This window comes from Lycium barbarum, chromosome 2 (genome assembly GCF_019175385.1).
Source record: "Lycium barbarum isolate Lr01 chromosome 2, ASM1917538v2, whole genome shotgun sequence".
NCBI classification, from domain to species: Eukaryota; Viridiplantae; Streptophyta; class Magnoliopsida; order Solanales; family Solanaceae; genus Lycium; species Lycium barbarum.
The window spans coordinates 122,284,695-122,356,783 of record NC_083338.1 but is presented as its reverse complement, the minus strand read 5'-3'; the positions used below and the strand labels follow the sequence as shown (position 1 = coordinate 122,356,783).

The 72,089-nt window shown below is 35.0% G+C and overlaps 3 protein-coding genes across 5 annotated transcripts; 2 read left to right on the top strand and 1 right to left on the bottom strand.

Annotated features, from left to right (window-relative positions):
- The first annotated feature begins 18,138 nt into the window (after positions 1 to 18,138).
- Positions 18,139 to 22,692, top strand: LOC132621774 (NAC domain-containing protein 30-like). 2 transcript variants are annotated; one of them, XM_060336179.1, is made up of 4 exons: positions 18,139 to 18,307; positions 19,451 to 19,616; positions 20,344 to 20,615; positions 21,671 to 22,692. In XM_060336179.1, exons 2-4 carry the CDS (start codon positions 19,457 to 19,459, stop codon positions 22,220 to 22,222), a joined length of 984 nt encoding a protein of 327 aa, XP_060192162.1. In that variant the 5' UTR covers positions 18,139 to 18,307; positions 19,451 to 19,456; the 3' UTR covers positions 22,223 to 22,692. The 2 variants fall into 2 exon arrangements, with proteins under 2 accessions (XP_060192162.1, XP_060192153.1); XM_060336170.1 differs by lacking the exon at positions 18,139 to 18,307 and having other exon boundaries at positions 19,315 to 19,616.
- A 12,467-nt stretch (positions 22,693 to 35,159) lies between these two features.
- Positions 35,160 to 54,973, bottom strand: LOC132626992 (uncharacterized). 2 transcript variants are annotated; one of them, XM_060342032.1, is made up of 12 exons: positions 54,734 to 54,973; positions 54,238 to 54,619; positions 50,563 to 50,963; positions 49,279 to 49,356; positions 48,028 to 48,130; positions 47,214 to 47,302; positions 45,783 to 45,894; positions 44,108 to 44,161; positions 43,977 to 44,025; positions 37,419 to 37,519; positions 35,894 to 36,012; positions 35,160 to 35,817 (listed from the first exon to the last, which is right to left on the bottom strand). In XM_060342032.1, the coding sequence occupies exons 2-12, from the start codon at positions 54,604 to 54,606 to the stop codon at positions 35,475 to 35,477; spliced, it is 1,818 nt and encodes a 605-aa protein (XP_060198015.1). In that variant the 5' UTR covers positions 54,607 to 54,619; positions 54,734 to 54,973; the 3' UTR covers positions 35,160 to 35,474. The 2 variants fall into 2 exon arrangements, with proteins under 2 accessions (XP_060198015.1, XP_060198014.1); XM_060342031.1 differs by lacking the exon at positions 54,734 to 54,973 and having other exon boundaries at positions 54,238 to 54,716.
- LOC132626993 (large ribosomal subunit protein eL28z-like) lies at positions 42,353 to 43,829 on the top strand. Its single transcript, XM_060342033.1, has one exon. The coding sequence runs from the start codon at positions 42,353 to 42,355 to the stop codon at positions 42,779 to 42,781; it is 429 nt and encodes a 142-aa protein (XP_060198016.1). The 3' UTR covers positions 42,782 to 43,829.
- Positions 54,974 to 72,089: the final 17,116 nt, after the last annotated feature.

Genomic DNA, 72,089 nt, shown 5'->3' with positions numbered 1-72,089 from the left:
TCCCATGATTTCTTTCAGTACTTTTGCTCTTGCTCTTCTAACTGTGGTCTTACCAACATGAATATTAAACTTTGTCCTAATTAGCTTTTGCAACTGAACAACTTTAATGTTTGACTGCTCAGTTATTCTCTTTCTAAAGGTCTCAACAATAAACTTGGCATTACACAAGTAGTTTCTGGTAGTTTGGAGGCAAGTATGCTTTGGAATGTAAGTTTAATTTGGAAATCATCTGTGATTTTATCAAGCCTAGCATACAATATCCATGGACAACCATCCTTGCACCTCACCCTAACCCTTGTAGGCTCATTCACCCGCTTTTCGACCTTAACTCTTTTCCTAACAGCATATTCTGTTACTGCTCTCCTAAAATCATCAATATCTTTAGAGACCATACCTAACTGCCATACAAATTTATTGGCAGTGGGTTGATGAATGATTTTGTTCTTATCATTCTTCCTTCTTGTAAACCTTTGTCTTCTTGGCAGATTTACCCCAACAGATTCAATGTCCTCTTCATCAGCCCAACCCTCATCCTCATCTATTTCAAAGCTATCATCAGTAGAACTATCAATGTAAGGTTCATCACCTCCTAACCTACCCTCAAGACTAACCTTACCTGTTGTAGTTTCATCAAATCCTAGATCCACACCAGCTTCACCTGCTGGAACCTCTTCACTATCAGGTTTTGTCCTCTCACTTCCATTTCTCCTCTGAAACTCAATCCTCCTTTCAGCCCTCAACTCTCTTACCTCATCAGGCTCATCACTTGCATATTCATCCTCACCTTCCCCTTCTATGTCATCTACAGATTGTTCACTATCATCAGTTGAGAAATCAGAACCCTCATCTAAGGAATCAGATCCAACTGGACCTACATCTTCAAGATCTTCATAAACAGCAGGTGTAGAAGATGAAGGACCTGCTGTATTTTCAGCAGCACTAGCAGCACAAGTAAAACAACAATGGGGTGGATTATTTTCAACTGAAGCTGCAGGTGTAGAAGTGGAAGGGCCTGTTGTATTTTCAGCAGTAGTATCAGCACAAGGAAAAGAGGAATGGGGTGTTGTTTCTTCAGGACCAATATCAGGTGTAGGTAGGTAGTAGGTGTTTTTTCTGGAACAGAAAAATTTGAAGTAAAAGAGGAATGGTGTAACACCCCGTAAACTTGAACTAGGTGTGAATGTGTAAAAATCTAGTGTTAAGATGATATTATATCTATATGAATCCATTATTGATGAATTCGGGTGGAAGATGGTCGTTTTGAAGTCAAACCAACTAGTGAAGTTCTTAAGGCCTCTTAAATTCGCCTAGGTTTTGGTAGGTCTGTCTTCTGGGCGATTTTCATGAAAATGTGTTGCGAATTTCGGAAAAACTTCCTTCATGAAAGTTGTAGATCTTTGAAATATCTTTCCAATGGTAGGTCGCCCAGCCCAAGAAAAGTTAGGTACAAGAAGTAATGTCCATTTTACCGAACACTGTGCAGAACCGACACACGTCGCTCTTTCAGGCGCGTGGGGGCGCGTGCGATGGCCCCGCCTCACGGGACGATCGCGTAAATCTGAGTATTGAGCTGCAGAACATCGCGCGATGGTCCCGCATCGCGAAACAAGTCAGATTCGGGTTTACGCATTTTAAGTTATATTTAAGGTTTGGGGTTTATTTCCCCATCACCCCATTCACGAAAAATTACCCTAAAGTCAATAAGAACAAGTCCCGAGCCTCAATAACCGTACAAGGTAAGTGTTATCATGATTCTAGGTTGAATTCAAGTTCCTAATCCCTTTCTAACATGATTTTATGACCAAAACCTAGGGTTTGCAACATAATTCTTCCCAAAGTGATTCAAGCTAGGGTTTGGGTGTTCTTCATTAAAAAAATGAATTGTTAAACTTTGTTTAACATATTAAGGTATGTCTCTATTTTAAAAACCTTATTATGGATAAATGTCTTTTTCTCGAAAGTTCTTTATTGAATAAAAAGGGTGAACTTCTCATACAAAACCCTAATGTATGTCTCTTTAAAAATAAAATCTTTTTTGACTATGAAGGTGTTTTGTATGTCTATATTTCAAAATTCGTCTTTTCATGTATGTCTAGATTTTCCCAAAAATCTTCCTTGAAGTATGTCTATATTCCAAAAATCATCTTTTCAACTATGTCTACTTGTGAAGTACGCTTATATTGTGAAAGCATGAATCGTATTTGAGAATCCTTCCTTGATTGTTTGTATAAGTTATAACTCTTGTTTGGTGGAATTTATTCTGGAATTAAAGATGATTTCTTTTAGACAAGGTCATGCGTGTGTAGGGTCAAGCCCGCATCGAACCTTATACGAACTATACTACTTTGTGAAACTCGCTTTTCCTATTATTGGATGATTGAACTTAATCTTCTAAAGGTTGGACCTTAAACTCATTTTGTTGTTGAATGGGTTTCTTGAACTTGAAATTGAATACGAGATTTGAATACGACTCTAAATCGGTTATAACTTGAAATGCCTCTATTTTGTGATGATGACTTGAGAAGTGAGATTCGGCTCTAAGCCATGATTGATAATTTGGTAATATGACATGATTTGTATTTTATTTGTGTTTGGTCCTGTATGAGCAAGCTGTGCTAGTCCAGAGGACGATTAGCCGTTATGGATCCTAACGTATCGATACGAGTATTGCTGTGTCAGTCCAGAGGACGATTGAGCTCCGTTTCTTCCTAGTACGGAGTATCTATTGCTGTGCTAGTCCAGAGGACGATTAGCCTCCGGATCTTCCTAGACCGGAGTATCTATTGTTGTGCTAGTCCAGAGGACGATTAGCCTCCGTAGCTTCCTAGCCCGGAGTATCTATTGCTGTGCTAGTACAGAGGACGAATAACCTCCGTAGCTTCCTAGCCCGGAGTATCTATTGTTGTGCTAGTCCAGAGGACGATTAGCCTCCGTGGTTTCCTAACCCGGAGTATCGATTGATTGATTAGTTTGCCTATGAGTGGCTTGTTTCGTATCTTGTTGCCTGTGAGTGGCTTGTGGTGATATTGAATTCGTAAGTGAAATGATTGGCATGGTAAATGGTAAGGAGTTAAGTTAATATGTCTTTCGTTGTTGGATTCTTTCATGACTCTTTCATGTTGCTGACTCACTTTATTCCTGGGTTTGAACTGTTATTTTCATTAATATCATTTTATTAATTTTATTCATCATATCTTGTTTTGTAACTATTGCCCCTTAGACACTCACTGAGTACGAAGTACTCAGGCATACCATTGTTGTTTTTGATGGTATGTTAGGTAACGGAGAAGAGCGGGTTCTTAACGCTTCAGGCGCTTAGGAAGTACTTACTGTTGCTGCTGATTTGGTGAGCCCACACGTTCATTCGTGGGACACTGATAAGCTGGTATTTTACCAACTTATCTCTTCTTTAATCTTATATTTTTGCTATGTTTGCTTGAGAAAATAGTGCATTTAATATCATTTACATCTATTTTACAGGTTTATGTGATTTAGAAGTGATCGGAAGAAACCAAGTGAAAATAAAGTCAAAAAGAGGTCAAATTGGAGAAAACTGCACAGTTTTGCAAAACTGTCAAAAGTGGACAGTTTTGCAAAAATGGGACAGATTTGCAAAAAACGGGCAGAACTGCAAAAACGAAAATCTGGGGCATATTTTGTCATTTTTTGGACTTGGAAAAATTGGGAAACATAAAAGGAAGACTAGGGGGCAAAACATTATCATCTTTGGCACAACACACAAGTTCTTGGAGGCTAGGATTCATCACCAACACCTTGGAAGAGAAGATTTGGAAGCACCCAATGAGAAATTCTTTACCCATTTCTTCTACTCTTGCTTTGTATTGAATATTTATGTGTGTAGTATTTCATTTCAATACTTGAACCTTGTTTATGGAAGTATATATTGTTTAAGTTTGGATTGAATCTCTTGTTTTGCTTATGTGTTGAATGATTTTATTCCTAATGAAGTGGGTTATTGTTTCTTTAATTAATCTCATTTTGAATGATTCTTAAGGGAGTAGCTAACCCTAAGACTTGCCCATTTATTTCGATTTAAACTTGGAAGAGGCAAACTCGGGATTGGGAAAGATTAATTAACAAGAATTTGGGGTGTTAACCCTCATCTAATGGAAATCGACCTAGGGATAGGCGACACCACTTGTAGCCATATTCGGGTGTTCTTAATGCTCCTAATTTCTTTAGGGATATTCAATTAGGTAGTCTAGTTAGTCTTCGGAAGAAGCTAATTTAGAGTCATTATCCGAGGCTAAGTAATATAAAATCACCATTATTTGTAAATCATGAAGTACATTGGATCGTTACTTGAGCGTAGTTTCCCTTGTATCCATGCTTGTGGTCATTGATCATTTTACTTGCTTTCTAGGTTAGTTTACATTTTTGCATTAGTTATAATTTTCTCCAAAACCAAAATATTATCCATCGTTTGGCTTTAGCTATTATTGGTGAAAATTCCTACTTTTCCTAATCGCCTACATATTGTTCTCTGTGGGATTCGACCCCGACTCATAGTTGGGTAATTATATTTGCATACGACCGTGCCCATTCTAATTAATAGGGTGGATTTGGACGTTATCAGACACCCTATTTATTTGTTTGTTCATTATTAGTTTTTCGAGCTGCGTCCCAATGAGTCAAACTATTATTCCTTTATCTTAGAGGCTCCATAGTATACGTTCTTGTGGGTAGTTGTTGAGTTATTGATTAACTCTCGGGCACGTTATTACGTTTGACTAAGTATTGGATGAATAAAGACTTCCGCTGATTTAATTCATATATTCATGATTTGCTATACTTATTTTATAAAATGTTGGAGGCGAATATTGAACCTGGCGGGTTCAAGTGCCATTATTGCACGGTTTAGGTTCTTCCGATGTTGTTCATGACATCGGATGCCGATCACGTCTAGGGTGGGGTTTTGGGGCGTGACAAATGGGGTGGTGTGTTTTCAGCAGTAGCAGCAGGTGTATAGGAGGTAGGAGGTGGTGTTTTTTCACAAGTTTGAGTAGAAAAGGACAAAAGTGTATTAGGACAATCTAATGGCTCCTCAACAACCCTTTCATTACTACATCTTTCATCAGCCCCTATGTCATCAACCCCTTTATTAAAAGGGGAACAAGATTCCTCCCTATCCCCATGACTCACATATTCTAATAAAGGTGGGTCAACAACTGCTTCATCAACCATGTGCTTGACAAAATCCTCCACAATATCACCATCATTCAAACCCACAGTCATATTTAAAATAACCTCATCATTATCAACATCTACTAAAATGCCACCATGAGGTGGCTTAATACTGAATGTGCAAGTAGTTGTGTATCCTAATTCTTTAATAAAGTCTCTCAACTCAAAAAAAGACAACATATCAACATCGACATCGAATATATCAGTAACTTCCCCACCTTCATATATTGGCTCCCCATTATTTAAGTGTAACTCACCTCCATGGTACCATCTTAAGGTTACATACACAAAATCAGCCATGTACTACCTAAATACAAAACAAAAAAAAACAAAGAATAACAACTAATTCAACTTAATGTCAAACGGAATAAAAATAAATGATAAGCACATGCACAGTAACTGAAAACCCTAGACTACATCGTTTTTTGAAAAAAAAAACACTATGCATAATATAATGATAAATATGCTGATTACATTTGGAGTACTCTGAAAAATTGTTCTTTATAGTCCAGATTTCAAACTATATGCACAAAATCGTAGTATCATTTTTTCAAAAAAAAGTTTGTAACGAAACTAACCGTTACTAGATGAACAATGAGCAGCAACGAAAATATAGTCGTGATAATATGTTGACAACGATTGGGGGTGAAAATGGTGTTTACCGTCGTGGTCAGGATGGTGTAGGGTTTTGTTGAATATGACGAGTGAGGCTGAATGGGGCAAAATTAAAGAAGTGGGTACGGGTCAGGTTCCGGGTCAAAAAATGGGGCGAAATTAAACACATGGCACGTGGGCCAGGCGCGTGTGGACAACCGCCATTTAATATTTAGGGGTTGGCAGATTGGACTGCTACATCAGCAAAAAAAGGGCATTTTGCTACTGAAAAAATTTGTTCCGGGGGGTAATAGGACCCCCACAAAGGTTAGGTGTGTAGTTGGGATTTTGGTCAAACGTTGGGGGGTATTTTGAGTATTTTCTCCAATATGATAATAAATATGTTGATTACAATTGGGGAACAATGAAAATTTGTTCTTTATAGTCCAGATTTCAAAAAATATGCACAAAATCGTAGTATCATTTTTTCAAAGCAAAAAAATGTAACGAAACTAATCGTTACTAGATGAACAATGAGCAGCAACAAAAATATAGTTGTGATAATATGTTGACAAAGATTGGGGCTGAAAATGGTGTTTATCGTGAAATTTGGGATAGGTGCTAGGTTTTTGTGAATATGAGAATTGAGGCTGAATGGGGCGAAATTAAAGAAGTGGGTTACGGGTCGTGTTACGGGTCAAAAATGGGGCGAAATTAAAGATTTGGCACGTGGGCCAGGCGCGTGTGGACAAGCGCCATTTAATAATTGGGGGTTGGCATATTAGACTGCCACATCAGTAAAAAAGGGGCATTTTGATACTGAAAAAATTTGTCCAGGGGGTAATAGGACCAACGCAAAGGTTAGGTGTGTAGTTGGGATTTTGGTCACACGTTGAGGGTATTTTGAGTATTTACTCGTTAAACTCCCTTTATTCTCTTAATTACTATGCAACTAAAACTTAATAGTATTCAATTAATCATTATATATACCTGATAATTTTGTAGAGGTATTTACTAATGTATTACAATATACATGGTATAATTTAATTATCTTATATTTTATTGAGGTATAATATTATATATACATAGTATAATTCATTTTTAGAGGCACACTGATGTACTTTATACATAGTATAATTGAACATAGATTATAATGGTATAATGTTATATATACCTAGTATAATATTATTTTTTAGAAATACTATGTATATTGATTTAACTTTTTGTGACCTTTTGATTGGAAAATATTTTTCAGTTGAAAGAATACCATGTATATTTGTGATTGAGATATTATCAAAAACTCCAAAAATGACTTGTATATCTTGTTTGGACATTTATGACTTTGTGTATGTCTTTTATGTGTTGTTTGTATATTTGTGTATATCTTGTATATGTTGATTGTATATTCGTGTATATCTTGTATATGTTGTTGGAATGAAGATTCCCAACGGCTATTTAGGCAAGAATAGTCGTTGGGCAAATGGCCAAACCCCAAAAATGACTTCTTCTTTTTTTAAAATTTTAATTCATTTAAATATAAGGGTCAAATATTGTAAAAAGTTGAGACTGTGATGCAAGACTACATCGATAATTTAAAATAAAATTTCAAACTTAAATTGATAACACTGCAAATTCCAAACATACAAACTTGAATGATTTACATTGCAAAATCAAATCAAAACAAACAAACTAACGTTGAAAAATGAAAAAATACAAACTTGAAATTTGAAACTTGAAAGTTGAGTCTTGAAAGTTGAACTTTGAAAGCTCAAAATTCAAATTAAAACGAAGAGTTGCTGTTACACCCCGTACTTCCAGATGAACGTTCGCTAAGTTTAAGTACAAGTACGTGGAATTATGATCAAGATGAGTCGTCTTTCGGGTTTAAGGAATGGTATAATTATTAGGTATACTTATGGATAAAGTGATATATGAGGAGTACCGGGAAGTCTCAAGACCAAATAGAGTTAAAGAAATAAGCTATTGAGACCTTGGATTTTATGGAAAATATAAGGGGCAATTTTTGGTCTAACTTTGAGAAAGAATATCTTTTAGTATATGAGAAGTTTTGAAGCAAATCAAAAGCCTAAAACGAAGTTCGTCGAGTCTAGTTTCCAACGCAACAAACCACTCGTCGATACGACATCGGAGTAGAGAATTATGGACGTTGCAAGTTAGGCTGACAGAGTAGAAACGCGTGCTACAACAGTACTGCTACAGTGCCGAACCGACTTTGGGACCTTATAAAAGGGATTTTACCCCTCATTTTTCATCCAAAAACACCTCTCAAAATCTCCCAAAATTTCTAGAGAGTTCTCCCAACCTTTCCTCCACAAAATTTTAACGCGAATTAAGTATAATCTCCGGATTTAAGTTCGGACAGCGCATAGTTGCGATCATACTATCGTATTGTGGTGAATCTTAGTTGTAATTCAAGGAAAATATTGGATATATCGCGGTACTAGCGAGAATAAGGTATGAATCTCTCCTTATTGATATGGATATAAGTTTATTTACGGAAGTAGAGTTGTTGAATAATTATATAGTGGATTTGTTGGTGGAAAAATTGGGTAAATGTCGTGTGGGATATTTTATGGAATATATTGTTATTGATAATATTGTGGTTGATGTTGGTATTGTTGTTATTGTTGTTGGTTGCTGGATTATGATTTCGGGCTAGGCATATAAACAGGGGAGATGCTGCCCGAATTTCGGTAGATTCTAAAGGGATTTTAATTAAAGGCTTAAGACAAATGTATGATGGTGAGCCTAATAATAGTATGATAGTTTTATATGTAGATTACAAGTCATGAGCTAAGTGGGAAGGTCAATGAGCAAGATTCCAGGTATGTTAAGGCTAAACCCTTTCTTTCTAAAGGCATAATTCTTTTGTTATAAACCTTTGCGCCATATCCACAATGTTATTGCTTCCACAAATGTTAGAATCTATGGGCCTTATGACCCATATAATATTGTTGAGCTATTCAGGACCTTCGAGACTATTCATTGCTGTCGATCTCGCCTTATGATTTGTTCCTTCAAGGTGAGATGTGTTCATGAGGGCGGTTCCATAAAAATAATCCAACGAGATGAGAAATGTGTACTTAGGTAATGTCTAGTGGAACATGAATAGTGTGCTAGCGGAGGATTCCTAAGAAGTCCTAATGGCCAGAGATGTGCTTATAAGACTTATAAGATTATGCAGACACTACGGGTTAAGCGAAGACCATGAGAAGTGCATATGGATTACTTGTAGAAGTTTGATTATGATGTCGATCATAGTTACCACTGGTCTACGACCAGTTGGGCAGTTATGAATTACCACCATGCTACGACTGGTTGCTCAGTTATTACCATTGTGCTACGGTCGGTTGGGAAAATGTATATATGTATGTATGTATGCATGTATTTACCACTGGTCTATGACCAGTTAGGCAGATGTATATATTTACCACTGGACTGCAGCCAGTCGGGCAGTTATCACCGTGCTACGGCCGGTCGGGCAGTTGCGCTCTATCGTCGAGCGATAATCGGACTGGTAGTTATTACCACCGGACTGCAGCCGGTCGGGCAGTTACTACTGATCAGTTGGGCAGTTAGTATAGGATGATTAGTGAGATAAAGGCACAGTATTGTACATAGATATGGTTAAACATGCGAGAGTATAGAGAGACATGTATTATATATGGATCGGGTTGCACGCCGCAACGTATGTTTGGATAATGTTTGATGATAAGTTAACCAGGGCCATGGTAGGGTATACAGACCTAGTAAAGATTTCAAGAAGATGAAGAGGTATGTATACATATGCTAGATTTCCGTTGATAGTTCAGAAATGCCAGGTTGATTCTTATTCTTCTCATATTTAGTATATGGCTATTTTGTTGCACTTTCCGCCTTGCATACTCAGTACTTTGCTCTTACTGTCGTCCCTTCTTGTGGACGCTGCGTCTCATGCTCGCAGGTCTTGAGATACAACTTGACGGATCTTTCAGTAAGGATGCCAGCTCAGCAGGCAGAGTCGAGGCTCTCTACTTGCTTCGAAGTTGCCCTGTGATTCAGCATGGCTGCATATGCATTTGCATGGGTATGGCGGGGCCCTGTTCCGGCCACTTTATGTCATGTACTCCTGTAGAGGCTCGTAGACAGATATGCACAGTTAGATGTTTTGTGATCATCTCAACTTATACTATGTTGTATCATTATTATGGATAGCCTTACCGGCATATGCACTCGAGATTAGTTTGAAGACGTAAGTATGTTATCTTTTGGGCTTGTGCCCCTATGGTTTATGGGACCTTGGTCTTATGTTGCCTTTCGAGATACAAGAAACATGAGTTACAGTTTGGTTTGCTCGGTTCCCGTAGGGTGCCGAGTGCCAGTCACGCCTTACCAAGGTTGGGGTGTGACAGTTGTATATGCATTTGGGTGTTTCTGACACAAGGGATGGACCAAAGTATCGACCAGTCCATATCCCGGTCCAGACCTATGGTACATAATTCATAGACAAATTCTACATCAAATCGTATGTTCTTCTAATTTATCATAATACCTCCACACTGATGCACTCCATGAGCTAGAGGAGGAGGATTGTCATTATCCATTAAATTTAAAGTTTGAAATTTGAACTTGGAAGTTGGAAGAGAGAGAAAGATTTAGATGAGTAGGAACTTTAGGGATAGAGGAGAGTAGGAAATTGTGAGATAATATGGAGAAGAATGAATGATATTTATAGATTGAGAATAGGGCTAAAGAATAATTTAAGGAACTTGATGGTTAAAATAAAGTCAGCAACAACTAGATTTTAAAGTATCAAACTTAATAAATTTTAGTATTAGATTTTGTTTTTAAAATAATTAAAACCTGACCCCCCCCCCCCCCCCAACTTAGCCCACTATGTACCCCTATCCGAGTAGGGGGCTGGGCCGGACACCCTTTTCCCTCCTCAAACCCCGCCCCCAACCCGGCCCATTAACCTATGACCCGGCCCGGCCCCATGTGACCCGAATTTTCATGGCCCGGCCCTGCCCAATTGACAGGTTTAGGCCTAAGACACCTCATAGCGCCAGATACCACTGATATAAACTCTAATAACAAAATTATGTGCAACTATAAGTCGGATTATGGTCCCCAAAATAAAACGTACGGTTCTTTTGTAATAACTCATCGTTTGAAGTCAATCGAAATTTACTTAATTGATTGACGATACACACATGTGCAACACACGTACACTAAAACTAGTACGTACATAACACGGAGATAAACTATATGTAACAGTTAAAAAAAAAGCTATCATGTTTTGAAAACATTTTTAGTTCCTTTGTAATAGTCTTCTTTTAATTTATACAATACAATGATGGTAGCCGCATATAGATTTGCTGCCAATAAAGTATGTGTACTTTCTAAGGAGAAACGATTAATATATCCAATCTTTCTTACTTCATTTAATCGAAGTCTGAGTAAAGATAAAAAGGGCCCTTCCTTTAAGAATGGCATAGTCTATGAGCCGGTTTGGATTGACTTATAAGTTGCTTATAAGCTGTTTTCAGCTTTTTTGAGTGTTTGACTGATCAGCTTAAAATCATTTTGTGCTTAAAATAAGCTCAAAAAAATAATTGGACTCATTTGACTTAGCTTATCTAAAGCAGCTTATAATCTGAAAACAGCTTATAAGCCAAAAAAAATAAGTTAGATTACCTCAACTAATTTTTTTTTAGCTTATAAGCTGTTTGCAGCTTATAGGCATAAGCCTATCCAAACAGGCTCTATTACTGTAGTAGTTTGTTGAAAAAGAACTATAGTAATTATTTAAAAAATGTGCAAAGGGGAGGTCGGTAGATCATATATGATTGTAATGATTTTCTCAGATTGGGTTCGATGGTACTTAGCAGCGATTGGTTGGATGGCTGGGTCCACCTATTTCTATTTTGCTCTTTCACTTCAGCTATGGAACCTTCATTTTCTTTAAGCTAATTAAATTTGATCCCACAATCAAGTTTAATCAGTTTCTTTCATATCAAACTTTTTTTAACATTGGTGGTGTTCGGATAAAATTCTCGCGCAACTCAATTATTTCATTAATATTTATTATCTTTTACTAATATAATATATGTACGAGGTTATTCTCTGGCCATCAATACGTAAATAGAAGCTTATAAAATATAATATTAATTGAAATGCAAAAATTCCATTTTTTTTTCCTTTTGAGGACGTGTGAGGCGCGAAGAAGAAGAGGGAAAGATTAATTCCAGTATTAGAAGCTTATTACTTGGAAGATTAACTGAGATTCGATCTTTTCTTCACAAGGTGGCGGGGAGGATCAAAGAATGGGGAAAAAAAGTTAACGAAAATGTCTTGTAAGAATCAACTATTGAAGCTGTCGCTAAAAAATAAAGATTTGAAATATTTGGAGTATTTTCTTGTTAAATATATTATATGAATAAATGATTCAATTTGCAAGGACCATGATTGAAATTCATTTGATGATCTTTGTTTGAGGAAGTGTTAAAATAGAATCAACTTGAATTTGAGACTAATATTTGAAATCTTAAGTGTTTCTTATTTCACACATGCTTTTACTTTCATTTGTATAAGTTATCTACCACTTCTCAATTTTGGCTTTAAAGTGGCTTTCTTGACTTATAAGGCTTCTTTTGAAGTCTGCCTTTTTTTCTTTTTTGTATGTTTAATGAGCACTTAGAGCCTGTTTGGATTGACTTAGGGCCTGTTTGTCCATGAGAATTATTTACTTTTTTACGGAATATTTTTTCAATTTATGGTATTTGGCCATAAAAATTTCAAATACAACTTGAAGTTGGATTTGGAATTTGAAAAACAACCAAAACTTGTTTTTAACATTTTTTTTCTCCAATTTTTTCACTTCCAATACATTCAAACAATCAAATATTCTTTGCAAAAACTATAACCATCTTCAACTCCAACTCCAAAATATCAAATAAAGTGAAAAATATTTGGTTTTCATGGTTAAACGCCTACTTATTTCAGATGTTTTTAAGCCAGAATAACTTTTAAGCACTTTTGTAGTGTTTGAGTAAAGAAAAAAAATATTTTTAAGCACTTATTTTTAAGCCAAAATGACAAAAAATAAGTCAAAAGCCATAAACTAGAATTCCTAACTTATGCCTTTTGACTTATATCCAAACGGGCTCTTAGAACTTTTACTTCCTTGAGGAGTTAACTGATTTAAAAGTTAAGTTTGGTGGTTCGAGGATAATTTATCCTTATTAGCCGACTATTATCCATTTGTGACTAGGACGTGTAGGAAAAGCATCAACTTGTCATCTTCTTAGTTGGTGTTTAATATATTAATCAATTATATCCTGACTTCTTGTAGTATTGCATAACAAATCCAACATTTATCTAGCTAGTCATTAACTTGGTCCTTTCTTGTTGGTGAGGGTCCGATTCCCCGCTGTAATCCCCTCCCCCGTTTTCCCTTCCCCTACCCCCATTTTCAAAAAAAAAAAAAAATTATCAATGTAACGTACTGAAACTTCAGGCCTTTAGGTTCTGAATCTCACTCACAATCAACTACACAAAAAAATAGTTTTCCCTCATAAAACAAATTATTCAATTGAAGTATAAGCTAATTAAGTAGCTGTAACATGTTGAAACTAAATTCTCTACACTCTATTAGTGTCCATAAATTAATTGTAATCCTTATATGTTAACAACAATTTCAACTAGCAATTGTTAAAATTAGTTAGAACCTCATCTGGAGCAGAAGGCATGGGTGCATCTAGAAGATTTTACCCTTAGAAAAACATATACTTGATTTAGTGGTTCCCATGCTTGGCTTACAAATATTTTTTCCATTAGTTGTTCTTGCATTTTTTATTTGTGTGGCCTAATATTCACCTGATGTGATTTAATTATTCTTAAATAGCCCAGTTTTTCAGATCTCTTGTACTGTACTCAAGACTTGGAAACTTAGGCTGCCCTAGAAATATAGGATTAGAAAAATGCTACTCCCTCTGTTCCAATTTATTTGACACACTTTTCTTTTTAGTCTGTCCAAAAAAGTCACATTCTTATATTTAGAAACAATTTAAGTTTATGAAATGACTTACAGCCACACAAATATCTAAAGCTTGCTTTAGATCACAACTTTCAAAAAACTTCCTTCCTTTTTTAAACTCTGGACCAAGTCCAATGGTGTCACATAAACTAGGACGGAAGGAGTAACTTCTTAGTGGGAAGTATGAGTCAACCACAAATTTATTCTTGAGAAATAGAAACTTTGACATTATTTTGTTTTTCGCTTTTTGTCCTTTTTGGCTGGAAATCGAAATTGCTAGACTATGTAAAAGCTGAAAGAAGGACAAACTTGCGCTGTTTAGATCAGATTTCAGAACCTAAAGGCCTTGCGGACAGACATGTCGTCCATAGAGATGACACAGGAATTTGTCTGTGTTGAAATTGGAATTTGGGATCAGATGAATCTTCCAATATGACAACTATGGAAGTATGCCAGTCTGACCAAAGGACTACTTTTATAGTATTATTCATCTTATTCCTTCTTTTTGTCTTCTTTTTGTCCAATTTTCGCGGATAACCGGTAAAGACAATCATATTCTGAATTTAATTTTGAAAAAAGTTACTAAATATTTGGACATTCGGCAAAAATATTTAAATTTGATAGTCAATACATATATACACATATATTATACATTTATCAACTTATTAAGTTGACTTCCCTTTAGTTAATTAATATTCCCTTTAATCCTAGTGTATTATATGGTGATAGTATAATAGAACTTTTCTATCGTTCGATTTCCTAAATTATAACGATGGAATCCACAAAAAATGTGATTGATAACCTAAATAACAAGTTACGAATACAATAAAATATACAATTTGAATAGTAATCAACTGCGAGATATTTAAGGTTCAATATAGGCACAACGTAACTATATAATGTTAGCTAGTTATCCTCGTCTAACTATGAATATCATATTTTCGTTATATACCCCAATGAACCTCGTGACATAAAATTTGAAAAGAGTCCTATTAGATAGCCGGAACATTCTCTCTTTTTACAATCTCGTGAACGGACTAAAGAAAGAAAACAACAAAATGAGGTAGTCAAGGCTGGCCAAGTAAATTTCAAATGTAGGGATCTAGTAGCTCAGTTAATTGGTTACCTGAACTTTCACTTTATTGGTGAGGGTTCGAATCCCCACATTGTAATCTCCTCCCCATTTTCCCTTCCCCTACCCCATATGTAATAAAAACATTTTTTTTTTTTTAAAAAGTAAATTTCAAATAGCAAACCATAATTTTTCTATCGTTAATTAAAATTGTCCTGTCTTATATATATGTTCATTTAGAAGTCAGTGGTTCAGTTTCAGATTAATAAGAGAGAAGGTTTTCTCACTAAAATTCAGACATTTTTTTTCGAGTCGGGACAAAATTAGAGAATGCTTGAAAATATGCCACTTTATTAACTACTTTTCTTTAATGCCAAAGTACCAAATTTATCACTTCGGTTTTTCATACATCAAGACATCAACACCGAATCATACTTCTAACCAACTCAATATTACTTATTTTTCAAAATTTCAACCTACTTATGTATAAATAACTTATAGAATAGGAAAAAGGTCTCTATTTATAGTTTAATCCCTTAATTAAAACATCAGGCATTTAAAATGAGGGAATTAAGGGCAAGTGTAATTATAAGTGACAAGGGGTGATGGATGATGTACCAAATGATTAGCTAAGTGAATGGAAAACTGGTGTCGAAGTTAGATGGGTGCCAATTGTCCAAGGGCGGCGAGCACCAAACAGACAAACTAGAGCTGGACTGTGGGAAATGACTCTGACAACAGCAAATAAACACAAAATTCCAAGAAGATATTGGTTCTTTTACTGTGTATATTTATACCTTATTTTTGTGAAAAAGAAATCACTTTGATATAATGATTGTTTAGATCTATAATGCTAGTGAAATTATTAAGCATATAGTCTTTTTAAAGATTGAATATAAGGATAATCTCTTAGATTTGTAAGTAAATTTTATTTAGACATTTAAATTATGACTTTTTTTTTATTACATAAAGGTAGGGGAAGGGAATATAGGGGAGGGGATTACAACGCAGGGATTCGAACCCTCACCAACAAGGTGAAAGTTCAGGTAGCCAACCAACTGAGCTACTAAATCCCTACAATTATGACTTGTTTTGATTGAGCACATGATAATGTATTTCTGTTAGGCACTTCCAACTCATATTATTGAAAGGCTTTTTATATGCGTTTTCAAGCGCCCAAAACGTAGATAAGTTAATCATAAAAATATCTCACTTCCTTTAATTGTACACATCATAAGGAATTGGAATAAGACTGTTGTTTCACGACTTATTGAGGCTAATGCGTACAATATAAAGAAAGTTGCATATTTTAAGCGATTAACTTATTTACGTAAAGAGCCTTTGAGAACACACGCAAAAAGTTTCAAAATTTGGGACGAAAGTGTCTAATAGGAATATGTGATCATATATTCAGGTGTTCAATTGAAATAGACCAGAATTCGAGTATTTAAATAAAATTTAAAATTTACTAGCAAATTTAGTGCACTAACAATGAATTCCTCCATAAAAAATAGTATTTGAAGTTAAGTTAAAAGAAGATATATGAAAGTCAAAATCATACTATTTGGATATGATAAGTACATGTTGTTGCTTGTCTTGAATAATATCAACAGTAATCTCATTACAACTTCAACAGCAATATATCCAGTATAATTTCACTAGGTGAGGTTTGGAGAAGGTAGAGTATACGCAGATTTTATCCCTGTCTTATGAATTCCGCTCAAGAAGAGTTGCAAAGACAACATTAATAATAAGCAATAACAACAACAAGATAATAAGATAAACGAAGTGAAATGAACAACCAGGTTGTACCAGAGATCTAAAAATAAGCAAATTTAAAAAGATACTACTACTCCTAATACGAAAAAGAAATCCGCGCGGCAACCTACTAGCCCTCTACCCTGATACTCAACTTGCACACCCTCCTATCAAGGGTCATGACCTCGGTAAGTTGAAGCTGCACCATATCCTGCTTAATCACCTCTCCCCATGACTTCTTAGGGTTACCTCTCCCTCTCATCAGACCCACCACCGCCAACCTCTCACACCTCCTCACTGGAGCATTTGTGCATCTCCTCTGCACATGACCGAACCATCTCAACCTTCCGAATCACTTCATTCTCAATCATAGTTCTCCTGGTATGCCCACACATCCATATCAACATCCGCATCTCTACTACCTTCATCTTCTGGACATGAGCTGTCTTAACTGGCCAACACTCCGCCCCATAGATCATAGTCGGTCTGACCACCACTTTGTAGAACTTGTCCTTAAGTCTGGATGGCACATTCTTATCGCACAAAATGCCAGATGCGAGCCATTTCATTCATCCCGCTCCAATACGATGAGTGACGTCGTCGTCAATCTCTCCATTGCCTGGGATAATTGACCTCAGGTACTTGAAACTTCCTTTCCTGGGGATGACTTGAGTACCAAGCCGCACCTCCTCGTCCGCTGCATGAATCATGCCACTGACCTTGCACTTGAAGTATTATGTCTTCGTCCTGCTCAACTTGAAACCTTTCGACTCCAGGGTCTGTCTCCAAACTTTCAGCTTCGCATTAACACCGTTATAGTTTATAAAGTTCAATTACTTTTATGTGACAATAAATATTTATAACTATTTTTTTAATAAACAAAATTAACAAAAAAGTAATTTTAATGCTATTTTTTACACCGGTAGTACACGAAAATTAAACTCGAACAAAATAAGGACCAAGAATTGACAAGTTGGTTGAAAATATAAAGGTAAAAGGAAAGATTAGAGAGTAAGAAAATCTTAGAGCATAATATAACGGCGGAGAAGAGGAGGAGGGTGGCGTGAAAATTCGTTGTCAGGCCGTCCAAACAATATGCCTCCCCCACGCGTAATCATCAATTAACCCCCGCCCCTTTCATTGCATTTTATTCTTTTATATATCAGTAATTTATTCTTTTATATATAAGTACTACTCTATAGATATGCAGATGCAAACATATTAACTTCTATAAAGAAAAAGAAAAAACCAAACTTGAAAACGCACTGTGTCATATTCAGAGAATTTCTTTTCTGTCGTGTACCTGCTTATCACACACACTACTTCTCTCTTATTCTACTAGCAAGTTAGCTGAAGAAGTCTCTCTTATTCTACTAGCAAGTTAGCTGAAGAAGTCTTTGTCTATATATATATATATATATATATATATATATATATATATATATATTTACTCGCTCACCAACAACATTTCAACTAACACCTGATTTATCCACTTTGGTTTCTCTCATTCTTAAGTCTCTCTTTCTCTCTTCTCTTCTTCAAAACTAAACTATCATCAAGAACTCTCTTCCTCATCCTCCTTCTTCCTTTAATTTGTCCCTCTCTATCTCTCTCTCAATTGGGGGGAAAAAAAGAAGAAGGTAAAGGGTCTCTCTCTTTGCTTATTTTTTCCAGTGGTACTTAATTGTTTGTTCTGTTTTGTGGGTTTGCTGGTATTTCCATGCAGATATGAATTCATTTTAAGTTTGTACATTTTTTAGACTCAAGGTTTTATTTAAATGAATACCAAGGTTGATTTCATAGATTATTTTCATTGTTTTTTTCCTTCATCCAGTGAAGCATTCTTAAGTTTCCTTGAATTTCTTTCATGTATCTTCAATTTTTATTGCTTGCATGTTTACTTACTTTTCCTTCATGTATGTTAATTTCTTAGTTGTTGTTCAGTATTAATTACAATGTAAGATTGTGGACCCCTTAGCACTTGATAAGCTGGGAAAACATCAAGAGAAAAAGGCATTTCTATAATTTTCTTGAATGTCATAATTCATTGGTCATGAAGTGAAAATGCCTATATATGTTGAAGTGTGAAAAGGGTTTTTCTCAAGGGATCATGTGTTATTGAGTGGAATGCACTCAAAGAAATCATTTCAACATATGTTTCTTCTTTTTTTCTCTCTCTTTTTTTTACGACCAAAAACAAAGTCAATGTTTTCGGCTACTTTTCTTTAGCATGTTCTAGAATTGCCTAAATGTTAACATGAATTGCATGCAACCGATTAAGGCCACTGCAGGCTTATTCATGATGATTTTCGTGTTTTCTTGTTTGGTAGGAACCAACTAATTATAGTTTGCCATTTTCCAAATTTCCCAAAAAAAAAAAGGAGCAAAAATAAAATTGAATTTCAAGAAAATATTTTTAAATTGGAGGACCCTAACCCCACAACCCAACCCCCTAAACCCGTCCACCCAAACAAAAAACCAAAAGAATGAGGTAATGATGGCTTTTAATTTGCTCACGAATGGATGTGAATGAGTAGAATGATTGCAAGACAAGAGAAGTGTAAGATTCACACTCTTATATATATTGAGAAGGAATGTCTGTCTTTGCAAAAAGTTTCCTTTTCACGTTTACTTACACACAAAAGGTGCAAAAATATCTTCCAACAGTAGTATATATGTCAAGCCTTGAATAACTATTCACACCCTTTATAACATTCTTTTTGTTCTCTTCTTTTTCTTCCCAAAATATTTTCTGAAAATTTCAATTGTGTATAATTTGTCAGATCAAGATGGAAATGGAGTCATGTGTTCCTCCAGGTTTTAGATTTCATCCAACAGAGGAAGAACTTGTTGGATACTACCTCAAGAGAAAGATTAACTCCCTCAAGATTGATCTTGATGTCATCACTGATATTGATCTCTACAGAATGGAGCCATGGGATATCGAAGGTACGTTAATTCTTTCTTTCCTTTTTCTAGTTTCCACTTTAAAATTATATTCTTTCAGCCACTTACACGGAGATCAAGCAAGGAGAATTGAATCCATAATCTATTACAATATAAAACACGGCTTCTATCGTACCACTAGGCTATCAACATTAGTAGTCTCTCCGTCCAATTTTAAGCGGCACCTTTCAGATTTCAAAGTCAAATGAGTTTTTTTTTAACCATGATCTTTTCATGCCTTTTAAAGATTTTAAATTATCAATTATTGTGACTTATAGTATTTTTTAAGTAGTGTCTAAATATGTACTCCCTCCGTCCCAAAAAGATTGTCCTCTTTTGACTTGACACAAAATTTAAGAAATAAAGGAAGACTTTTGAAATGTGTGGTCCAAAACTAGTCTTACATATTTGTGTGGCTGTAAATCATCTCATATAATTAAATTGTTTCTAAATATAGAAAGGAGACAATCTTTTTGGGACAGAGGGAGTAAATTTTATATCAAAAACATAAAGATTCCATATCCGAATTCAAGATCAAAATTTAAAGATTCGACTATCGTAATCTGAACAGTATACATAAATTGGGACATAGGGAATAACACGTTGTGTGAGAGACTTGACTTGCATGCAAGGATTATGAATGCTCGATCATTTTGGCCAATAGGGTAGTAGTATTAATTAGCTTATAAAAATATTTAAACATTGACATGATCTTTGTAACCTATTGCAGATAAATGTAAATTGGGATATGAAGAACAAAGTGAGTGGTATTTTTTCAGCCACAAGGACAGGAAATATCCGACAGGAACTCGAACAAATAGAGCGACAGGTTCTGGATTCTGGAAGGCAACAGGAAGGGATAAGGCAGTGTTATCAAAGGAGAAGATAATAGGGATGAGAAAGACACTTGTTTTCTATAGAGGAAGGGCTCCTAATGGTAGGAAAAGTGATTGGATCATGCATGAATATCGTCTACAAACTTCCCAACATGGACCTCCTCAGGTCAGTTATAATTTTTCCATGTGCTTGAAAGTTAGAAATTTGATGAAAATAGTTAATATTGCAGAGTGAACATATATCGCTAATATTGTGTTTTACTATATTCTGGAATGAACATATATAGTTAATATTGTTTCACGCATGAAGCAATGGGTAATTATTTATGAAATAGCTTTCTGTGTTTTCCATTTGAATAAGTTTGTTTCTTTTGACAGTTGGACTTTCATTCAAATATTACTCTCTCAATCCCAATTTATATGACACCTTTCATATTTCAAAAGTCAAACGAATTTTTCTTTGACTCTAATTTTTTTCATATGCCTTACAAATATTTCAAATGTGACTTAAAGTACTTCTTACTTAGTCTCAAAATATGTAAATCTTATTTTAAAAAACTTAAAAATTCTCAATTCTCGATCAAAATTAAGAAATTTGACGCCTGAATTCCGAACTATGCCACCTGATTAAATTGGGAATAAAAGAGTAATTATTTGGCATAGCAACTTTTGATGTGGGAAAAAGTTTCGGGGAGAACATATTGAAAAGAAAAACCTTTGTTTATTTGTTCTTTATACTTTGTTTATAAGAAAACAATACTCCTCCCTTTAGTGAGGTATTTTGATTGGGCACAGAATTTAAAATAAGGATTCTTTGGAATTTGGAGGTGTTAAAGAAGCCATTATATTTTTGTACCTATAAAATTGTGTCATTAAGAATAAGATAAGATGTTTAAAATTAAATTCTTTTTAAATAGAGGAAGATAATTAGTTCTATTGGAACATATTAAAGAAGGAAATTGTTTTATAAAATGAAATAAAGGACAAATTGGTTGCAGGAATTGCACTTTTAAATTAAAATACCGTCACTGTCATATCAGCTTAATTGCGACCACCCAAAAACTGGTCTTTGCTAGTAAAGTAATTCCCTTATGGTATAGGATCAAATTCTTCGTGTAACTTGAGAAATTTAATTGAGAACTCTAAGTTGAATAAGATATTACTCCTTATGTAACTACTATTTTCTAGCTAACTAATTTGAAATTTGATTTCAATTCACAGGAAGAAGGATGGGTCGTATGCAGGGCATTCAAGAAGCCAAGTCCAGCAAACAACAATTATGCTTATAATAACTATATGAGAGGAACCAACACAAGTTATACTACTAGACCACCTCCCTCCCTTTCACAAATGCCAACTACTACAATGCATTATAATAATCCTCTCAATGCATTCAACCAAACATCAAATTTCAATCAATTCCCTTTTAATCACCATCAAGATCTCATTTCAAGCCAAATTTGCTATGAGAATCAACTAGCAATTGAACTTCCACAACTTGATAGCCCCACCATTTCAACAAGTTTGGCTACAAAAGATCATCAAGGCCAAAATTCCGTGGCCAGCAACAATGAAGAAGAGAAGAATAGTTACGGAAATAATAGCCAATTTTGTGATGAGTGGAATATCGACGACAAGTTATTTGCACCACAAGTCATGAATATTGAGGCACCATCTTCTTCTTATTCTTTCCCTAATTTTCCATTAGTTATCACTCGCGACGATGATCAAAATCATATTAGCCAATTGCTTCAGTGTTACCCTGATTTATAGCTTTATATGAGTAATAGTTTTTGTACCTTTTTAATTGAAACAAAAGAAGAAGAAGAAGAAGAAGAAGAAGAAGAAGAAGAAGAAGAAGAAGAAGAAGAAGAAGAAGAAGAAGAAGTTTGTGAAATTTGAAGTAAAAAGCAGCTGAGTCTGAAGGAAAAGGTGGAACATATATATAGAAGAAAATGTGGAAGGTGCAAGGCACGTTAAAAAAGTGGCCTTTGAGAATTTTTAGTTGTTTAACTACCAATTGACTGTATTCAGATATTCTGCAACTGTGAATTGATGTTGTTTGTATCTACTGATCGGACAAGCTTAAATTTTTGTCCTTTCAATGTTGTTCTTTTTTCCTTAGAGTTTGCTTCATTATTATGATTTGGATGTTTATCTTTTGCTAAAGCTGAGAAAAACCATACTCAGATTATATAGTTGAGATGCTTTCATGCTATGGTCACTCATAGGTGATTTATTCATATGTCTCTAATCCTCAGTGAATAGAGTTATCTGATACTTAATTGAGATGGGGACAAGCCAGCTCGGACTATACCATCATAAATAAAGTAATAGTAGTCAACAAATTCAAAGAGGCGCGACTGGATTTGAGAGAAGTTTCATTTCCTGTGTATATCTTTTCATTTTACAATGTGTATTTATACAAAGGAAATATAACAGCCAACCTACAAATGCTAATTTTCTATGGACTATCCTAAAATAGAATATACGAAAATATGTACAAAAAAAAAAAAAAAAGGAACGAAAATTAATCTGAGTTGTGTATTTGTGTCTTATGTGTATGTGTATTCTAGAATAATGCATGTAGCAAGTTGTTATGTATTGTATTATATCTCATCTGTGCCGTTCAGTATCAGCTTAATTCATTAGCTCTAGGGAAGCCACCGGTCAAAGTGATTGGATTCACTTAAGTTATATCTAACATTGCGTTAGAACATTAATTAGTCACTTGAATAGTCAACGTTGGAACGCATAAGAATCCTTTATGTAAGTCACCATTGATGCAACTTGATTTCGTCCTCTATCTTGAGGGGATGGATTTCACACCCAACTTGCAGATCAAATCGCAATGAAGAGGTTTTGTGAAGACATCCGCCTCTTGAGATCAAGAAGGAATGTAAGAAAGAGAGATCAGCCCTGAAAGATACTATTGATAAACAAAGTGAAAATCAAGTTCGATAGTGCTTTGTTCGTTCATGGAAAAAGAGTTTTATGCGATATGGATTGTTGACTTGCTATGAAAAATACTGAAACTTGAAGTGTAGGAGCAATAGAAAAAAAAAAAAAAAAAAAAAAGACAGATGAGCCAAGTAATTTTGGTTGGCTACCACTCTTCGCATGATGGATACTCTGCTTCTGCGAAATATAAGGAAATCGGGATAAAGAAATACGATCGTCTGTCATTGCAAGATTTTTTGGATTCAGTCAATCTACCCAGAGTGAATTTGTCTTTAAGAAACTTCCAAGAGGGCTACCGTTTGATGGGTACACGAAAGTGATGAAGTTATTTTGACTGAATCATTTCTGCCTGCTCGAGCAAGTTGGATGATCAGGCCGAATTAGGCCATGTGTAGTATTTCTAATAAAGTTATGACACCTACAAATTAGGAATCATGACTGATGCAAAAAAAAAATGTTGGTCATGTATCAAATTATGATGACACTAGGTATTATGATTGAGGAAACTCATTTGGATTTAAGAATTTAAAATATGAATATGACTGAACTAAATCATCAAGTTATCAAATGTAAGCAGAATATTTGAGAGTAGAGTCAGTTAAGGGTAGACTCTTGACCTTTGCTGAGAAGTCTGATTTTCCTTCCAAACAAATTATCCTAATTCACTGCTTTGAAATATATCTCATTGCGCTAAAGCTCCTGTGTAGCTTAATACAGTAGATAAAATAGTTAGTAAACAACTATTAAATTAAGAGCAACGTAAATGAATTCATGAAAATGTCACCTCTCATGCGTTAATTTATGAAAATGTGGCCTTATAGGCCGAAATGATTTAAACTATAGCTTATGAAAATGAGTTTTAGGCTGATGATTCATGAGAACGGTGCCTCTTAGCGATGATGGATGAAATGAGGCCTTAAATCGAATAATTCGTGAACATGATGCTTTTTAAGCCAAATGATTATGAAAATGAGGCTTAAGCCAATGTTCGTAAAAATGAGTTTTTTAACCCCTGTAATTGATGAAAATGAAGCTTTTCAAGCCACATGATTCATGGATAACCTAAGAATATTGGATCAATGTCCAATGGCTTCCCAAATCTGGAACTAAACTAATATCAACCCTCCTGAAAATTACAATATTGGATCCAATCATATTATACCTCATTCGACTCCATTACCCTACCAAATAATTTCCCACCCTTATTTTCATCCTATTGATATTTATGCTTTGAAATATTTAGTTGAATCGTAATAATAATATCTTCAATGATTAATCACGTTTCACATGCCTTAAGAGAACTTTTAATCAGGCCATTTGAATTTTGTAGTCTCACGAATCAGTCCCCTAAACATTTTCCAAGCATATTATCCTTGTCGCCTTTCTCCTCCAACACATACTTATAAATTAAATGTGGATGGAGCCGATTAGTGGTGGAGTCAAGATTTTAATCAAACGGGTTTAAAAAAACGAAGAAGTAAATGTTAGAAATTAGATGAAGAGAATAGAAAGGAAAGGCTTGAGGCGTGATATTATCATCACTGTCTCAAAAGAGTGATTGGGTGTCTATGGGTTAGCAGACAACACTCCTTTAGGATACAACAAGCCTATTATCAGTTGAATTAAGGCTGAAGTGATGAAAACACCCCTGAACTTGACACGTTTTCGTATTTTAGTCCCTGAACTATTGCCACACTTAAAAACACCCCTAGACTTGGCTAACTATATTTTAATTCACCCCCGCGTTGACATGCCACAGCAAGTGGAATGCACTCGCTGTCCACTTGGCATTTTCGTCCTATGTGTCCTAAACGTAGATAAATTATTTTTAAAAAAATTGGTAAAACTATTTATTTATTTTTTAAATTTGGAACAATGGTTTTTTTTTTAAATCTGGAAATTTTATTTTAAAATAAATAAATGGAAAACTAGAATTTTTTTTAAAATGTGGAAAACCCTTTTTTTTTTTAAATAATCCCGTCCAGATTTTTTAATAAAAAACTTCAGTCCATATTAATTTTTTAAAATATAATCACGGAAAATCAGTATTCCAGATTTTAAAACAGTCCAGCTTTTTAATTAAAAATAATAATTTTGTAGATTTTTTTTTAAAAAAAAAAATAACCGGTTTTGCACAGTTTTTTTTTAAATAGTTTTCCAGATTTTTTTAATAAAAAATCCAATCCAGATTTATATTTATAAAAATGGGTTTTCCACATTTAAAAAAAAATAGTTTTTTCTAATTTTAAAAAATTCCACTTCTTAATGGAGGAAGGGGATAATTTAGATGTTGGAATAGGAAAAAAATTTAAAGGGAAGTGTAAAAAAAATGATTTTTGTTGTTTAAAAAAAAAACTGATGTGGCAGCGACTCACGCGCCTGTTAGAGTTTGAGCACACTTGTTGTGCCATGTGTCAACGTGGGGGTGAATTAAAATGTAGTTAGCCAAGTCTAGGGGTGTTTTTAAGTGTGACAATAGTTCAGGGACTAAAGTATGAAAACGTGTCAAGCTCAGGGGTATTTTCATCACTTCAGTTTGGAATTAAAAGTGACATAAATGGAGTAATTATTTCTCTATTTATAGAGAAGATAATTAGTTGAAATACACACTTGTTCCGAAGGTTGTACCATTTCAATAGTGGTGCCGAAAACAAATTTTCAAGTACTGTACCTATTTCATCTATAGTACCTATCTCATCTATAGTACCCAAACTAGTTATTTCAACTGTAGTACCCAAATAATTTAAAATATTATTACTCCAATACTACAAACTATATAACAATCCCCCACTAGTTTGTACTACTCCTCCTAATATCGTACATAATAGAAAGTATCTCATAGATTTGAACTTTCTAGTAGTGTAAATATTTTAAAGTTTAGACCAAGTTATTGGTATTACTAAGAATTGAACCATAACTCTCTTGTGCCTAAACTGAAAACATCACACGAGCCACTTTAAGTCACCGATTCGCTCAAGCACTTAAAGGTCGTGCGTTAATCCCAATTTATGAATACTTATAAGAGCAAACCTTGTTACTCTTGCTCAAGCGGCACCACTCTTGTATTAATATAGGTAAAAATGTTTTATGCCGTTATTCTAGACATTTGACCTTTTCATTAAGAGCTCTTGCTCATCCTCCCCCAGTATGCACTGATCATCCTGGGACAAGGCGTAAAGATTTGATGTTTTTCTTTTCGTGCTCAAAATGACATTAATAGATTATTTTTACCCATTGAACCTTTATTGTTATTTTTGCTAACTCAAGGTTGGGTTCCCTCTAATAATGTAATTATGGTTATGGTTTTTAACCCCATCCCACTAGGTGTTATTATAGCAGCATGTCTAGGAAGTGCTTTTGTAAGCGGATCTACTAAATTTTTTGCAAGACTTAACATATATAATTGTCATGAGACCACTTATAAAAAATTCTTTCAAATAGGCATGTTGCAGACAAATATGTCTAGACTTCCATTGTATATCTTATTATGAGCAACACTCAACGTTGCCTCATTATCACAATATATGGGAATGGCTGGCATCGGTTGTGACCACAACTTTATATCTAATAACATGTTTTTCAGCCATTATGCTTCTTTTCCAGCAGCTACTAATGCTAAAAATTCTGATTCCATTAAAGAATGTGTAATACAAGTCTGCTCATACAAGTCTGCTTCTTTGATACCCAACTTATAGCACCTCCTCCCAACGTAAAAATCCATGCCGATGTAATTTTTTTATCATCATCGTTGGTTATCCAATTAGCATCAGAGAACCTTTCTAATGTGCTAGGAAAACCATTATAACTTAATCCAACATTCTTTGTTTTCTTTAAATAACCAAGCACTCTTGAAATAGCTTTCGCATATTCAACGCTTGATTTATTTGTATATCTTGAAAGTTTGCAGACTGCATGTGCTATATCCGGTCGTGTGCTATGTACTTCATACATAATACTTCCAATCGCACTAGCATATTCCAATTGTGCTACGACCCTTCAAATATTTTCAGTCAACTTTAAATTTGAATCTAAAGGAGTTTTAAATGCTTTGATTTTCAAGTGACTAAATTTTCGAATCACATTTTCTATGTAATGTGATTGACTTAAGGAGATACCTTTATCATTTTTCTTGATCTTAATTCCAAGAATGGTGTCAACTTCATTAAGATCTTTCATTTTAAAGAATGAATAGAAATACTTTTTAGTATCATTAACCCCAAGCGTATTTGTACCAAAAATCAATAAGTCATCCACATAGAGACTTATTATGACACCATAATCTTTTGTAAACTTAGAATAAATGCATTTATCAACATTATTATGTACAAATCCATATGATAAAATGACATCATCAAATTTCTCATGCCACTGCTTTGGAGCTTGCTTTAACCCATAAACGAATTTTATTAGTTTGCAAACTTTATTCTCATTTCTAGGAAGAACAAATCCCTCCGGTTGTTCCGTATATATTTCTTCACATAAATCACTGCTCAAGAATGCAGTTTTCATATCCATTTGATGCACACACATAATTTATATATAGAGGCTAAAGCCGAAAGCACTAGTATAGATGTTATTCGTGCAATAGGAGCATATGTATCAAACAACCAATACCTTATGTTTGTGTAAAACCTTTAGCAACCAACCTTGCCTTAAAGGTTTGTACATGACTATTGATATCATATTTTCTTCTAAATACCCATTTGCAACCTATAGGTTTGGAACTAGTAGGAAGATCTACTATTATCCAAGTGTTGTTGGATAATATAGAATCTATCTCATCATTTATAGCTTCTTTCCAAAAAGGTGCATCTCTAGAAGACATTGCTTCTTTAAAACTTTTTGGATCACTTTCATTATTTAATAAAATGGGTATACGTTGATTGATTTTGCTCCTACTTCCTTCTACAAGAAATAAAATGTCTTGTGAAAAAATAAAATCAGAGTCTAAATACTTTTCTTTTCTCACTCGTTGACTCCTCCAAGGTTCAACTTCATGTTGAGAATCATATCCTCTTTTCTTATTTATTATTTCAAAATTACTGAGCAGGAGAACTTGTGCTTTGCTCTTTTGTGGAATTCTCACTAGAATTATATAGAAATTTGTTTTCTAAAAATTCCACATGCACCGATTCTACAATAACATTTGTCTGCAAATTCAAAAGTCTATATGCTTTTGAGTTTTGTGCATAACCAATAAATATGCTAATTAGTACCTCTTGGACCTAACTTTGATCTTTGAGGGTCAGAAACCTTATAAAAGGGTAGGCATCCCCATACCTTCAAATAATTTAAGTTGTGTTTTCTACCTTTCCATAACTCATATGGAGAGGTCTGAATTTTCTTAAAAGGAACTCTACTAAGAGTATAACAAGCTGTTAGTACACCCTCGCCCCACGAATCTTAAGGTAATTGAGCATTTAAGAGCAAAGTGTTAGTCATATCTACTAACGTTCGATTTTTTCTTTCAGCCAAATCATTCTGTTGTGGAGTGTAGGGCTAAGTTTTCTGATGTATAATTCCATGAACTTCACAAAATTCATCAAATTCATTGGAGAAATATCCTCCTCCCCTATCACTTCTTAATATTTTGATCTTCTAATCATTTTGATTTTCCACAACATATTTAAATTCCTTTAATTTCTGAAAGGCTTCATCTTTTGTTTTGACTAAATAGACATGACTATATCTAAAATAATCATCAACGAAAGTAATAAAATATCTCTTTCCTCCTCTTGTTAAAATTTCATTTAATTCACATATATCGGAATGTATAAGTTTAAGTAGTTGTGAATTTCTTTCAACACTACGAAAAGATTTCTTTGTTATTTTTGCTTGAATGCAAACCTCACACTTATCTAATTGTTTATGATTGCATTCTAAGTATCCAATCCTTGACATAAATTTCATAGAATCAAAACTTAAATGTCCCAATCTGGCATGTCATTGCATAGAATTTGACTCAGAGATGTAAGCAGAACTCTTACTATTGTTAATACTCATCTTGAACAAATCATTACAATAGTGTCCTTTCCCAACAAACATAGAATTCTTAGAAATAATAATACTATCAGATTCTATGACAATCTTAAATCCTTTCTTGGACAACAAATTTGCAGAAACTAAATTCTTCCTAATTTCAGGCACATGATAAACATTCAACAAAGTTAGTTTTTGTCCAGATGTGAAACTTAGTTCCACGCTGCCTTTGCCTTCAACTTTGACTTCAGCATCATTGCCCATAAAAACACCTTCAGGCGTCTTGCATTCTTCATATGTCTTGTATAAGTTTTTGTTGTTGCAAACATGAATGGTAGTGCCAGAATCTAGCCACCATTCTTCTGACTTTGAGGGATCAACCATGTTTACTTATATTACCATTCCAATTTTTAAATTTGATACCATAGTAACCAAATATGTAACAGCTTCCTCAATCATGTTTGCCTTTTCAGAATTTTCTGAGATTCCAAAATTCTTTCCCTTCTTTTTAAACCGACAGTCACGAGCAAAATGGCCTTTCTTGCCACAATTAAAGCAAGTAACTGGTTTTATATCCTTTTTTCTTAAAAACTTTTTTATTGGCTTTAAGACCAGAACTAGAACCTTTTTCATACTTTGACTTGCTTTCAACTTAGTGACTCAGATTATTAATCTTTGAAACAGGTTGAAACTCTGAGTCGTGTGCACGAGTTTCACTTTCAATTTACAAATGGGTTTTGAATTGCTCAATAGTCAGAGTTTCACGAGGATGCAAAATTTTCTTTCTATAATTCTTCCATGAATTAGGCAATTTGGATAGAATTGCACCAATTTGCAAAGCATCGAGAATTTTCATATCAAGATCTTGTAGTTTGGAAACTAACACTATAAACTTGATCCATGATTGATAAATTCTCTTTAATTTGAAACTCAAAATATTGCAAAGAAAGAAACTTATCTGTGCCCTTTTTTTTCGTTTTGATATGTTTCCTTTAGCGCATCCCATATTTCTTTTGGAGTCTTCAAATTTGAATAGAGATCATATAATTGATCATTGAGCGTATTGAGAATATGCCTACGACAAATTAGTTCATCCTCTTCACGTTTCTTCCTTAATACTTTCACAGTTTCAGATTCTCCCTCAGTTGGTTTGGGAATTGCAGTGATCAGGATCCAAAACATAATATATTTTCAAAGCGATGAGAAAAAACACCATCTTACAGCGAGTGAAATTGGTTCCATCAAACCTATCAAATTGATGAAATCCTTATTCATCAAAGAGATTCCAGAATTTTGATTGATTTCATAACAGTCAGAAATCAATCTTTTGAATTGTTAGAAATTAGATGAAGAAAATAGAAAGGAAAGGTTTGAGGCGTGATATTATCACTGTCTCAAAATAGTGATTGCCTGTCTATGGGGTTAGCAAACAAAGCTTTTTTAGGATACAACAATCCTATTAGTAGTTGATTTAAAAGTGATAGATATGGAGTAATTACTTCTCTATTTAATATATAGAGAAGATAAGTAGTTGAAATAGACACTTGTTCCGAAAGCTTGTGTCCTAGGCAGAAGGAACACGTTGGAATATTTCACAAGTGTTACCTGTTGGAATATTCACAAGTGGTACCCATTTCAAAGGTGGTACCCAAAACAAGTTTTCAAGGATGTACCTATTTCATCTATGATACCCAAATTAGTTATGTACCCAAATAATAAAATATTATTACTCCAATATTACAAACTATATAACAGTAAATACACAAAAAAGTCAAGGGGATTCGACATCTACTATATACATAAAAACATAATTTTAGCCTTGTATATACGATGTAATTTTTAGCCTTGTAATTTTAGCCGAAGGGATGAACCCTCGGTGCCTACCTAGCTCCGCCCCTTCCTATTATGCTCAATCTAGTACTAGAGGTACTGGAGAAATTATTAGAAACTTCAATGGGATTGAAAGACTTTTTCCTACCATATTTCGTGAAACTCGGTACGTTGAACCAATTACACCATTCAAAGAATTATAATTGATTTTTACTAAAAGTATCCATTGATGGTGGAAACATGCTCTTAAGTCTTAGGTACTAAAAGATTTAATCAACACATTCACAAAATGCATTCTATTCACACTTGTTGAATGACTGCACGTTTCTTCTTGAGGAGATGAATTGCCACTGTTACATTACAATAAGGAGAGTTACAAGGTGTCGGGCACTCTGGCGAACTATCTAAAGACAAGAAATTCGAATAGTTTAATTGGACAAGATATTATATTTGGAACTCCCCTCCCAATCATGCTTTATTTTTACTTTTCGCCAGGTGCAAAGGAGTGAAAGAAGGGGCCTGTCGGGTTGGGCTTGTTTCTTGGGCTGATTTATAGTCAGTTTCTTAGCGGGCTTTTGGCTGATGAGAAGGCACTTTGGGTTAGATCTAGGAAGACTTTGGGTTAGATCTATTCTTTTGGGGTGGTCTTTAAATTTTGCCCCTCATATTTGAAATCTTTAAATTTTGCCCTTCGGCTAAACCCCATAGGTTCCAGATTCGAACCCCCACACAGTCAAAATTTAAAAAAAATTCGCAAGGCAGAGTTTAAATTTCGCTATGCCCCCACCGGCATACACTTGTGAAGGAATTACCAAAGTTATGCCGGACCCGACATACTTATGCCTTATGGGCAGACTTGCAATTCCCAGAATTGCCCTTCTTTTGGGGTGGTCTTTAAATTTTGCCCCTCATATTTGAAATCTTTAAGTTTTGCCCTTCGGCTAAACCCCATGGGTTCCAGATTCGAACCCCCACACAGTCAAAATTAAAAAAAAAAAATCGCAAGACAGAGTTTAAATTCGCTATGCCCCCACCGGCATACACTTGTGAAGGAATTACCAAAGTTATGCTGGACCCGACATACTTATGCCTTATGGGCAGACTTGGCATAAGTATGTCGGGTCCGGCATAACTTTGGTAATTCCTTCACAAGTTTATGTCGGATCCGACATAAAAGTTTTCCCATTAAAAGTATGCCCCCAACGGCATAAACTTGTTAAGGAATTACCAAACTTATGTCGGTCCCGACATACTTATGCCTTATGGGCAGACTTGGCATAAGTATGCCGGGTCCGGCATAACTTTGATAATTCCTTCACAAGTTTATGCTTGGTCCAACATAAAAGTTTGCTCATTAAAAGTATACCCCCACTGGATAAGGGTACCTAGGAAGAATTTCATTGTCCTCCTTCCAATATTATTACAGAACTAAAAGGCTTCATGGTAAAAACTTTGTACGTGGCCTCTTCCACTCATCGTCATGCAAATGCTGTCAACAATTATCATAGTGTTAATACTCATGAAAAACTAGGCTTAGATATAATGGAACAAAATCACGACAACTACTCTTTTCTAACACTACCCCATAATATATTAACAAGAGCAGTTATAATATATCCAATACAGGAAATGTAGCAAAGAAAGTCTTTAGGCAACATTGACACAAAAACCACTTGAATTTTAATAGAGCATTTTGATGTCACTAAACATCTGTAAAAAGTTGACATGAGATCTCAAAGTTATGCCGGACCCGACATATAAACTTATGAAGGAATTACCAAAGTTATGCCGGACCTGGCATACTTATGCCAAGTTTGCCCATAAGTCATGAGTATGCCGGGTCCGGCATAACATTAGTAATTCCTTCATAAGTTTATGCCGGGTCCGGCATACACACGACCCAAACCTTGACTTGCAGTTTTTTTTTTTTTTAATTTATGCTTGAGCGGGGGTTCGAACTCAGAACCTCATGATTTCTGCGTGAACGCTCAGTGTTGCAATGCGAAGGGCAAAAATTAAAGACCAGCAATATGAGGGGCATAATTTAAAGACCACAAATATGAAGGGCAAAATTTAAAGACCACCCCAAAAGAAGGGCAATCCGCGCAAAAAGAACGCATAAGTATGCCAGGTCCGGCATAACTTTGGTAATTCCTTCACAAGTTTATGCTGGGTCCGGCATAAAAGTTTGCCCATTAAAAGTATGCCCCCACCGGCATAAACTTGTTAAGGAATTACCAAACTTATGCCGGACCCGACATACTTATGCCTTATGAGCAGACTAGGCATAAATATGCCGGGTCCGACATAACTTTGGTAATTTCTTCACAAGTTTATGCAGGGTCCGGCATAAAATTTTGCCCATTAAAAGTATGCCCCCACCGGCATAAACTTGTTAAGGAATTATCAAAGTTATACCGGACCCGGCATACTTATGCCAAGTCTGCCCATAAGGCATGAGTATGTCGGGTCCGACATAAATTTGGTAATTCCTTAACAAGTATATGCCGGGTCCGGCATACACGCGACCCAAACCTTGCCTTGCAATTTTTTTTTTTAATTTATGCTTGAGCGGGGGTTCAAACTCAGAACCTCTTGATTTCTGCGTGAACGCTCAGAGTTGCAATGCGAAGGGCAAAAATTAAAGACCAGCAATATGAGGGGCATAATTTAAAGACCACAAATATGGGGGGCAAAATTTAAAGACCACCCCAAAAGAAGGGCAATCCGCACAAAAAAAAAATGATCTAGGAACAACACAAAATACCCCTAAAATGTAAAGTATTTCCCGCCCATGCCCCTTTAAAACTAATTCGCTTTTAATCCAACTGGCCGAAAAAATTTACCCGAGTAGCCTCTCGCCCAAAACCCTTCCTCCATGATATCATCGCAGTATATTTATTGTATGATGATGGTATCATGGAGGACCAAGAGAAGGATTGAAGCAGTCTTCCATGATTTTGTCTCAGTATATTTATGTACCACGATGGTATCACGGAGGATTGAGGAGTGTCTCATTGAAGAATTGAAGCAGCCTTCCACGATACCATCACAGTATATGTACACAAGATGATGATATCATAGAAGTTTTTTTATTAGAAAAGTGTCTTTTGAATAAGTGAACATGATACCATCTCAGTATATTTATATACCATGTTGCTATCATAATTTTGAAGGCATTTCGGATAAATAGTTCAGGAGCATGAAAGTAAGAGAAGTATGAGCGGGTAATTATTTTATTTTCAGGGGGCAGCGACGTTCTTTTCCCCTAGATCTATTCTTCCTTCATTTTCTTGTGGGCTTATTAAAATTAGAGACATCCTGTATAAACTAGCATATATTAGCAACGACGACGACGAACCCAGAGTAAACCTACAAGTGGAATTTGAAAGGGCTAAAATGTACTCATACCTTATATATTAATGACTGAAGTAAATAAATTATTAAATGTTAAAAATATAATTACTAGTGTGTAAATAGAAATAAAAAAATAAAAATTACGAGGTACCGTAATCATGCTATAATATCTATAAAGTATAAATAGATTTTATCGTTCAACTGAATGAATAAAATATGATGCCTTTAGCAAAAGATGAGTTAAAATGTCAAAAAACGACCCTGATTTTATAAAATTAAAATGAAGATAATAATAATATAATAAAAATAATAATAAGCGATAATGACTGTTGATAAGAACAGTGCTATTATAGTATGTGTAACAATGATCATAATGATATTAGAAGCTTTTTATTATAAAAAAAAAATAGTAACTGGTAAGCTTTCTTAGCTTATCAAAGCTATTAGAAGGAAAAATAATTTGAAAGAAAAACAGAACAAAATAGGATGTCGAACAGTCGATACGTTGTGGAATGAGTTATCACGATCACTTCCCTTATGTGCTGAACTACTTTTTTTAATCTATGTTGCATTTCACTAAACGAAAAAAGAAGAGGTTTCAATTTCATTCAACGAAATTGATTGAGTGAAAGGATGAAGGGTATGTGTCTTTTTTGAACTGGTATGAGTAAAGATGAGATCAGATATTCTCTCATCTATGCTTTAAAGAGAAATAAAAAAGCTCAAACAACAATTTATTCTGCAACTCCTTATCAGCTGCAGCACGATCGATACACATAAATCCCTACATGTAAAATTGATGGATCTACTTGAGGATGCACGTTCAAGAAATCTCTTTCAAGCAATAAAATTACAAGGGCCAACACAAATACAAACATCGAAGACGACCACATCTCTTCTAGAGGAAGTTCCTTTGGAAGGATCCAGAAGAAAATCTGGATGTGAGACCTTGAGACATGTCCGCAGCATCAAGCTTAACATTTTGCCTTCCGGCTGTCAAATCCTTCTCACGATCCCAAGGTTTCCATGGATGATTTCCTTCCCATTCTTCTGTTACCAATTCCTGCTTAGATTTTTTCTTTGACTTGGTCCGTGCTTTCTCTTGGTGCTTTTCTACCATAGATTTTGATCGTCTCGCTTTATTGTACTGTTCCACCAGTTCAGCATCGACACTTGCTCTACTCTTTTCTTGTAGTTCTTTTGAAGCAAGTGCTGAAGCCTCATTGAAGGCTTCCAAATAACTGAAAATGCAAAATAATTAAACCTAGATATCTAATACCATATCCGGAAGATCTAAATAAGAGAGGATGAACATACTTCATTTTGGCTTTCTGAGCTCGATCTGATGGGGTGTCTGTCCAGGCACTAGCATCACCACGGCCTTCTTTCGAGCTCTTGCTAAAGCTTGTCGTTGAGTGCATGCTCACAACGCCAGTCTGAGCAAACAATCGGTCATGGAATACATCATGCAGAGTTTCATGAAGTAAAAAGAAAAGGAAAAAAACTCCTCAAGGAAACAGTTTCTCATTCAGAAATTAGCCAAGGATTTCATGTTGTCTAACTTTTGGACCACCACTATAAAGTGCATGTATAACACACAGTATGTCTTCAATAACTTTTATATGTATGTTTACATATATTCTTATTTTTTAAAAATTACTATTTCTTATTACTTCGGGGTAGTGAATAAAATACTGGAATTCGTACGGGAAAGAAGCTGGTGCTGCCATTGAACGAACTCCAAAGAGCCATAGCTTCCCATTCCCCTTTTTTTTTCTTCTATTAGATGCTTGTTCAATATCAATTCCTTTTCAGCAACTAAGATATGGTTTTGGGTTATTACATGGTCACTGAACCCATAATGTGAGAAGCATGCTTATGATGGGTCCAAAACCTGTCCGGGTTACCTAAGGCAGCAATGGTGGCCAGACGAGTGAAAAGCTTATTGAAAGAAGAGATGGCTCAAGAAATTTAGGCGCAAATATACCAATGCTTGACTTGTATGTGGTTGTTTGGAGGAAGCATTGAAGTAAAACAGACAACTCTTGGTAACTTTGACAACCAGCACAAAACCTGTCTCCATGAAGAAGCTGAATATGACGATGCAGTTTAAATTTGACATCATTAATTGATTCAGCTTTAGACTAGGATATGGCGCTGAATAATAATATAGGCCATTTAGGAGTCTAATAGGTAATGATTGACAGAGGCACCCTGTAGGTCAAAAGAAGTTTGAAATTATGGTTGACCTGAAGTACCTAAACTAATATGTCCAAGACATACCAAAATTTATGAAAGGGCTAAGGAGCAATTGGGAGGGACAAGAATTAAGAACAGGTATATAGCCAGAAGCCAGTCACATCAGGTTTTACTTCAAGCTAAGGCACTGGCAGTTAGAAATTAAATCAGAAATAGCCAACCAATATTGGATCAACTAACTACACCTCAATCCCAACCTAGTGTCAGTTATGGGTTAGCTAAATAACTACCCAATATCAAAGTAATTGTGTGCGCGTATATATATATATATATATATTATCAATAAATCCCCAACATTTAAGCAATGACTTGTCTTGGCCTGTGTACTAGATTCCACCAACCCAGTTTTAAAATTCATTCTCTTCTTTTTTTATTTACGAGTGTATTTTAACCCTTTATGTCGTATTTAAATATGCAAAATGCATCAACTGTGCCACCATGACTAGTGGAACATCAATTAGATGAGCAATTATGCATCTTGGCTGGCACATCTAAAAATAGAACCAAGTATGATCTGTCAAATCTTAAAGAAAAGCAACAAAAGGACATCCATCAAAATTGAACGGAAGAAAGAAGACCTTACTTTTCTTTCAGGAGGCAGTGTCGTCATCCATTCGTCTCTTTTTGGTGCAACTTTGACCTCCGTCTCTGCTAACAGCAGATCATCACCTTCCATGGAGATACCTGAAGCCAATAGTAATTCCAATTGAAAAGAAATTCTCCACTGTCAAATAGCATGTTATAAACATACTGGACCACGACTTATCCCCAAAAGAAGAACATATTGAACCATAATAATTACTCCCGTTTTTCCAGTTTATGTGATATTTCCTTTTAAATCTATTCCAAAAAGAACGACCTCTTTATAAATTTGGAAAGATTACAACTTGAACTCCCCATTTTACCCTGAATGACAAGCTTTTATAGCCACCCAAATGTAACGGCATGTTTAAGACCACAAGTTTCAAAAGCCTTATAGCCACACAACTATTATGACTGGTCAGAGTGTTCTAGATGCTTTACCTACTTATGTAATGTCCTTGTACCCACTATCTTGCAAGGTAAGGAAGAGAATTAACGCCCTAAGAAGGAACTCTATTTGGCAAGGCAACAAAGAAAAGTCGGCTATTCACTTGGTAAATTGTAAGTCCCTGATCACTAGCAAGGAAAGAGGGCGATTAGGCATTAGAAATCTGCAGGCTCACAACAGCAGTCTAACAATAAAGTGGCTTTGGAGATATAATTCAGAGGAAAATGCTTATGGAGAAGGGTAATTAAGCCAAATATAAGCAAAGATGGGATATAGTGTTCAGAGAGTGTCAGCAGCCCCTATGGTATTGAAGTTTGGAAATCTATCAGATTACATTGGGATACTATTGCAGCCAACTCCATCATCAATGTGGTAATGGTAGGAATTTATTCTGCGCTAACAATTGGTTAGGCCCTGATTTATAAACATTGCATCTCTCCTGAAGCAAGACTCTACACAATCTGGGGTCAACAAGGGTGGAATATCACTTCTAGAAGGGCTCTAAATGACTGGGAATTAGGGTTGTGGAACTTTTTAAGACTCTGGAAGAATTCCAAGGGCTCACAGAAACTTCTAGTAAGCTTTACTGGAGAAAGCAGTAGTGGGGCTTGGGAAACAATGGAATGTTCTCGGTGACGTCCTTTTATGAGAAAATTTTGGGTTGATCTCCCATGTAATACAATATAGGTTCCAAGTGCGTCGAGGAAAGTGTGTTTTTTCACTTGGCTAGCGGCTCGCCACTAGAGGGTGATTTTGAGCAGAAAATCTTAGAAAGAGGAAGGTTGTCTGCATCAGTTGGTGTTACATGTGTAAGGTGGTGGATGGGGACTGGGATCATCTCCTTCTACATTGTGGGCTTACCATGAGATTATGGTGGGATATGTTCAGGTGGTTTGACACTCCTTGGGCAATGTCAAAATCTGTGAAAGGGTTCATGTTCAGTTGGAAGAGCAGGAGAAGGAGGAGACGAAGAAGGGCTTGGAATACGATTCCGCTTGCGTTAATGTAGGTATCTTGGAGAGAGAGAAATAGGAGAGCTTTTGAAGGAGTAGAGTCAAGTTTATCTCAGTTGAGGAGTAGTCTCCCTTCCCTTATTTCTTTTGGTGTAAACAGAAAGTTCCTTGTCATATAGATGATTGGACGGAGTTTGTAGAGAATCATATTTTGTAGATTCTTTACTTTTTGATGTACCCCTTGTATACGTCCAGTTTGGCCATGTTTATGAATGAACATACGTACTTGATTAAAAAAAAAGAAAAAGGCAGACCTGGTAAAGATGGGGCCTTTTCTGTGAAGTCTGCTTATCACACAGTTTGTAAAGTGGACCAACAAATAGCCGAGTGGCCTTGGAGATACATTTGGAAAGTTAAGGCTCAAAAAAGGTCCTATGTTTTTCATGGTTAGGTGCCAAAAGAAGCCTGCCTGACTCAAGAGAACTTAAGGAGAAGGGGGTTCCAATTATGTTGTAGATGCTCACTATGTGGTTCAGAAACAGAATCCAATAGCCATCTGCTGGCCTTTTGTGACAACTCTTTCTTAATATTGTGGGTCTCAAATGGTGTATGAATCCCAACACTAGTGACCTGTCAAGGAGCTGGAATTGCAAAGGGGGTATAGTCAGAAATAAGAAATGGTGGAGACCGGTTCCTGCTTGTATATAGTGGATGGTATGGAAGCAGGAAAATTTAAGATCTTTTGAAGCTAGAAGCAGTATTTTAAGATGAAGTGCTTTCTTCTGTTTCATTATTGGTGTAAAGAAAGTTTTGCAGAGGAAGCAGAATCCTTAGTAGACGTGATAGGTGCATTGTAATTGTTAGGATTTCATAGTTGGTTCTACTGTCCTCCTTTCCTGTAATTACGGTTTTCGTACGGCCCTAATGCCTTCTTCCTTTAATATACATCTTACCATAATCAGAAAACTTGCTCCACTACTACGTCGAATTTTGTGTATCACCTCATTTAACAGCTTGAGCTGTTCGACAGAAAGCACATTATTGTATTTAACTAGTCTTTAACACCACTAAATTTGACCCATGCATTATGTTCACAGAAATCTCAAGATAGACACCAATTAATATTGAGTGCTAGAGTCCGTCAAGATAAGCAGATTACTATGAGTGCTAGAGTACGTCTAGATAAGCTGAAATTAAGTAGCTTTTAAGCACCAAGTGCTGAAAGACACTTTCTAAGTGTTGGCGATGAATTTATCAATAAGCTTAACAAGTTTGGATAGAAGTACGGAACTGAAAATAAACAGTTGAGTTCAGAAATAGATGGTTGAAATTCCCTTACAGTTTTTTTTTTTTTTTGGGGGGGGGGGGGGGGGGGGGGGGGGTTCCCATCCGGTGTCCGGGGCCCGACTAAATCCAGATTCGTGCCGGATAGTCTCACATTGGGGTGAAAAGCACTCCCTAACAATGATGACTCCGTACCCAAGGGGGCTCGAACTCGAGACCTCTTGGTTAAGGATGGAGTAGTACCAGCCACTACACCACAACCCTTGTTAGTCCGTTAAAGCTGTTAACACAAAAGAAGACCTTATTGTTGCAACATTTTATTTTTAAATAATCCAGATAAAAATTAATTTGTTTCTCATTTCCAATGGTTGTAAATTGATTTAAAAAAAAATTAATAAAAATAAATAATTTATTTAAATAATATATAATAATTACTTATTTGACTGAAGTATGTAAATACAAAATATATGCAACAATATGCATATAAAAATTAGGGAAAATGCATAAAAACACCCTCAAACTTGTGTCGGATAATCAGTAACACACTTATATTTTGCGGGGGTCATATTACCCCCCCGACCTATTTAAACCGAAATATATAAACCCTTAAAATGTCACACCCAAACCTTTATTGTGTAGTGTATACATGCGCCATACTTTTTTCTTTTTTACTCTTTTTAATCCTTCTTTATTTCTTTTCATGTATTCTTTCTTCTTCCACCATTGCCTACAAACCCATCAGATGACGTTGATCAAACCACCAGAGCCCATCTTTTTTTTCAGCAGCCATGAAAAGAGAGAGAATAATCCCAAACGGATCTCTTGAATATCCAACTAATAGCGAGCCTTCCGTCATCTTGTCGTCCTCGGCCAGATGTCAATTATTTTATGGTAATTGATAAGTGATACTTATAGATTTGCAAAAACACACTTGTTATTGGTCTGAGTTTTTCCCTTCCATGTGTCAATAATTCGATTTAGTGATAATTGGGTGAGACAAATTAAATTAATTTGGTGATAAATGAGATCTAAAAGCAAGCTATCCATTTTAACTGTACTTTACATTAAAGTTTTACTAATATTATGTACCAAGAGAAGGGGAGCCTTGGCGTAACTGGTAAAGTTGCTGCCATGTGACCAGGAGGTCATGGGTTCGAGCCGTGGAACAGCCTCTTGCAGAAATGCAAGATAAGGCTGCGTACAATAGACCCTTGTGGTCCGGCCCTTCCCCGGACCCCGCGCATAGCGGGAGCTAAGTGCACCGGGCTGCCCTTTTTTATGTACCAAGAAATGATTTAGCGGTGGTCGGAAAATATTTCCAGCGAGATGAAGAAGAAATTGAGAGTGTTTCCCTTTTTCTTTCTTATGTATGTTGGGTGTCTTTAGAGGGAGATTTTGGAAGTGTTGAAAATGAGAAAAGAATATTGTGGGTGAGAAATGGGGAAAAAAGAAGAGCTAGGGGATGGGTGGCCGGCAATTATGTGATTTCCATGGCTGAGTGTGAAAGAGGAAAAAGAGGAGAAGAGGTTAGAGAGAGTGATTATAGTTTATTAATTGTATCTAATTAATGAGATCCAATGAAGAAAGGACACTTGTGCAAAATAGTCAACTTTGACTTATTTTTTTGCCTCACTTTCTTACAAGTGAGTGAGCACACTTGCTATGCCATGTCATCACTCATGGGTGTATATATTCCGGTTTAAAATAGTGTAGGGGGGTAACAGGACTACCGCAAAGTATAAGTGTGTTACTGATAATCCGATACAAGTTTGAGGGTGTTTTTGTGCATTTTCCCCAAAAATTACAACCATTTGCAGTTCAAACCTAGCGGGTGACGGAATGACAAAAGTTTATCATGAAAAGACTACTATTGCAGCTACCATTATAAATATCACAATCAATGGGAGATCAACCTACAAATGATTATTGTTTGCGCTGCAAATAGAATTTCTATTATCTGGTCAGAAGCGCCAGAGTGTAGTCCAAGCAACGAGGCATGGAAGAACTAAAAGAAAGGTGGAGTTAGGCTGTAGTGAAGGAAGAGTACTTTGGGGATTACAAAATAAGGTATAACAAGGCAAATTACTTTTTTTTTTCTGATGACAAATAAGGCAAACTACTTGATCAAACATAAATAGCTTTTTAAGCTGAAATGCCATAAGTTGAGGGTCAACTTATGGCTTTTTTGCTCTCTGCATCTCCATCAAGCCTTCAAAGCAAAACCCTAGGAACCCTTTTGGGGTGTGAAAAATGGCAAATGTTCCAGGGCAACTAGTGTGGGAAATCATGAAGAAGAATAATTCCTTTTCGGTGAAGGAGTTCGGTAATGGTACCGCTGGTGTTGTGTTTAGAAAAGAGCGTAACAATCTTCACTCCTACAAGCACTCTGGCCCAGCAAACAAGCATACTGTGACTATCCAGCCAGGAGGCAAAGATCAATCTGTGTTGCTTGCTACAACGAAGACCAAGAAACAGAACAAGCCTTCAAGTTTGCTGGAGAAATCTGCGATGAAGATGGAATTCCGCAGCATGGCCAAGGCTGTAAGGAATCAGGTCGCGGACAACTATTACAGGCAAGATCTGAATAAGGCAGCCCTTGCAAGGTTGAGTCTTGTGAACAGGAGTCTCAAGGTCGCCAAGTCTGGCATCAAGAAGAGGAACAGGCCTAGAGTTGCATGAAGTGTTACATTGTGTTTGTAATGCATTGTCCTCCTGTCATTAAGCACCAACGTTTTGGTTTTAAATTTTATATTTTAATCTTTCTTTTCAAAAATCTATTGGGAAGCGTCTTGGCCCGTGCTTTTGGATTAAATAGATTTAAAAAAACTTATGGCTTTTTACTTGGGCCCAAGCCCATTATTTAGCTAGTATTCCCTTAGTCCCAATTTATGTGAAGGTGTTTGACTAGGCACGAAGTTTAAGAATGAGAGGAAGATTTTTGAAATTTGAGGTCTAAAATAAGCAATAGATATTTGTTTGGCTATAAATCATCTCATTAAGGGTAAAGTGGAAAGTTTAAAGTCGAATTGTAACTACATACAGAAAGGCTTTTTTTTTTTTTTTTGTTTTGTGGGGTTGGGGGGGACTTCATACAGAAAGGCTTTTTGGGACTGACTAAACAGGAAAGAGTGCCACATACATTGGGACATAGGGAGTAGTATAATTAGAATCCTTAGGGTTTTAGCTCGTTAGTTTATGATGGATTGTTGATGAAGAACTCCCTTGAGAGAGCCTCCCTTAAAGGAATTTTCCTGAACCTCTCTAATTTATTTATTTTTTGGGGTAAAGTAAGTAAATTGTATTAGAAAGGCATCAAGAAGATGCATGATTACAAAGTATAGCTACACGAAGCTAAAAGACTTAAAAGACCTGCAAAACAGTCAAAAGTATGCCACCATGAACTCTGCTAAATGAGAGTCAAGGAGCTAACAAAATCCAAAAAGTTATCAACATGGTAATTCTTCTAGTAAGTATTCACGTATGAGTTCAACTTCTTTTCCTCCTTGATTCTATTCTAGTAATTGAATGCTAATTAGTGGGTTCAAATATACTTGCTTGGGTTGACTAGATGCTTCCTTTACTGGAATTCTCTCCTTTTTTTCTTATTCTATTACTATCTTCTTATCTAATTCTACTTTTGATTTCCTTGTGTTAATACCGTCGTCACACACCCACACCCAAATCGTGTCGGATTGACATGGGTGCGGTGAAAATTTTGAAGGGTCTGATCAACATAGATTGAATTCACAAACCATTAAGCAATAGAGAAGTTGAATAAAAAATTAGGTACCATGAGGCACCAATCACATAAAAATTTGACCAAGAGAGTAGAATAAAATGAATGATAAACCGTGTTTTAGCAAAATGGACCAACCTTGCAGACGTCTCCATTGGGCCGCTTCACGCATAGCTTGTAAATCTGCCTACAGAACCAAATCTTGTGTTAACAGACTTGTTGTCAAGAACGTTTTATCATTATACCCCATGGGACACAAAAAAAAGTACCTTAATTTCCTCTTGTTCTTCCTTGCGCTTTATTTTCTCATCCAAAACTTTCCTCTACAAAAGGAAACAACATCTTCTTGATAAGTTAAATGAAAGCAACATTTGGAAACCCCAAAATAAAGCATTGTAATGCTGTAAATGTTCTGCATAATATAGAAAGTTACAAAATAAAACTTAAGTAACTGAATAAAACAATGGTAGGCCACAGTAACAGGAATGCCTGATGTTACTGCATCAAATCATAGCAAGTCAAATTTTCCATGTGTTAATTCTGAGTGGTTTTATGCTGCTGATTTTCTCAATGACAAATCTTTCAGATTACGAATCAGCGAAGTCAGGTGAAAGTGATGGAGTAGCAGATACATCTAGAACTGCTACCCCTAGGGGGAAAACCTGACACCTGATCCAGCTGAGGAATCTTCTCTAATACAGTTTTCAAAGTTCCTGCAAAAGTATGATTTCCTGCCTAAGCATTTTAATTTCTATCAAAATATGGGAGCATAAGTCAGTGCCAGATTGTTTATTGTGTGGAAACAAGGAAGCCAAATAAATTTTAGCTTTCTTAATTTCCTTCTAAAACCAGAATAGAAGATGAATCCATGTTTGAGTGTCACTTGTAAATGTAGAAGATGCAAGACCGTATGGAGGGATACATAGTTGAAAAACATATTATTCGTACCCTGAATAAATAATAAAGATTGCATGTGGGAGAAAAGGAACCGCTTCATCTTTGTTGACTTCTGACATTTTTGGACAAACTAAATACTAAACTTGTCGCATGACTAGACATGCAATATGGCATAGAAATAAGGTATATGATATTCAGCCTTCATAACTTCTAGTGGTTTTTCTTATAAGTTGAAACGACTGCAAGTCCTAAAGATTTTTTCAACTTCTCGAGTAGGCAGAAGTCTTCACTTCTGTATATCCTAGTTCTTTTCTTTCTCTATTTCAGTTTTTCAATAAGCTTCTCTATTTCATTGTTTAAACTACGGAATTTCAGAATCTATCAACTCCTAAGTAAAATGATAAGACGAAAAAGTCACATATTAGTAAGCAGAAAACGGCATTGATGTATATTGCTAAAATTATGCCCATCGCACCAAAAAAATTTGGCTTAAAATTGGGATGATGCACTTAAAGAATATTTTCAAATGTTAGTGAAAGCACAAAAATTGTTTTCTCTTATCTCAACCAAATAAATGTATGCCATGAGAGCAAGAACGAAAAACAATACCAAAATAATTGATTCACACAGCATACGGCCAATCCAACTTAGCTGTCCTAAAAAACGCTAAGGCTAATTTGATAAGAACCATACTGAAATAATGGCCCATCCTCAAAATTAACCAGGTTACTTGAAAAGATTCAGCACAAACCAACTACAAATTTTGGAAATATTAAACATCTGGAAACAAAATATATGGGACTAGTATCTATACCCAAATGACTAGAAGCAGTTACCCTTGCTGGCGCAGAAAAAATGTCCATTTGGCGTCGGATATTAGAAATAAATGAAAGAAATCTGCATTTAGCCTTGCTACTAGAAAATCAACACCGGTTTTAAGCCAGACCTTAAAGAAACTTCTCTTCATGTAGTTCAAAAAAAAAAAGCTTCTGTTGACATAACAAAATTTGTGAGGAAAACAAATGATGGTATCACATAATTACTCACTTTATCTGGATCTTGCAAATCTTTATAGGCTTTGTTCAGCTTGACGAACGCTTGGTGAGCTTCAGGATGAGTGCATTTATCAGGATGCACCATTAGAGACAACTTCCAGTACCTAAAACACAAACCAAAATAACAAATGAATGAGGACAGAGTTTAAAGGTGCATTTAGCAGCATGACTGAAAACGGCAGCTACAAGTTAACAGCCGACTGGTGAGTAATCCACATCCATGGTTCACATACCAATAGGAGTAGTTACACCATCAATACAAGGAAGAAACAAGTAATGGCCCCACTGATTCAAGTTAACAACTTGTGGGTAAAATTCCACTTTATAGTGATGATATAAGCATATGTCGCGCCACAACCGTGTATATAATCATCAAAATATACAGTTGTCTCAGGGAACAGCTGGATATATAATCCAAAGATCGTATTATCCATTCAACTCCTCCCCAACTAGAAGTATGTGAAGGCAAAATGCTTTAAAAATTTAAATGAAAGCAACTTGACTTACCACTGAAAATAAAAATCGCAAATTAATAGGTGTAAAATAACATATCTCAAAATAATATACAAACAAATATGAAAGCTACATCTAGTACAGGACCGAAGATTTGGACGACACTCCCCTTTGACAATTTTCAGGATATACTTAAAAGCTTTATTTTAAAATGACATATTTTAAACAAATAATATAAAACCAAAAGGAAGTTTTTTACATATTAGACATTACCTATACACCGAGATATGCAAATTGAATTTAACATTCAGTGAAGACATTCAGAAGTGTAACTTAATGTTCTTTTCATCAATAGAAGTTTAATTTAATATTTATAGTATTCACTGACTCAATATAATCAGTATTACACAGTGATTTAAATTAGCTAGTGATACAAAATATCTATATATAGACTTCAAACTTCACATTCAGTTTCATCCCCAGCCCTCAAAACACTAGATACTCAGATCAATATTGTGCAAGGCCGATGCACCTGTACCATTACTCATTACTTGTAAGTTGTAACTTGTAAGTTTGATGCTGTAAGAAAGCACCATATGACATGCCATCAGGGAGCATTATTACTACCGTCCACCAGGAAACTTGCGGCTCACAGCTGTTCAGCCGCTTCTCCAGGAGATAGGAGATGTGCTGCTGACTGGGTTCAGTATATTTAAGCAGCAAGACTATTCAGGTTTAAAAATTCAATCAAGCATTATTTACAGGAAAAGGGAAAGTCTGGAGCAACTTAGCTCATCTACCGGACCATGTTCGAGAAACTGAAGGCCGTATGCAGACAATAAGCTTATATACTCGGACATCAATAATTTCACGGACTGAATTCTAACCTACAGATGCTACCCTAATCTTTATTTTTATTTAAAAAAAAAAAAAAAAACTACAGCTCTGCACAAACAAGCAAGCAATTTACCTTTTCTTCATGTTATCACTCAACATATTTCTGTTCGCACCCAAAACATCATATGAGTTGTCTGCATCTGCTCCCATGATTCTTGTAACCTGACCAAGTAAAAGTACTAGTCATACACAAGTAAGATTGTCAACAAAAAATTACATAGAAAAGCAAGATTCTCAACTCACCTTAACCAAAATATCTGTCATGAACGTAAACCAAACCCAGACCCACAACTAACAGTGTAGAAATTGTGAAAAGAGCAGGCTTCACTAAATATCATATATTCAGAACCCCAAAACACTACTAGAAGTTGACAGCAGAACAGAGGTTAAAAAACAGCATGGGGAAGGAAAAGTGAAAACCAAGAGAAGTTCAGAAGTGCCGACGAGAAAATAAAACAAAAGGTTAACTTTTAGCAATTCTTTTTTAGCAAATCAAATTTCTAAAAGAGAGAGAGAGAGTTGGATTTTGAAAAGTAAGGACGAGTACAAGTTCCACTCCTTTCAAAAACAAATACAACTTATAGTACCATATAAACACCGCATGGCGGATTCTTCTTTGTTTTTTTAATGGCTCATATGGGGGTTGATTCAAGATATCTGTAAATCTAGAGGTTCCATTTGGTTTGGTTAAACTAAAAGGGATGTCAAATAATCTTAAAACAATACAACTGGATTACTTTGTTTGAACAGTGTTTATCAAATCAAATTTCAAACATAATTATGTCAATTGAAGGTACTAAGAAAGATCACCCAAGTATGATTTTAAGGAGAAAGAGAAAAAGATAACAGATGGACCAATAGGGAAGAGAAGAGGATGAAGGAAGAACCTCTTCAAAACGCTCGGCGTCGTTTGCTGATTCTGTCTCAGTAACCAAAGCAGGAGGTGGAGGTCCTATAAAAAATTCAGTATCTTCTTCTAGCTCAACATCCCTGGAAACATTTGTCAGAGACACTTAGTGCAGTTCACTTTAGTCTGGTATGACATATATGACTTCCTAAAACGGTAATTTGAAGCTTCTTAGATGTGGAAGGGATAACTATAAGACTTCAGAGAGAAAGAAGTGCTGGCCGAGACAACAAAAAAGAGGCTGATCAAACCGTGAGATAATCCAAGAAGCTCATAGTACTCTTTGTATTAATGTGTTGAAACCAATCTGTTGTTCCATCTCTGAACTGAAAATTTTCTGAAGGGACAAATTTAAATCAAAGTTGCTCGGACTCTTCAAAATCCCTGCCACGCCCGTGTCAACATGACATGGGGCTGGGTTTGTGTGGGGGATCCACTTTGATCAACTTACCTCCGGTGCTTTGACTACATCTATGACTGAGAACTATAGATTAATTGGGCATTTGGTTTGATTTTTGGGTTTATGTCATATATATATATATATATATATATATATATATATATATATATATATATAGAGAGAGAGAGAGAGAGAGAGAGAGTTATATAAAGTATGAGAATGCTTTGCTATAATGCGAGATATCTTATGAAAAAAATTAGGGGTTTATAAAGAATTAAATTTTATTAGTTTTAGTTCAGTAACTTTAACTAATCGAAATATATATTTTATATGTTGTAATATACATTTATTGGTCGTATCCCAGCACCTGTATGAGAATGCTTTGCTATAATGCGAGATATCTTATGAAAAAAATTAGGGGTTTATAAAGAATTAAATTTTATTAGTTTTAGTTCAGTAACTTTAATTAATCGAAATATATACTTTATATGTTGTAATATACAGTTATTGGCCGTATCCCAGCACCTGTATCCGCACTCGAATCCATACCCTGAATCCTAAAATTTATATGATGAAGAATCCGAACTGCACCCGAGTCCGAGCAACATAGATTTAAATTCATCCAACGTGACACGTTGATATCAGTGTCGTAAAAAAGTCTAGTTGATTAGGCTAAGTAAAGAATCAATTATCTACTCCCTTGAGCACATTGCAAATACAGTTAAGAGTTACTCTTCAGCAATACCAATAGGGTCGGTTAGTGTAAGAAAACCAAGTCCACAAGTACATCTCTAAGTGAGGCAATAAATTGCACTGGAGAATAAAGGATACCTCAGCTCCGCTTGTGCTTCAGTCAACTTAGCTGCAGCAGCAAGCAATTCTGCAGAAGGCATTGCAGGGCCAACCACCCTGCATAAGCGCAAAAGAGATTAAATGAACTTAAGACAACTTAGGACTAGAATGCGGTCTTGAAAAAAGAAGAACACAGAAAATAAAATGAAGAAACCACCTACTCAACCATCACCACCTTTTATTTTCTCAGGTAAAAGAAGGAAAACTGTAATCCTTTTTTTCTTTTGTGTTTTATCAAGGAGGAAAATATGAATTAGAAACTACATTCCTTTTCTAAAAAGGAGATCCCGCCCCCTTGTGGAAATATACTGGGTATGATGTTGTTGTTGTATTCGCCTTGTCATTGGGGGGTTGGTAACTTGGTATGGACTTTTATCTATGTAATATTACAAATTTGGTGGAGGAAACCATGTTGACTACCTCATAGTTGAGCTAAGCCTGCCTTTTACAATTTGTAAAGTCAAAAAGTTAACTAGATTTATCAAACTTAGTTACCTGCTGGTAAAGTACCAAAAACTAAGTGTATGTCTAATTATTAGTTCTATGATTGTGTAGGGAGGGACTCCATTTTATGAAGATGGAGTTCATAAACAGAAAGTAATGATGTTACAAAGTAATACTTGGTGAGTCTGAAATTCATTCCCTCACGAGTAATCACACTGCAACCAGACATCCTTTCCTATTTGCCTCACTTGTTAACCTTCCATTGAGTGTCATTATGTGTCTGAATGTGATCAAAACCCTTGATTCCATTCCATTTTGATGACCAAAACCCTTTCCAGAAACAGAAATCATTTGTAATGAACATCCCTTAAAAGAAACAATTGGGTTCCCTAATGTCTTCAACATTATTCATTAAAGAGAAGGACACTAAGGCCCTTCTCTTTTATATTCTGTTATTTGCCTAAAGACATTCCTTCCCTAGAAGGCTATCATGCTTGAAATTTCTAGGTGAAATGTTTCCTTTCTCAGTTTTCGTTATAGGATTGCCCTACAAAGTCCTTTGTTTTTCTATTGTCTCATATTCTTCATCACACTCTGAATCCTCCTCTTCTTTGCTAATTCTCTCATCGTTGTTTCCAGCTACAAGTTTGCTGCCCTTTGTCAGTTACCACATATTTTTCCTTGATCCCCCTTGTTATCCATGTTCCATATTCCTTTTATGTAAAGCCAGAAAAGCCAAGGGATGTTAGCATGCAAGTACGATCAACCATAACATGACGCTGAGAGGGTAAACAGTGCAGGAGGGTGAGATCAACATACCTCTTTTTTGGGCCAGTATTTTCTTCGGCAGGCAAACTTAAATTAGCATTGTAAGTGGTAGCATTATCACTTGGCAAACTCAAATTGGCATTATGACCGGTAGCTTCTTCATTTGGCAAACTCAAATTGGCATCACAATTTTCGTGTCCAACTTCCCGATCCAATAGCTTGGATTGCTCATCATTCTGATGAAACTCCTGACTTTGAAGTTGATTTTGGGAGCGGATTAAGGGTCCAACAGTCTCCAAAGTAGGAGATGCTTTTGATGGTAATAGAAAGACATGATCACCCGTTTCCTTAAGGTTTAAGGACAAGAACAGCTTTCGCAGACGCTTGACCAACAATTTTTCAGATAAACCCCCTATATCTACAGCTTGTCCATCATCAATCATTTGTAGAAGCTGTATAGAATTTACAGAAGATGTAAGCTGAATCTGGCTCATAGTGGATATGTCAACATAAGCTTGAAGATAAAATTCTTATGGTTTAAAATCCTAGAACAGTGAGCACTAAAAGAAGACCCAATTGATTAGAAGCTTATGGACACAAGTTTTTTTAATAAGGTATATAATTTTTTTAATAATGGCAAAATCTCCAGTATACAAGCAATATACAAAAAAGTAGAGAATCTACAACATAATATGTTCACTACGAACGTCACCCAATCTTCAAAAAAAATCCCAAAATAGTCACTATCTTTGCACTTTGGCTCAAAATAATCCTATTTCTTTATTATGGAGCACTATACATAGTCCACATTCTTTGATAAAGCGCTGCACTTTTAGTCTCAGTTCAAACTTCCGCAAGTTTCTAACGGAGAAACCTCACATGCGAAGATATGAGATTATTTCCTTAGAGGACAACAAATACTCATTGTGTTAAACAAGAAGCCTGTTGAGTTACTCTTTAGTTTGAATAAAGATTAAAGCTCTAACTTAAAGTACGTAGCAGCAGATCCCATAGGTTCCACGTGATTGTTCAGTCAGTATGGCAGTCATGAGTTCCATGCTCTTCCTCTTAATTTGTCCGTTATCATTATGAGATGCCATGTTAGGCCATGACTAGAATTTAAATGTAAGAATCCTTTCATTTTTTTTTTTAATCAAGAATTCATATAGCCTTGTAGCGGCCTTATTTATTTCTCATGGTCAAAAACACTATGACAAATTTTGGAGATGGTAATCAGAATTACCATGAATGCACCATCATTCCCCTTCTTATGGCAGTTAGCTACCTGACTTGCAAGCTGGGAAATGCTATTTGTCAAGTTTAGATTCCACGTCTGCTATAAATATTTTATATGTGAAAATCCTTGTTATTCTTTTTAGTTATTGAGAATTTTTCTTCTTATTTATCATCTTCAGAAGATAAAGAATCAGAAAAAAATGCAATGTCATACTTACTCAACCATTTAGAAACATCAAACAAGAAAGATGACAAGTACTCAAGACATATCATCAGTGTTGTTGTACAAATAGTTACTTCCAGCTGCGACTCAAACTTAGACTCATCATACTGAGTGGCGAGTATGCATATATCAAAGCAGCTTAAAGCATTTGAAAAAGTTTGGATAAATCATTCAATAAATCTCTCTTTCCCGAGAAATTTTCCTGCACTTTTTGGCATGCGGAGTGCAGTGTAGCGGCAACGAGAGTGAAGTAATCAAGAAATGCTACCTAATAAGGATTACTGCTGAGTTACTTATGATGTCTAGGTCTCAAATTTCAGTTGTTGAATCCATTGAGCCCACAGTGATGAGGTTCTCTATCACTATTTATTAACATGAGCAGAAGAGCACAGATTCAATACACACATTATTAAATTGCATTAGATAGATTGATTGAGCCTGACTTATGCAGCAAAAGGGCTTTAATAATTTGGGAGAAGAATGCATTTGATCGGGCTCTTACTTAACAAAATGAGTATTTTTGTCCTCTAAGGAATAAATTTCATATGAGGCGCATGTGAGGTTATTTCCGCTAAAAAAACTAACAGAAGTTTGGATTGAGACTAAACGTGCACCACTTTATCAAAGAATGTGGACTATTAGTATTCCAAAGTAAAGAAAAAGGACTATTTTGAGTCGAAGTTCTCCCCCATCTTCTATACACATTGGAATGCCCATGGACACAAGTGTTTTTATATGCCTACAACCAAATAGTTCACTAATACAAAGTAGAAAAGGAGAAAAAAAAAAAAAGGGCAACCCAATGGACAAAGCATCCCGTGTTAGCAAGGTCAAAGAAAGGCCGCACCCCAAGGGGACAGCCTACCCTAATGCAAGCATTTGTGACTGCTTTTGACGGAGACTAGGGTATTGCAGGGGGATAACCTATGGATAGAATATTCTGGAAGAGTACAAATTCTAGCTCTTCATTTATTAGTTCACCTTGTAAGGTCCTCGAAATAATGCACACATAGCAACCTTTTCTTTGGCTGTTCATTTGGAAAAATAACTCATCACTAAAAGTCAGAATTCTCACCTCAAAAGCTCCTACATGACCTAATTTAACACAAGAAATCTTCAAGAAAGAGTAAAGAGGTAGTCATTTGCAGCAACCTTTGTCAGAAGACATGAGAATATAAACAGAGAGATCGCTTAACTCATGGACACTGTGTGCGCTTTACTTAACATGGACTCTCTAATTCCTTAATATTGAAGGAATGTGGGTCGCTGTATTTGGTGCAAAACTCAGCACCACTATCAAGCTAGAGTTAGAATGTGATATATACTGTTATGAAGATAAAGAAAAGGCAGCTCCTAAATGGAACTCCAGCAAGTAGAAAGGGAGTTATTTTGACTTTGTGTTTCATCTTTATGAATTTTGATAAGCATTTTGTTAACAACATCTCATACTCTCTGTTCCTTGCAACTTCTTGGTGCCCGTTTTAACACATTACCTCACTTTGCAAAGAAAAACAAAGAGTTTCATCCAACCATCTTATCCAACACCATCAATTAAAAAGACATTTCTGGTGAAACCATTTATTTATTTACCACAACCTTAAAGCTAAATTATTCGATAATAGCCGGAGCAATTTGCTTGCTTTCTACTCCCTTGTCTCAAATTCTTTTTCAATTTTCCCTTACCAAGAGTTAAAGGAAAAAAATTCTACCATTAAGAATCTCAAATGTATCAGTACTACTTTTCTGAGTAGTTTCTAAATATATAAATCTTCTATTCAAAAAGTACATTAATATATGTCTGCTTCAGGACGAAAAATTGTTTAAGTAATGCTCAAACAATGAAAAGCTTCAAAAGTGATTTAATACACATCTAGTTAAGAACAAACTTGGGCCAACGATCCTCTAACAACGAAAAATGGACTAAAGTTGAGGATGGAACTTGTTAATCCATCCACCCTCAAATACATGACACTTTTTCATGTTGGGACGTTCCAAAATGCTCAAGAAATTACCTTTTAACAACTTTCAACAATTCAAATGTATTGACTATTTAACTTTAAAATTTGAAGATGATATTTTCTTTATTAAACTAATATTATTGTATTTTCTTCCATTATCACTAATATAACATACTATAAGTGAGATTATCATTGTCTCCAGGGGAAAAAATGAGTTGTAACAACAAGAACCACAACACGAAGACAACAACTAGTACAATAATACAATTAACAAAGCTAATTACAAAAAGAACAATTAAAATGTAGTACCTGTTCCAAATCAGCAGCTACAGTAGGGAACTCGTGCAATATGGCTTTGACCACATCCTCCGGATTCGCCCTCGGTCGCTTGGGCTTTGAATCATCAGTGTCCGAGTCCGACTCATTAGAATCTGAATACTTGCTCTTCCCCTCTCGTTTCGATCTCCTACTACTATGCTTCCGCTTCTTCCTATGCTTCCTCTCTCTATGCTTATCGCTTCTCCGACTCCTCTCCTCCTCGCGACGCCGTTTGTGCCGACGCTTGCGCCGTTTTTCATCGTCGGAGGAGCTATCAATTTCGTCGGAAGATGATTGAGACGAAGAAATGGCTACTTCTTCTCGTTTGCTTTTCTTCTTCCTGCTCGAATGCTCTCCCATGGCGATCCTTGTTCTGCAGGGGAAATTCGGGGTGGAGATGATTAGAAGCTTACAATTCTCGTGAGAAAATGATCAAAATGGTCCTTAATGTCTAGGGATTAGATTGTTTAAGTCCTTAGATATATACCACTTAACAGGTATGGTTCTTAGTTGCCCCGTTTGGCCATGAATTTTTTTTACTTTTGTCGAAGTTGAATTTCGAAAATCATGTTAGGCCATAAAAATCCGGAATCCAAATTCTGGAATTTTTCAGAATTTGAAAGTTGAAAAACATCAAAAAGTTTTTTTCACTTTTATCACTCGGGTAAAGTTTCAGGCCATGTATTTACGGCCCTAAATATTCTTTACTTTACTACGATCAACATGACAGAAATAATCTTCTTTTTTCTTTCAAAAAATGCTTACTTATTATTTTTTAAAGTTTGTTATATAATAAAAGGAGTGCACTAAAGTAGTAAGGGCAAATATAACATATTCATATATAAACTTGATGGCCAAGTTTACATGGTCCATATAAGAAAAAGAGTACACATATCTAGTAATACGCTTTGAGAGCTGCCTCATTAAAAACCTTACCAGGAAAACTCAAATGGGACAACTAAGGAAAAAAGAGTACAGCGCGTATTTACTCCCCCTGATTAAAGCATCACATAATTCTTGAAGATGGTGTACTCCGATCTTGTATACCAACTTATCATATGTTGAGGTTGGTAAAGCCTTTGTGATCAGATCTGTCAAATGGTCATTTGACGAACTAGTCGGTCATCTGCATCTTCATTCCTTATATAGAGTTGCATCATTGCCAAGTACATTCTTGACTTGCTTCATAAACCGTTGTTATCTTTCTATAATTTTGTTTTCATGTAAAACAACATGGTATGACAGTAATTCTTCATGGAAATAGATAACATATCTGGATCGAAGTCTTATATGGATCGGATAAATGCCTTGTATATCCAAAACACTTGACAATATTTGTCAGGATAAACATATTCATATCAGGACTTTCATTTGCAACATGCAATTGATCTTATTTCAATATCTCTGTATAAGAGTGAAACGACATCATGCTCATAGTTATAGCAGGATATATAAATGCATCAATTGCACAAAGATATGGTACTTCAGGACCAATTCAATTTTCTCATTTCAACTTCTTTTAGCAGATAATCTACTGATTTTAAAACTCTTCAAGAGCTCCAATAATATTCAAGCTATCATCAACTTGCACAACAATATGAAAAATTCTGATTATCATACAGAGACAAGGGTAAATATGGTCATATTTGTACCCTTCGTTAATGAATATTCATTAAGACGATTTCAATACATCAGCCTAACAACCTTGATTCATTTAATCCATTTAAGGATTATAAACAAGTTTCCCAAGAATTTGTATATGCTTCAAGCATTTTGAATCCTTCAAAAATGTTCATATAAATTTTGTCAAGTAAGCCATATAGGCTATGACAACTTCCATCAGTACAAATTGTGACATCTTCTGATGTATGGACTACATGTCCAATCGCTTATCAAGACGCATCATTTCACTTGGTAATTATTTCTACGTCAACATGCTTTAAGAGACGTAGAATTCCGATCCTCACAACCTTATACTATATTGCGCGCTACATCATATCAAAGATATCGTCGACGAAATAGTTCATTTGTATCGGCTCGCAATTCGACATAACTTACTGAGATCTCATCACTTTATTATTTTCAAGTACTTGAACCTCCCATAAGGTTTCACGAAGTGTTATGTCATGGGCTCTTCAAGAGCACATTGCCTCCTTATTATGATCATTCTGATCATTTACTCCTTTCCTTTTTCAAGGATTATTACATTTGGATCCGATTCGTCTACCATGCTTCATGCATGTTGTAAAATTTGTCCTTCAAGGACGTCAATAGGAGCATTTGCAGCTGAAATATGAGATTAATTTTGGGTCACCAAATGCTTCTTGAATTATCCTTTGAATAAGGATCATATTGCTGATAATTCACAACAAGTTTCTTAATTGCTTATTGTCTCCCCCTCATGTTAGATAAACTAACATATATCCCCATTTCATTTGGGAAAATCCATTTGTGTGCACGTGGTAGATCCATTAATCATATACCACATATTAAAAGCTATTAGATGGAAATATCTAGCTCCTGACCCTGAACCAATTATAAGGGGAGAATTTATCATAATTTATTGATCTGTCGCATACAAGTGTCGTTGTATGCAATATATCATATCTCAGACCAACACCTGAAGTTTTATTCTCATAAGCAATGGTTTAGCTATATTATGGAGGCATCCAATGCCAAACCAGCTTAGATATAGACCAGCATTATCAAGATGGATTGTCTTGATTACATATTCTGAAAATTGTGCTTCCAACTCAATTTTGAGCAAGCAACTTCGTAAATGTCAAACTTCCAGTTGACAACAAACGTATATGTGACTGTCTCATAGATGCATCTATTTAAGACATCACATTGCAGGTGAAGGGGCCCACAGTCACCTTTTATATTTTTCATAATTTCGAGGATTCAGTCTCAACATTAGCTGGCATAATCAACTTATCATGAGAGCAAGCAACACAAACGAAATATTAAAGAATCTTCTCGTTCTTCAATATATTCTGAATACTCAATTAGTATATCAGATTTAAATCAGGACGACTAAAAAAGTCATGTCAACTGATAAAATTATATGTACTAGTAAACTTCAAGTTTACCATAACGAATGCTATTTATTTTAGCAAACTTCTGATTTACTATTACATGAGATTTTATTGTCATAAACTTCTGGTTTATTGTGGCATCTGATCTCATCATGCTACGTTTCACATGTATTTCTTACCCAATAACTTGGAGATATTCAATCTTCCAATCATTTGTAATCTCAATATGATCCGCATTTTTATTGCTAGTAAAGTTCAGGTTTACTACAATTTATTTTCCAATCATAACAATTACGATCTAGGATAAATGGTGATGTCATATATAAGCTCTTCGAAAGACTTCAATTTATCTACCATAATCAGATATTATTTGTACACTGCTGGTGTCATGATATTTGTAGATAAACAACCAGCTCTTCTAGAGCCTTTGATAATTAGTTTCTACTACCAAATATTGCTTAGATACTGCTGGTATTATGAAAGAAAATTTGGTTAGACACTACTGGTGTCATGAAAGAAAACAATAACGAAATGGAAATTTATAGACAATTTTAAACTGTAAATTACGAAAGTAAACGTTAAGCTCTAAACTTCAGCATTTCAAATATCTCCTTCAAGGAGATTAGCCATTAACATCAGAATATTCTGTATCAAAAGCGGCAACCACATAGTAATCACATCCTTCAAGAAGAGATACATTAGTGTTTATTTCCTTCAAGGAAATCAATAACAATTAACCATAATGTATCGATGTGGTTATAGTAGAAACACTCTACTCTGTTTTCTTTTGCCTTAACATGATACTTAATATAATTATTCGAGATGTTCCTACGTACGACGAGTACGTATCGCAATGCCTTAATTTCATACCACAAAAATAACATGTATATCCTTTGTTATTTTATCTCTCCAGGAGATAGGTCGTGGTATTTCTCATTCGCGGAAAAATGAAACTTGATTATTCAAATGTGCTTGCAATACGACGTTCATCAATAGCTCATTATTTTGCTCAAGCACAAGAAGACATTGCTTAAGAATATTTCTCAGATATTTTGCCAATTCTTTCTGCTTGAGGAGTAAAGTTTCAGAGTTTTACCGCTTCAGGAGTAAATTTTAAGGTCTTACTACTTTAGGAGTAAATTTCAGAGTTCTACTACTTTGGGAGTAAATCTCATGGCTCTACTACTTCGGGAGTACAGTTTAAAGCTATACTACTTCGGGAGTTGAGTTCAAAGTTCTACTACTTCGGGAGTAGAGTCCAGAGTTTTGCTACTTCGGGAGCAAATTTCTGAGTTTACTACTTCAAAAATAAAGTATAGAATATTCCGAATATTTCTTTGTAATTATTCTACCACCTCTGGAGATGAGTCGTGATTTTTTCACAACCAAATTCATGTCCGTATTCATAAGCTTTACTACATACCATCACATTTACTTTAGGGAATGGATCCGTATTTGTAACATTTATAAAAAAATCTCATTCTTCAAGAATGGAACATAATCATTTGAACGTGCCTTAAGCATATCAAATTGTGATAGCTTGGAACCTCTTTTAAGATATTGCTTCTTCAGGAGCAAATCGAGTTAGACATATGATGTAGATAATTTTCTTTTTCTCTAACACATCATTAGTTGTAGCCACAACAATGCATAGAAAATATTATCACTCCTGGTGATCATATATTTCTTGCAAACTAACCTTTCCGTGAATAGGGTACTTAAATTCCCACAGTGGTATCCAAAAATATACCTCCATAATTAATAAGATTGAATACATATAGTGGCTGCTAGAAAGCCTTATGCAATCCATTATTATAATGGAGATAATTTAGGTCCTTTGACATGTAATAATTGTAATACAAGCAATTTTCGGATATATCCAAGGCAAAAATTCACGTTTAGAAAGATTCGCCATTAATCTATATTATATTAAAAGCATGAACTTAAAAACTTAAAAGTTAAATTACCTAAATTCCCTTCTTAATAATTTAACTATTGGGGAAAAAATGATGCCCCAGAAACAACTCCAAAACAATGGATGTGATCCTTCGGGAAAGACACCTAACTTCTTTTTGAGTTCCTTTAATTGCCAAATACTGCCGCTTGAAGATCAAACCATTAATCATATTATCCAAAAGCTGCCTGGCTGTAAACCATTTTCTCTAACAAACATATACGACAAACTTACAAAAATATTGAAAAAGAAAATGTTGCATAATACTTGTAAATTTTCTTTTCATGACTTAAATTCCCACCTGCCTATTTAATTTGACATATATTTTTAGTACCAATTTATTGCTTATTATGATACATTTAAAAATATCATAATTTTCTTTGACGATCTAATATCTTTTCGGTATCTATGTTTAGTTCTTTTGATTTTGTAGTAAATCTTAGTCGATGCTTTTATTTGTTCGCATAATTTTGTTTATTTTGGCATGAACCTTTGAAAATTCAGATCTTTTTAAGAAAAGGTTTTTTGTCGGTAACTTGACTTCACAATTGTTTGTTTTTAATAGCTTAACAGATCTTTTATTTGTGTTCTAACCTTCATGTCTTTAACAATTCATAGATTTTGTATCTTTACCATTTACGGTTAATAGATTATGTAGCCTCATTTTAGTGACTTGATATGTTTTCATGCCTTTGCTTATCGTGTTTGTCACGCATTGTTGATGTTAGACGCCTTCTCCAAACCTGCTCTACATAAAGAGTTGCTTTATTCTGTCTATGTCTCTGATTATGTTACCTGTCGCTATTTTAAAACATGTGTCACTTGTGATTGTAATATCAGATGAGATAATTTGCTCTTCATGTACTACAACTTTATTAAAGTAGGTGGTTTTGATTTCAAAATTATGCGTCTTGTAGAGAAGTTATCTCTTTCATGCTCCCTCCTCGTGTCTTGTAATACACAATATTGCAAACTAATAGTATATCATTGTCATTAAAATAAAATTTTGAGTAAATAATCATACTTAAAAGAATAAAATACAAGTTTATGTGAATAATCAATGTGAATCGTCATTTATATAGTGATTTGAATATTGTTGAGGTACAAGTGATTAGATATCATTTGAACTTACGAAGAGAGACGATCAAAATTTAAACCACAGAGAAAAAAAGACATTTCTTTAGTAGTAGTATTTTTTTCTACTTTGGGCACTGTTTAATTTCTAATGATGTACAATTAATTGAATTTGTATCACCTTTCACTTGCTTAAAAATCATCTTTTGATTTACCATTACAAGTTTCTGTATATATCTATATTTTATACTAAAATATTAATCCCAAAATTAAAAATTAAATTACCTAAATATCCTCCTTATAACCTAAATACCTTGTTTAATTTGGAAAAAAACCCATTAACCCATACAAAGTGAAGTCAAAGTGTTGTTTGAAGTTTGAAAAATATACTTCTCTTCAAAGTGTTTCAATTTTTATTATTGATATTACAAATTCTATTTGCAGAGCCGGAGACAAGTGTGATATGTTGTTCTTCGTTATTTATTTCAATAAAAGAAGTGTATCATATTTCTCTAAAAGGAGCATGTAGTTAATAGCGCTTATTACTACATTATTTTCTTTATAGAGAGTGCATCTCCTTAGAATTGAGAAGTAACAAATTCGAATTCAAAAGTGCAAGAACTGACTTGGATAGAGCATTTGACATCAACGTATGAATCTCGCGCAGGCAAAGAGATGACATCAAAGTTAAAGTGATGGATAAAGCAGAAAGTGATAATAAAATCGATTATGTTACTTTCTTACCTTCACTTAGTTATAATTTGTATATTTCTTTTTATGAATCCTGATCTCATAAGCTTTAGGATAAATGACCTACCTTGTGATAATTTTCAAATGCATGGTTGTTGTGTTTAGGAATAAATTAATTAATGTTATAATTAACTTTGTTGTTCCATTGCTAAATTGAAATCTATTAACTAATATAAATATTGTAGATACGTGCAAGAAATAATGTGAAAAATTAATTTAAGTTGAGGTATGATATAAAGGCCTTTATTAGGAAGTATATCTATATTTGAAATTTTTATTATTTTGAGGTATGATATAAAGGCCTTTATTTTAGTATAAAGATTTAAAACGTTTGGTACATGTTACAAGCCTCAAAATATTTGTTTTCTTCTTCATTCATATATTTTCTCAACAATCTAATATAAAAAAATTCATGTATAATTATTTAGTCAAAGATTTACTTTAACAAATTGAAATTATTGGACAAAATCGTGTACCTGCTACTTGATTTGGCATAAACGTGCAACGCACGTGTCGAGAGATTAGTTAGGAAAAAAAAGTCAATACCTTCAAAGCTTTTAAAGTATTTGCTCGAGGTGCCAGAGTCTCGTGATGATAATGTGTTATATAATAAAGCAGTACACTAAAGTAGTAAGGACAAATATAACATATAAGGAAGTTTTCTTATTCTCTGCGTGTATTACTTTCTATTCTATTTCAATACAAACCAACTACTATTTATAAAGAAAATAGTACTTGATGGCCAAGCCACTCATATATAAACTTGGTGGCCAAGTTTACGCGGTGGACATCCACCAATGATATAATTACAACAAAGTTAAGGTTCTTTGCTAAGTTTTTAGAAAAAATAAGTGTTTTTGCGTAATAGTAGAAATTTCTTTTTAGAAGCTAAAAAATATTTTTTTCTCCAAAAGTATTCTTGAAATATTGGCCAAACATAAAGTATTATTTTAATATTGCCAAGCGGAGGCAGAATATTTACCAAGGGGTTCATAATATAAGAAGTAAACACACGAAAATTACAGAATGATTAAAGGAAGCGACGTAGCAAAGGGCAAAACTAACATTACCTCGTTAAATTTTAACTCATCTTGTTATGACCCATTTAACATTTCGTCCTACATATACATGGATTAAGTAACAGTTGGCAAAATTAAACTCTATTTTTCCTCAATCCATCATAACACCCTTTCAATTTTGGAAGAATGACGTATATATACATAAGAATAGGGTATATTTACAAAATATGACGATAATTTTCAGTTTACAAAACATGACGATAGATTTCTTACAAAAAATCTACAAAATTTTCACTCAAAATTTTGTGTATGAAAATGATATGAAATGTGTATATCTCGCTCAAGACTTTAAAATTTCGTTCAAAATTTTCTGTATGAAAACTATATGAAATATGTATATATCGCTCAAGGCTTAAAAAATTCGCTCAATATTTTGTATATGAAAATTATATGAAATATGTATATCTCACCCAAGGCTTAAAAGTCTCACATTTTTCGTGTATGAAAACTGTATAGAAACGGAAGGAAATAAGTATATAACTGTAAAAAAATTGTAAAAAGTTCATGTTAAGTTTTTGAAAATTTAATACAACTACAACAACATTGTATATAACTCTCTTACAATATTCATACAAATTTAATCCAGTTTTGAATCTCGCTTCGAAATTCGAATGAAATTTAATACAACTACAACAATATTGTATACAGTTTTTATACAATACTAATATAAATCTCTTCATTTTCTAACAAAATAAGAAAAATTAGAAATTTTGACAAAAACTGAAAAATTAGATTTTCTATAAAGCTCTGTTTCATTTAAATTCCATACTTCTCAATCAAAACAAATGAAGAATACAATCTATATATCCATTCTTATATATAAACATAAGGAGCCAATTGAGAAAAGCTTTCCACAGACCTATGAATAACGCCAAGTATCGAAAACGAGAGATATAATATGAAAATCTCACCATAAACGCAGATCTACAACCGCTGTTTTGTAAAAACATGGAATGAAAACTGAGAAAATGAAAAGGGAAGGGGAAGGGGAAGGGTGAGTTTTAATATTTCCAGATTTGGTATGTTTTGTAATTAAGTTGTTATGTTTTGTAAATATGAAAAAGTATCCTTATGTTTTGTAATATAGTGTCTTAATTAGTATTATTAGGTCATTTTTTCCATTGAGAAAAGCTTTTCATAGACCCATGAATAACGCCAGGTATCGAAAACAAGAGATATAATATAAAAATCTCACCATAAACACAGATCTACAGGCGCTGTTTTGTAAAAACATGGAATGAAAACTGAGAAAAGGGAAAGGCAAGGGGAAGGGAAGGGTGGGTTTTTAATTTTTTCAGATTTGATATGTTTTGTAATTAAGTTGTTATGCTTTGTAAATATGAAAAAGTATCCTTATGTTTTGTAATATAGTGTCTTAATTAGTATTATTAGGTCATTTTCCATTCAATTTTATTAAAATTTATTAGTTCATATTTTATGCTGAGAATATATTTGTTAGTCCAGTAAACTAAATGCCCCTAAGCAAGTTAAACACCATAGTGTAACGAATCATTTAGTTTAGAGACAAGTCATGTAGAGATTAATAATGCAAAGATTAATTACAACTAAGAATTAATAATGCAAGGATAACATAGTGCAGAGAATATTTCTAGTTGAATCTTTAGTTTAATATATTACATACTAATATATAATATATAATTTAAAATATATAATTTTTGTTATTACTATTATGAGGGTTATAGCTTGTTTGGCCAAATTTTGGAGAATTGAGGTGTTCGGCTAAACTTTTAGAAAAAACATTATTTTTGAGTCGTAACAAAAGCTTCGGTTCCAAAACTGAAAAATAACTTTCCCAAAAGTACTTTTGGGATCTTGGCCAATTTACATCTCTAATATTGACAAAAGTATTTTTAAATTGATTATCCAAACATAAATTATTAATATATAAAAGTAATTTTCAGAAAACTACTTCTGATAAAGAGTACTTTTCAAAATGATTTTTAAAAATTTGGCCAAATACACGATTAATTGTGTGCTTTTAGCATTTTAAACATATTTATTACTAATAATCTATTCTTATTCTGTCACGCCCAGAACCATGGCCTGGGCGTAACACGACACTCGGGCCTTGCTTGCATGTGTCCGAGCGAACCTCATGGCTTGCTTGTCAACATGGGCATCAAAACAATATGATCTATATGATGCAATTTAAATGAATCATGAAAATGTAATTTGCGGAATAAAGTCTTGAAATTATCTCATAGCATGAAATATCATGCAAACATAATAGTCTGCAAACATGAAAGCATAACTGACTCTGTGAACTAACATCTGTCTATGAAACCTCTAAAACATGTCTGAATACTAACTACCTGGACATGGCCCTGGACTACCATAAACTGAATACTAATGCAGACTCCATGTTGAACCCCGAGAGGAGTGGGGCTCACCAATAAGCTGATAACTGAAGTGATCCTATTGTGCAGGTGTATGCTCCTGAAAACCGGTCTCTGCACCGTGAAGTGCAGGCCCCGGGAAAAAGGGACGTTAGTACATGGTGAATAGTACTAGTAAGTAAAACCTGCTGAAATGAAGAACATGGCGCAACATAGGTATAGGACATGAACTGAAACTGAATGTAACTTGAACATGAGCATGAAACGTGAGTAAAGTCTGAAAACGGGAAATCAATGGAAATACATGTTATGTAAAACTGATTGTAACATGGGGAACGCTATAGTATAACCGACAACATGATCTGGTACTTGCGTCCTACCAGCAGAACACTCACACCTTGCCAGGGATATGAGATTTAAGTAATAATAAGCATGTAAGGATCCAAACTGCATAATGAAGGTGTTGCCTCCTTGCTGACAACCCTTATCCTACGGTGGCAATGTAGTTTCATGCTATCTGAGCCTTCTCGGTTAACTAAGCAATTCCAAAAAACATGAACATGATATAGTTGGCTAAAAAGCCCATGATTTCGTGAAATAACTTGTAAATAACTTGTAATCACGATTTCACGAAATAACTTGTAACATGGTTTCATGAAATATCTTGTAATATGGTTTCTTGAGATAAGTTGTCAAAGTCTTGCAAACATGTTCTTGATTCATGAGTAATAACAATAGTTCATAATTATATATATAATTGACTTGAAAACATGCTTGTAACTTGCTAGATAAAATCATAAGGTTTCATATAAACATAATGAGAACACATGAGGAAGAATTCATGATTCATGGATTAAGCTAGGGTTCCTAATAACCGTAATGGAAGATTAGGAATACAATAACGAATATAGATACAAAATTCATGTACATAAATACATAAATACGGGCTACCAATATGTTGGGTTTAATGCCCTAGGATTTGAACTTCATGAATATCAAGAAACGGAGCATGGGGAAGAACGTAGAGATTCCCACATGTGGATGGAAGTTCTACATACCTTAATTGCTCCAAAACTTGAATTAGAGACTTGAGTTTTGGAGAAGATTTCCTAAATCTTGATTCTTGAACCTTGAGATGGGTTTTCTTGAAAACCCTAGTTTAGGAACAATGATTTCTTGCTTAGATGATTAGAGTATATGTTAGAATTGAGTTGGAAGGGTTTGGATTGACTTACCTTGATGTTTTGGATTGTTGCTAGGGCTTGGAATTGTGAATAATGAAATAAAAGAACTCAAGGCTTGAATTTATACAAAAGTGAGGCGGAAGTTATATGAACGTATTATACGATCCGTATAAAGTTATACGGTCCGTATAATATGACCATATTTCATCATGGCTGAACAGAACGTCGATTTGGAGCGTCATGAAGTACGGACGACTTATACGGTCCGTATAAAATTATATGGGCCGTATAAGTAGTTCGTATAACATGACCAGTGAATGAACTGCTCTGTACTCCTTCAGTAAAATGGCCATAACCTATTGTACAGATGTCCCCTTGACCCCCATAATATACCGTTGGAAAGGTATTTCAAAGGGATACAACTTTTAAGAAGGAAATTTTCACAAATTCCTAACGAAAGTACCCGAAAACAGGCCATAAGTACAGATTGTCCTAGACTTAGACGAATTTAGAAGGCCTTAAGAACTTCACTTTTTGGTTTGACTTCAAAACGACTGTTTATCATCCGAGTTCATCCCAAATAGATTCGTATAGCTAAAATATCACCTGTATACTAGATTCATACATTTATACCTAATTCGGATTTTTGGGATGTTACAATAGTGTAAGGCTTGCCTTAGGCGAATCCTACATCGGTTTAGGCGAATCCCACATCGGTTTAGGTGAATCCCACATCGGTTGGGGAGGAGAGCGAAGGGTGCTTTATAAGTGCTTGGATACCTCTCCCTTGTAGACGCGTTTTAAAACCGCGAGGGGCAAAGGCTCCAAAGCGGACAATTTCTACATGCAGTGGCCTGGGCTGTTACAATTGGTATCAGAGCCGGTGCCGGGCCGGTAGTGGGGCAAACCCGGTGGTGGGGCAAACCTCAGCGAGGACGCTGAGTCCCAAGGGGGGGTGAGTGTAAGGCTTGCCTTAGGCGAATCCCACATCGGTTTAGGCGAATCCCACATCGGTTGGGGAGGAGAACGAAGAGTGCTTTATAAGTGCTTGGATACCTCTCCCTTGTAGACGCGTTTTAAAACTGTGAGGGACAAAGGCTCCAAAGCGGACAATTTCTACATGCGGGGGCCTGGGCCGTTACATATTCCATATTATCCTCCGTAAAATAATATCGAAATTCTCTCATAATTTATGTAAATATTATTTTTGAGGAAAATAAATGGTATTCTTAATCTTTGAGGTGCATTACTATGTGTTGCTGCACTTGTCTTGCATTTGGTGTTTTGCTATTTTATTTTTCTTATGTATGTTAAAATTACTCTTTTACGTAAATGACATGAATAGGTAGGTATACATGGTATATCAAATGAATATTATTCATTAAAATTCCAAATTTATTGAATGTCTTCAAAGGAACTCATCACATGATTTAATTACAACTTTTAAAATTGTTCCTTTTATATTTAATGTCACGTTATTTATGATCACATCTATCTCATCACCTGTTTTGAATCGCTTCTCGATTTGTGTGTGTCATTTTAAAGTAAGAATCACATTAATCTTGTCTATTTCATTTTAATTTTATTGGATGTTTCTTCGAATGAACTCATCACATGTTTTAATTTCAACTTTCAAAATTCTTTCCGTGGATCTATCGAAAATAACATCTCTACCTCACAAAGGTAGGGGTAAGATCTGCGTGCATCCTACCCTCCCAGACTCCACTTGTAGAATTATATTGGTATGTTGTTATTGTTGTATGGAGTATTCTTTACGAGGAAAATAAAAGAAGCATAGTTTTCTTGTGTGCATAGTTTACACTTGATTTTCTGAATGATGTATAGTATTTTGGTTCAGTCGGAGACATGAGATATCAACACCCTTCTTTGAAGCTGGTTAATTTTTTTTGTGTGATCCTTAGGTGTAATGTTCTTTTGTTGGTTATGGTAATAGTCCACAGTTTATTACCAAAAATAAATAAATTTTAATGTCATATGCTTCAGTAAGATGTATTTAAAAAATTCAAAAAATAAAAGAAACTTGAAACAAATATTTTTCTTAGCTAAAACTAACATATAAAAAATGACGCGACGGCTTTGCGACAAATGATTTTCTTTGCCAAAAGCAAGATAAAATTGCTCTCAAAATCCTTTGCGATGGATTAGTAACCAAAGTTTCGTCGCAAAGGAATTTCATGAATTATGAATTAGCAACAAAATTAATGAAATTAGCGATGGATTGATCCGTCGCTAAATTAACGATCAACTTTTCTGTCGCGAATGTATTAGTTACCAGTATATTAATGACAGACGCGAATCCGTCGTTGAATAGGTTTTTTAGCGATGAAAATCGGCAGTCACTAATCCCTATATTTTTAAAGGTAGAGCGTATTTTACGAATGACTACTCAATTTTATCAAAAGTTTTCTCTCAGCCGATTTTAATCATCATTTGTACTTTCTTGCTCTTAGTATTTTTTAAGTTAGTTCAAGACTTCGTGAACAAGTAGAGGATTGTCCGAAGTTCTCATTCCTTTGATGAAATTAGTTTGTGTAGGATGGACTATTTTTGGTAATAGCGATAATTTTATTAGGTATTATTTATGTATCAACTTCATATGCCGTGTTAAAAAAATGGGGTGAAATTGTCTAATATTTTCAGCATTTTGGGATAAGGGCAACTATAAGTTCTGTTTAGTTCTTCCAGCATATTTCCATATTAAAAAACATTCATGCAAAAATCAATCATTTTGCACCCGTATCAAGGGTAGGTGTTTTGAAAGGTTTAAAAGAATTTACCGCAAGTCAACTTTCTTTGCTAGAAGTTGGTTGATTAAAAGCTTGGTGATCAAGGTTGCTAATTGAAGCACATATTGTATACCTGTTAGAATGTGGATTCATGTTAATGTAACCATTTAGAGATGTTAATGTTTAGGAATTTCTTACCCTTGAAAGAAGAAGAGAAGTTGCTTGCCATGAATCTTGTTTTGAAAGTAGTTAAGGTATTCTTAGGAAACCATTTCCTTTTGAGTGCACTTACTAGTATCAAAGATGATAGATTCTTTTTCCTTTTCCTTTTTCTCCCTCCTTTCTAGTTATAATCAAAACAATAGAGATCATGAGTAGAAGTAGCAGAGTTGGCAAGACACAATGATCACTTATCAAAATAACTCATAAGAGAACAAGAAATTAATGTCCATTTCATTGGAGTGAAAACTCCAGTTTTTTTAGTGCAATTAATTGTAGCCATATGAGTTACAACAACGAATGCTGGACCTTCGCCAGTTTTAGGTGCAAGTGAATCACAACATATCTCAGGACTTTTCCCTCTTATAATACACTTCCATTTTCCCTACTCACTCCAGCTTTGTTAGGCACATTACTCAATAAGTATATATACTATTCCCACATCCCCCTAAAAGCTAGCTAATGTTTTCCCTCAAATTATCATCTAATAGATTGAATAAATGAGTTTGAATTCATATATATCTTTTTAAAAATGGGCTTTAGGTATAAAGTGCATTAGCCTATTTGATGAATCTATGTGCTCAAATAGGATAGTGTGGTGTGGATTAACTTGTCAACATTTACGGATTGAGATGATAATGCACTCAAATAGGATAGTGCGGTGTAGATTAACTTGTCAACATTTAAGGGTTGAGATGATATGAATCCATGCACTCAAATAGGATAGTGCGGTGTCGATTGATTTGTCAACATTTAATGGTTGAGATTATATGAACCCATGCACTCAAATAAGATAGTGCGGTGTATATTGAATTTTGATCCAACGGTGGAGATGTAGGCTAGTGGTTAGCTCGTTGCCTTGACGGGGAAAGCGCCTCATCATATAATATCGAGTCCAGAACCTAAATGACCCACAAAAAATATCAAATGAACATAAAATTCCCCAAAAAGAGATATTTACGTCAATCAACCGATCAATATATGATATATCCATTAGCCCAGGCCCAAAAGATCGTAAGCACTTAGGCCCACATGATTTGCTTGAATCTTTGATACAATTCTACGAGTAGTGTACGTGAATTTGAACTGTATTTCATAAGCTACCATGGCTTGATGAGATTAAAATACTGCCGGGAAAAGAATGTCAGTCATATTTAAAGGTGTTCATGGGTCGGGTTTTGGGTTAAAATCAAAATCAAATCAATCTAGTCGGTTTTAAAATTATTAAAACCAAACCAAATATAATATGTTGACACCCAATTTTGTCCCACCTCTCCTCCGAAATACCAATTTGCGCTTCTAATATTTTAGAAAATTAAAAAATATATATTTATTTTTTACTAAATGATTAGCCTCTTATCAATACCGGCACTTCATTATTCTATTACAGTTACTATTATTATTATTATTACTATTATTAGTATTATTATTATTATTTATTACTATTATTATAATTCACAATTTTTATCATTTCGACATTTTACCAGCTTACGCACACCCATCGCATTTATCTTTGCACAATTAAATAATAGTGTTTATTTACTGTGGATTTTCGGAATATTATTACACGGCTATTACAACGCCATTTTTTATCTGAGCACTAATAATTGCATATTTTATATTAAATAATATTTTAACACAAGTTATTTAAATAGGTCTTTTATTATTTAAATGTAGTATCCCCATCAATTCATATTATTTTCGGACCAATTCACAAAAACAGTCCACATTTTAATTCAACCAGCCCGTTCTTTTAATTCACTAGCCCAAATCAATTAGCCCGTCTTTAATTCAGCCCAACCCATTTTAATACCCAATCCATATTTTAATTGTCCAGCCCACACCATAACCCGGTCCGACCCATCCCTTTTCAAGATAAGGGAAACCTTAGGGTTTCGCTTCATTTTTCTTTCCCTTTTCCCCTCATCTCCGCCGCACCCCCTCCCTTTCTCTCCCTCCTCCTTCCTCCCTCTGCTCCCCACGTTACCTCTGCCACCCCTACTCCGCCTTGTCCCCCCCACGCGTCTGTTCCCCCCACGTTACCTCTGCCACCCCCACTCCGCCTTGTCTCCCCCACGCATCTGTTCCCCCCACGTTGCCACTGCCCTCCACCTTCTTCTGTTCCCTCACGCTTCTGCCACCCTCACTTCGCCTGGTTCCCGTTCCTCTTTCTCCTTCTTCAACACAAAAAGCCGAAAATAATAGACCTATAAAGGGTCGTGAGTTGAATCGAAAACGGAGGATTTTTGGACGGGAAAACCCCCAAGAACTAAGTTCTCAGTCACACAAAAACTCCTTGAGAATTTGAGTCTTTTAGCCTGAAAAACTCCATAGAAACTGAAAGCCTTCGTTTTGTCGCTAAAAAATCCCTAAGCAAAATTTCAATTTTTATCAATCTCTTTTATTTCTGGGAATTGAGTTTTGAAGTGTTTGAGTGTAGATCGAAGATTCACACCCACTTCGCTGCACTCGAAGAAGGTAATTCTCTATTTTTTAATTTATTTTTCGCACTCGCTGTTGCCCTGTGTTATTTTGGTTGTTATTCTAGGATTATAATATTTTAGTTTAAATAAGCTAATTTTGTTTGACATACAAGTCGGTTTGTAGGTTTTCTGTGTCGATCTGTTTGTATGATTAAGTATGATAATTTGGTTTAGTTTGCTTAAGTATGTAAGCAACTTTTATTTAGTCAATTAATTTCGGTCTGATAGCTCAGTAGGTGTTTATGTATTCATTCAAGATTGTTGTCTCAATTGGCTTATGTTCTGTTTAGCTTAACTTAGTAGCATTATGCATATTCCCATTTTAATTAGTTTAATTTTGTTTTAGTAGTTAACATGCTAAATAGTCATGTTTAATGTGGTTTAGTTTCCGGGCTGTTAGCTAGCAGAATCTGTCTATTCATGCTTTAACTCAATTCAGATAATTTTAGTCTTATTAGCATGTTTGTGTTCATATGTAGTTCATGTGAGTACATTGAATGTTCAAGCCTTTGTATAAATGAAATATACATTCCTGTTTTCAGTTCTCTTATCCTTCCCTCTGATAAATAACGTAGCTGTGAGATTGAGTATTTTGTCGGAAGTCTTAAATGAACGAAGAATTTGATAATGGCTTGAACACATTTTCATTTAGGAATAAGGAAATACCTTGGCCTTTTGGTAATCTGCATACATAAGTCTGAATCTGTCCATTAGGAATTTGTTTACTTATGTAAGTGTTAGTTTGTGCTGGTCTGGGTATCTTGTTTAGTCAGAATTACTAAAATGTTTATGTATCTTGTTTGATTGGTTTACCTGTTCCGTATGTGATTTGTATGTAGCTGTTTGGTATTTGGTAGTACAAAGTCGCGTGTATGTCCGATTGCTATTTAATGGAGTTATTATCCCAAAATGGTATTTAGAAAATTAAGTTTTGTTAAACCCATGATGAATTGCATAC

What these genes read in the sequence shown, in the direction of transcription:
- LOC132626992 (XM_060342032.1), bottom strand. Translation starts at nt 54,606, where the DNA reads ATGGGAGAGCATTCGAGCAGGAAGAAGAAAAGCAAACGAGAAGAAGTA. An exon ending in ATTTGCAAGATCCAGATAAA is followed by an intron (nt 44,162 to 45,782) that starts GTGAGTAATTAT and finishes TTCCTTTTGTAG; the next exon opens with AGGAAAGTTTTGGATGAGAA. An exon ending in CACTGCCTCCTGAAAGAAAA is followed by an intron (nt 36,013 to 37,418) that starts GTAAGGTCTTCT and finishes TTGTTTGCTCAG; the next exon opens with ACTGGCGTTGTGAGCATGCA.
- LOC132626993 (XM_060342033.1), top strand. Translation starts at nt 42,353, where the DNA reads ATGGCAAATGTTCCAGGGCAACTAGTGTGGGAAATCATGAAGAAGAAT.
- LOC132621774 (XM_060336179.1), top strand. Translation starts at nt 19,457, where the DNA reads ATGGAAATGGAGTCATGTGTTCCTCCAGGTTTTAGATTTCATCCAACA. An exon ending in GGAGCCATGGGATATCGAAG is followed by an intron (nt 19,617 to 20,343) that starts GTACGTTAATTC and finishes AACCTATTGCAG; the next exon opens with ATAAATGTAAATTGGGATAT. An exon ending in CCCAACATGGACCTCCTCAG is followed by an intron (nt 20,616 to 21,670) that starts GTCAGTTATAAT and finishes TTCAATTCACAG; the next exon opens with GAAGAAGGATGGGTCGTATG.